General features: G+C 49.3%; 4 protein-coding genes across 4 annotated transcripts; all 4 read left to right on the forward strand.

Annotated features, from left to right (window-relative positions):
• The first annotated feature begins 8,770 nt into the window (after positions 1–8,770).
• Positions 8,771–15,872, forward strand: HOXC13 (homeobox C13). Its single transcript, XM_066365856.1, has 2 exons — positions 8,771–9,500; positions 15,396–15,872. The coding sequence occupies exons 1-2, from the start codon at positions 8,771–8,773 to the stop codon at positions 15,650–15,652; spliced, it is 987 nt and encodes a 328-aa protein (XP_066221953.1). The 3' UTR covers positions 15,653–15,872.
• Positions 15,873–25,327: 9,455 nt separating this feature from the next.
• HOXC12 (homeobox C12) lies at positions 25,328–26,889 on the forward strand. The gene is made up of 2 exons (XM_066365857.1): positions 25,328–25,928; positions 26,651–26,889. Exons 1-2 carry the CDS (start codon positions 25,328–25,330, stop codon positions 26,887–26,889), a joined length of 840 nt encoding a protein of 279 aa, XP_066221954.1.
• Positions 26,890–43,643: 16,754 nt separating this feature from the next.
• On the forward strand, positions 43,644–45,691 carry HOXC11 (homeobox C11). The gene is made up of 2 exons (XM_066365858.1): positions 43,644–44,325; positions 45,459–45,691. The coding sequence occupies exons 1-2, from the start codon at positions 43,644–43,646 to the stop codon at positions 45,689–45,691; spliced, it is 915 nt and encodes a 304-aa protein (XP_066221955.1).
• A 9,866-nt stretch (positions 45,692–55,557) lies between these two features.
• Positions 55,558–59,696, forward strand: HOXC10 (homeobox C10). The gene is made up of 2 exons (XM_066365860.1): positions 55,558–56,329; positions 59,378–59,696. The coding sequence occupies exons 1-2, from the start codon at positions 55,579–55,581 to the stop codon at positions 59,653–59,655; spliced, it is 1,029 nt and encodes a 342-aa protein (XP_066221957.1). The 5' UTR covers positions 55,558–55,578; the 3' UTR covers positions 59,656–59,696.
• Positions 59,697–60,948: the final 1,252 nt, after the last annotated feature.

The raw sequence follows: 60,948 nt of genomic DNA on the forward strand, positions 1-60,948 counted from the left end.
AGAAATCTAACTCCCCAAACCCCCAAAGGGTTCACACACCCTGTGCACGAATGCCCAGCTCGGGTAAGCCTGCGCCTCCTCACACATCCAAGCTGTCAGGGATCTCATTTAAAGTCTGCTCACCCTACGAATAAAGATACCCATCTATTTGCTCAGCTATAGGTGCCCACAGAGCGCACACAAGTGCATCAGTCGGGATCGTAGGTGTGATTTTGCCTGGCTCACTGGGTCTGCTCTGGTGCCGCGGAGAGTGGAGCGGGTGCTTCCCAATGCGGGCACTCAGCCCGCTGTCCTCCGTGTCGCCATTTACTCTCTTGTGTGAAGGCGGCTTTGGCCAAGCTTAAGCTTGGTCTGAGTTACTGAAATCAAATACTAAATAATTACTACACATAAAACACACACACACACACACACACACAATCAGTCTATTAAAATAAATAAGGGACTCTCGAGGTCTTGGGGGCAATCCAGAGAGAACAGAGAAAGTAGTTAGATACTGGCGCCCCAGTCTTCGCAAAGCAAAGCAACTACGATTTAGGGGACTTGCCATTTGGGCTCCGGAAGTGGTCCAAATCTTTTTTTAAATCTTTGCAGAAAAAAAAATGCGCTAAAAGAACAGACTCAAAGCAAGGATTCTGCCATTTTGAACGAGATGGCAACTTGGTTTCTGGCAGGCACGTATTTCCCTTAAGATGGCTAGGGGAAATGGATCTGACAATTATACACTGTAAAGTTGCTCCTGGTTATCCTCAGACCTGGTGTCTTGATTCTCTTTTTAAAATAACATTTAAAAAAATATTTCTGCCTTACATATGCCTGAATACTACTTTTACTTAATTGCTAACTGCATCAGAGAATAGAGGAAGTGTATTAAAAACATACTTGTGCCAACATATAGCCTTACCTACAAAACTGTAGGCCCAACACCACCTCACACATCTTAGCATCAGCATGAAGACAAATATTTAAAAATTCTTAAATTAAACATGACTATGTTGTCGTATTCAAGGGGAATATTTAAATTTTGTTCACAGAGATGACCTAATTATATAAATATAGGTCCCATGGGTATATATCATATGTTAATATTTATCTAAATTTCCCTTAACATTTAACAAAGCATATATTATGTACTTCTTTGTCTAGAGATGTTAGGTCTATACTAATGAGAGCAAAGTAAATCTCTATTACTTCTTTGGAGGAAAATTCATTAATAAGCCAAGCACAGTACTCAGAGTTCTGAGTACAGTACTAAAAAGTTTAAATCACAAACGCAGAGTCTAGCAGAAAAGGATTTTTCTAAGGCCTCAGAGTAGGAGAGGGCTCACACAAAGTTCCCCTCCTCCCCATGCCTTAAGAATTGCCTCTCTGAAAAACTTGAAGATGGTTTTTCTCCCAATTATTTGCTTATGTAATAGCTCAGTCAAAAAGAGAAGGCCATCTCTAGAGAGAGCTACATTGGATTTATGGGGCTTTTTCCAAGCTCACATTTTTACCATGTTTCCTTTCATTTCACCCCTACACTATCAGCCTGCCCCAACCAGCACCCTTGTCACCACCAGTGGCCTGATTATGTCTCTGTGCTAAACAAATTCAAGGCACACCCACTGCAACACATGTTCCCTAGCATACTCACTATCCAGTGTGTCCAAACACCTGTACTCAATAGTCATGCTCCCCAGAAATGCTGACAGCCACCAAGTGTGAGAAACCTGAAATGGTCTCTATTCATTGAAAGATACTTCTTCTTATCTGAGTTAAATTTTCTCTGACTTTGCAGGTGAGTACAATGTTCTTTGGGAAGAGAGAAAATGGGGAGAACTAGGCTGTGATCCATTTAGGGTATAACTTTCCCTTTTCCCCATGTTGAAATATATATACATCCTCACCATCTGCCTCTTAGGGCCCCACTAGACTCCAGTTCCCAGCACTATGGTGGCATTAAGGGGATCTCTCACCTAGTTAGAGTTGAAATGTGCAACCTTCAGCTATGCCTTTTATATTTAGTAATTCTTTGGGACAGGTTAAATAGCCCACTTTACGCAAAAGAATGCTATATTGGGGTCCACAACCCCTCCTTGCCCTGAGGGAGAAAATGTTATTTTTTTCATATCTTCTTTTAAAATAGCTAGAAATCTGAGACACAGAGAGAGAGAGAGAGAGAGAGAGAGAGAGAGAGAGAGAGAGAGACTGCTCTACTTCTTTTCTGGAAACCCCAAATCTAAACTTTAAAAGATAGAGGAAATGATCAAAAGTGATAAATACCTTTTCAAGCATTTGGTTTGTTGGCTTTCTGACCAAAAGGGGCCTTTGTTAGATCTCTGCAAGGAAGTGAAGTCCAGATCCCAACCAGCACTCCTTCACCTCTTCCCCAACCCCCCTCAGCTCTCTTGTTTAACTTGAAAATGAACTTGGACTTCCCTCTCAGACAGGCCCTAAAACCAGGAGAGATTTTATTTGTCTGTTTCTGAAGGGCTTCTTAAAAGAGGGAGGTGTTTGGGGAGGAGAAAGAGGAGGACAGAGGGCTCTTTGCCACAGCCTAGGATGGGGTAAGGGTAGGGGCTCTGGGGAGACAGGAAGGAGGAGGAAATAGTTTGTTAATTTCTTAACTTTGTGTTAATTCCCTGAAATTCTTTTGTCAATAGGGGGTGAAAGGAGGGCAAGTGATTGGAGGGAGTAGGAAGAATAAGGATTAGAAAAGAGGTGGGCTGGGGAAGGAGAGAATGAGGAGGGTTGAGTAGAGTCTCTGAAGAGCTTAGAGAGGTCTGGGAAGCCCTAGAAGAAAGAGGGCTGGGGTAGGGACCCTGGAGGCCACTGGAGGTTTCCTGAGAGTTCACCATTGAAAAGGCCACCTGATTGTCCACCCAAACCAAGTGAATCACCAGGCAGGGTCTGTGACTGGGGGCAGGCTGAAAAAGAATCCAGGAAAAGACTGGTGATAACAGCCTAAACCAAGACCCTATGTGGGTCTCTGCAGTACCAGAAAGGGTAGTTCGATGTGGTTCCCCAAACTGCAAGCTCTGGGCAGACAGCAGAAGGGAGTGGAATTCTTCAATGTCTAAAAGAAGGGCCCTGTACAGATAACTCAGTTGGTGAGACTGTTGTCCCAAAGCACAGAGGTTGCTGGTTCAATCCCCAGTCAGGGCACATACAGGAACAGATTGTTGTTCCTGTCCCTTTCTCTCTCTCCCTTCCTCTTCACTAAAATCAATCAATAAAAAAATAATAAAATAAAAAATAAAAGAAGAAAGTGAATAGGGCCTGGAGGAAAGCAAGCTTGGGTTTGAGAGCAGAAAACATTAAAACTAAGAGAAAAATTATGGCTCAGCCATCCTGGTTCCATCTTCCCTCAAACTGGGGGCCCAGGGAGGGAAAACAATAAAGGTGGAAAACATCAGGATGGCAGCCACTGTTCAGGAATGAGTTCCCAGATTGTGAAAAAGGCCTGGATGGCTATTCTCTGAGGCCAGGCTGTGGGGACTGAGAGATTAAAGTACAACAGGTTCCAGAGTGATCCAGGAACCTAGGAGGTGGCATCTGCATTCTCCTCCAGCCACCCCTGACCTTTCAGAACCCAGAAAGGTGAAGGGAAAGAGGCCAGAAGGGGACTGGTCAGGGCCAGTGAGCCCCCACCAGGATTAGCCACTTTTCTTTCCTTACCCAACAATACAACCCTTTGCAACTCACCAGTAGTTTTCTTCAAGTGAGTGGAACTCTTTCCACTCAGACACACTCTCAGTGGTGTGCTCCCTGAACTCCCAACCCCAGCCTGGGCCTGTAAGTGATCTCAAACATTTTTTTTTCTTTCCTGGTTATTTCAAGCCCTATGTCCCCTCTTCCTCTTCTCTATAAATCTCCTCTTCTGTCATGCAGCTCAAATCCTGGACAGGAAAGGAACCTCTAAAATCCTTGCCCACCCACCAAAGCCCCGAATCTGGGCTAGAATCCAGACCCCATGATGGTGAGGTTCTTTGTTTTTCTGCAGTCTCAACCCACCCCACCTTCTTTTAACTGGAGTTTCTCCCATAAAAAGAAGAAGAAGAAGAAGAAGAAGAAGAAGAAGAAGAAGAAGAAGAAGAAGAAGACAACGGAGTAGGGGTGGGGTGGAGGGGACAGGAGCTTCATAGCTTTAAGCTCTTTTTTTTTCTAGGGAATATGGAGGAAACAAAAGAAGGAGGGAAGAAATCAACTAATGCTTAATTTAGTTGAGGCCAGGCTGTGGGGACCTGGATACCCAGAGAAGACACTCTGGGTATCCAATAAGGGGCACACCAACTTCATTTCTCTCATCTTTCTCCCTAGCTTGGCATTCAAGCTACACACAGCCCTCCAGTGTGTGCCTCATGTTTGCACCCTCTTGCAGCAAATGCTATGAACTTACACCTCTGGCTCTGTCTTTGATACAGTAAGCCAGGAATTCCACCCCTCAACTTCAAAAGACACAGACATCTGCCTCTTCATTTTCTTATATTTTCCTTTGGGATGTCTAAATAGAAGATGAGCATGTAAATTAAATGTGTATATAGACAGATAAATAGATGAGCAGAGATCTTTATTTGCAATAGAGGATTTCAGCAGAGGGCTGGGTTTCTTCATAATCATATTTGGGCTGTGTCCAAAAGGGCATGTGCTACAACAATGCATGCACCATACACACAGTCCCAAACCCACAAGCCAGACGTGCACACGTATGCTATACACATCCAGCGAGAAGGCACAATGACTATTTCCTTTACATGTGGGAACCTTTGAAAAGAATTTCAGAGTTGAATTTAGCTGGGACCTTAATCTGCAGAGGAAGCTAAGGGCAGAGTGGCTCCCTCGGCCTCGCCCTTGCAAATGTCCCTTTGTAAAGACCCCAGAACCAGGGCTTTCCTACGAGGCTGGGGAGCCACTTTTCATTTTCCTTTGGTATAATGAAATGCTCTGTCTTTCCCCCAACACGAGCAGTACGTCTAGAAACTCAGGAACTACATTCCTTTTCATTTGTCTGGATTTTCTGTAAACTTTGTAGTCAAGCGCTGTCGCCCCATCCGCGCAGCGGGGTGGTGCGAGGTGTGGCCGGCGCGGGGCGGGGGGGTGGGGTTCAGCGCGAAGCCGCTGGTTTCGGTGCCCGGCTTTCTAGGGCGGGATCGCCTCGGAGATATAATTACTACGTTTCCAGTGGTGCATATTCTCCTGGAGTGCTTAATTTGGTTTTATTTGTGTCTCAGCGAGATCCACATTTTTTTTTCGGGGGGAGGAGAGAGAAGCGACCCCAGGCTTAAAGTTAATTAACCAACAACGCTTTACTTCCCGCCGCCCGCCCGCGGGCTCTGGCACCGCCGCCTCCCTCCCCGCCGCGGGCGCGCCCTAGCCATGGAGCTGGAAGTTTCAGGCTCAGAAGGTCCTGGGGAACCAGACGAAAGAGTGGAGGGGATTGTTCAAAGCATGCGGGCACGTCACCAGCCATTTTTAACGCCCTTAACCCTGAACTTTCCCCTCCAGTCTTCTCGCTCCCACAGGTCTCTTGGGCGGGGGGAGGGTACTGGTAGGGTTACATCTTCTTAGACTGGTCTTTTTGACGAAGTACATTGATCCCAGCGCCCTTCTCGTCTCTAAATTTTGACCGCATACTGCCCCTAATAAATGAAATTGTAAAATTGCTGGGTTAATTAAATCTATATCTCATTGCAATAGGAATGGTTAAGGTCCTTATATAAACCTGGAAAAGAACATACCATTAATTTTATTTATTACAAGGCAGCCCTGCTCCCGGATTCTTCCCGCGATTCTGACCCCTACTCCCAGAAGCTGGGACCCAGAACCTTTGGGTTCTGGCCCGAGAAACTCCCGTTTAGCATTAGGCGAGCATTTCTGTACCCGAGAGGGAGCCCCGGGAATGAAGTGGGCATTTCAGGTCCTTTGTTTCTACTGGTGGTCCCACACAACCCAGTCCAAGTTGTTCTGGGTTTTTCACTCCACGCAGACCTGGCATATCACCGGAGGGAAAATCAGGACCTCTTGGAATCACCTCTCTCCTCGTGGCTGGATACCCGCAGACCTCCCCACTCACCTACCCGCACCAGCCAGGCCTCAGGCAGACAGAGGGGCCAAGATCACAAGACCTCGTCTAGACTGGCCAGGCCGTGTTTGCTCTCCTTGTTTCACCTTGACCTTGGACTCCGGAGACTGGGAAGCCAGTTTCCGAGCCAAGAGCCATCTCCCAGCAAGATCCACCTTTCCCTAGACTCCTCTCTCCTCCTCCCACCATCGCCCTCCCCTTTGCCCTCAACACACACTCATGCTAGCCTGTTTTGTTTTAAACCTTTCTGTAGTATTTTTCTTCCTACTGCCAACCCAGCCTGAAGCCCGATTTCCGAACTGTAAGGTGACCCTTTCAGATGATGATTAGGCTTAGTTTCATATTCTAACCCACCCTTACCAGGACGCTCTCCATCGTCAAACACTACCTTCCCCCTACAGGAAGAAAGGATACTACGGTGGGCTGGATCTCAGTATAGACCTGTCCACTTGTTCTGGGGGCTGGAAGGGTCCAGTGGGTCCAGCTTAGCCCGAGGTTATTGTGTGGCCAACTGCCTGCGTGCTGTCTGGACTGGAGCACCTAGCATGTGAATCATGTAGCAGAGGCAGAAAAGGGAGATGCTGCAGCCCCTCACCCCTCTTTTTTCTCTCTCTTTATTACCTCTTCTCCTCAGGGAGGTCCTGTGCTTCCCTGTGAAAGGGAACTTGGCTCAATTCCACGAAGATGTGCCTTGGAAAAAGTTGACTCTATTAAGCACCAAATTGGGCATATGAAGCCCCACAAGTAGGGAGATTGGGTAGGAAGAAGAGGGAGTTTTATCAGTAAGCTGGTATTAATTTGTCCTTTGATAATACGGGGCAATTTTAAAGCATGAAAACAATTCATACTAAAAGGGAGTGACCTCAAGAAAGCACTGGGAGCTAAAACTGAGTTTGTCCAGCTGGAAACTGAGTGATCCCATCTCTGCCCAGGTCTTTGGCCCTCATCTACCAGAGGACAGGCGGAGGTCAGGCCTCCTGGGGCCTCCCAGACTTGCACCTGGGAAAGCTCCTTCCAAAGCAGCAACGCTGCCCTCTCTCCATCATTTCACGTTTCCTTTTGTACACCGATATGATAGCACGCGCACGTACTCTTGCTCACATCCAGACTTTTTAGCTTTTTTAGATCGAAACCTTCCCCTTTTTCCACCACATTTTTTTAAAAGTCCCACTCCAAGGCTTTTTCTTTCTATTGTATATTAAAATATCAGCCTATTCTATTAACAACCGGTTCTCTGCCCTAATGACCATTTTAATAAACAAAGATATACCAAAAGGTAGTTTATTATTTTATGCATTTAATACTTAAATAAGAACAATAAAAGAGGTACACAAAACTAGATTGTGTTATAAGAAAGTTTTTAAAAATTAATGAAAAAATATTAAATAATACCTAACAAAAAACAATAAAACTATTATTTAAGATATCCAATGACAGCTTGTCACCCCCTGGTTGTTTGGCACTTTTTCTCTTTATGTTATATGTTTGTTTACTGAAGTCACAAACGCGAGGAAAAGAAAATGTAGTATTTCATCAAAGGTATGATTTTTTTTGAAATGAATAAATAAATATTGCAAGCATAGTTCCATCAATTTATTTTTACCTATGGATGGAATGAGCATTACTATGGGGCACTTAGAGTACACTGTTGCACAGATGAACATTCAAAAAGTGTAAGAAATGTAAATTTGTGATTTCCACATTGGGTAGCTGCCCAGGCGCCCAGTTTAGAGAGAATAACCCTGATTACAAGTGCCATTTTAACAACCATACTCCAAACTCAACAAAAAATTAGGTATCGGTTCTGCCGAACCGGTGCGAACCTGCTGAATCCCACCACTGTTTGGGTACTATTACATCTTCTTAGCCTTCTCTGCTCTACTTGAGGAAGACCTGCGAGTAAGGAGCCCAGAGTCCCTCTCAGAAAACTGGGGTTTTCGGGTAAGTGGCTGAAAGCAGGAAATGAAAACACCATCCCGGCATCAAAGTCTCTCTCCTTGCAGTTATCAGAGTTTTGCCAGCCATGAATTTAAGGGGTCAGCCTGGGCCACAGCCGGGCTCCTCACACCCTGCTGGCGCAATTTCGCCTGTTTTCTGGTTTCTTCATTTATTAAGGAAGAAATCCGGGTTTTTCCCTCACCCTTAGCTCCAAGCCCCAATCTAGTCACAACGATCTTTTGGGGTGGGGTAGGGATGTCTCCCCCATACACACGCTAAATTTAGGGGATGGTGCCTGGGAACTGTCCGTCTCTCCAGACCCTTTTGAGTCGGCCAAATTCAGCCTTTCCCCGGCCTCTTCCTCTTCGGGGCCTGACAGGGGGCGTTGCCCTGCCTTTAAATCTCCTAGCTTCCTCCCCCTCTTTGCCCCTTGTAAGAGCCAATCAGAAGAGAGATTTTCCACTTTGTCCCGCCCCACCTGGAGGGGTGGGAACCCCAGGAGACAAGTCTTGGGCGTCCCTCGAGGCGGCCGGGTCACGTGGGCGCAGGAGGGACGCTGAAGGAGGCGGGAGGGAGCCGGCGGATTCCTCAATGAAGTGTCTCCGCATGCGCAAAAGGAATGTGGGAGGGAGTGGAAGCACCAGAAGGAGGAGAGGGGAGGGTGGGGAGGAAAAGGAGGAGGGATGGGGGAGGGGGAAAGAGCGAGGTGTCTCCTAGATCGCAGCCTCTGGCAAGTGGAGTTTTTAAAAAGCTCGAGCAGATCATGTCATGACGACTTCGCTGCTCCTGCATCCGCGCTGGCCGGAGAGCCTTATGTACGTCTATGAAGACAGCGTGGCTGAGAGCGGCAGCAGCGGGGGCGGGGGAGGCGGCAGCACTGGCGGAGCAGGGGGCGGCTGCAGCGGAGCCAGCCCCGCCAAAGCCCCGAGCATGGACGGGCTGGGCAGCAGCTGCCCGGCCAGCCACTGCCGCGACCTGCTTCCACACCCTGTGCTGGGCCGCCCACCGGCTCCCCTGGGAGCCCCTCAGGGCGCCGTCTACACGGACATCCCCACCCCGGAGGCGGCGCGCCAGTGCGCCCCTCCGCCGGCTCCCCCCACCTCGTCCAGCGCCACCCTGGGCTATGGCTATCCGTTTGGTGGTAGCTACTACGGCTGCCGCCTGTCACACAATGTGAACCTGCAGCAAAAGCCTTGCGCCTACCACCCGGGCGATAAGTATCCGGAGCCGTCGGGCGCCCTGCCCGGTGACGACTTGTCCTCCAGAGCCAAGGAGTTCGCCTTCTATCCCAGCTTCGCCAGCTCCTACCAAGCGATGCCCGGCTACCTGGACGTGTCGGTGGTGCCTGGGATCAGCGGGCACCCAGAGCCGCGACACGATGCGCTCATTCCCGTCGAAGGCTACCAGCACTGGGCTCTCTCCAACGGCTGGGACAGTCAGGTGTACTGCTCCAAGGAGCAGTCGCAGTCCGCCCACATCTGGAAGTCTCCCTTTCCAGGTAAGGAAGAGGCCCGAGCGCCGCGGCCGCCGCCAGGGACCCCTCCCCGCCCAGCCTGCCCCGGGGCTCCGCGCCCCAGCCACCCCCGCCGTCTGGCCCCGGCGCGCCGGCTCTGCTGGGCTGCCGATGGAGCTGGCCGGGCGAGCTGCGCTGAGGAATGCGCCGGGGAAGAAATCTGCTCCGACACGTTCCCCAAAGCTGCCCGGCTGAGAGTGAAGCAATCATAGGCGCCCGAGCGCCGGGCCGCCGGCTGGTCTTGAGTCGGTAGCTCACCTCCTCCTCCCCCAGCCGGCTCCAGTCTCACGCGCGGCTCTCCGCGGGGCGGGCGAAGCCGGCTTCTGGCTAGGAATGGGGGTGGGGTGGTCCTCGAATCCTTGGAATCCACAACCACCAGCAAAAAAAAAAAAACCCCAATCCATTGAAAAACTGTGGGAAAAAATAAGAACCTCCAAACATTTTCTTTGGCAGAGTTTTCAACATCATTCTGGTTCTAGACAGGTTTTTTGGCTTGTTTGTTTAAATAAGGCTCCAATTTGCCAGTCTACAGAAATATAGATACTTCTCTTTTTTTCTTCTTCTTCTTTTCTTTTCTTGATGTATTTACTATATTTGGCTATGAATTTCCTGATTGTTAAAGGAGCAGAGAGCTAAACATCTCTCTTGAGAGGATGTGAAGAGAAGGGAGTTTGCATCCCTCTCCTGGATATGTTCTCTTTTCCTTTCTGGCATACTGACCTCAAATCCTGTGGGTGTTTTCACTAACTCCTCAAATGTGGAGAGAAAGAGCATTATCCATGCTCAGACACACAGAGAGGGGGTAAGGATGAGAGATGTGGGGGGGGGGGGGGAAGACCTTTTCTAGCAGGATCTGGGATCCAGGCCCAGGCTGGGACCTCTCAGTTTTGTCTGTCTATGTATAGGAGAGATGTGGAATTCACCAGTGAGTATCTTGTTCCTTCTCCAACTGAGACTATCTCTGAAAAGGGGATCTTGCAAGCCATATAGGGGGGAAAGACCAGTCCCAGGTTTTAAAAACCACATCAGGAGCTTTGAAGGTAGCACTGCACTGAGAAATCGGGATTAGGGGTCTATCAAATCCAGAGCTTCAGTCTGCTCTGACTGTAAATAGAGCTCAATGGGAGAGGGCTGACTAGCTCCCTTCTGATGTCCACAGGGGTCCTGTGGGGTCCAGAGCAGTGACAGATGTCTCTCCATACTGCCCAGAGGGTTCCCCAGCTCTGTATATGAGCCCAGGGACATTTTCATTGGGAAGTATAGACCTGAAGACCTCCTAAGGGTGGGCCTGAAATTCCTCTGCATCTGGGAATGAGGCAAGGGCAAATGATGAAAATATCACTGAATGATGTTAGGAAGTATAGCAAATAACATTGTAAATCTTGTAAATACTATGAGATTATTCAATATAACACAACTGAATACCAGAGTGGGACCCACCCTGGGCAATCCATTTCTGTCTGCAAGAAGATTTAAGGATGATAGAATTTTAGTACATGGTATATCGTGCATTACCTATTTGGCACTGGCTATAATATTTTTATATAATATGATTTCTATTATTAACCACCTAATATGAAACGCACAATAACACATTTCTAGACTATAGGTGATCCACATGTAGAGAGAGATGGCATTTTAATTCCCCAATTTGCCTGACCTGTGGTGGCGCAGTGGATGAGGCATTGACCTTGGACACTGAGGTGCCCAGTTCAAAACCCTGGGCTTGCCTGGTTAAGGCACATATGGGAGTTGGTTCTTCCTGCTCCTTCCCACCTTCTCTCTCTCTCTCTCTCTCTCTCTCTCTCTCTCCTCTCTAAAAAAAAGAAAAGAATAAAAAATGTTAAAAAAAATAATTTCCCAATTTACTCAAATGGAATGCTCCTTAGGAGATGGGGATCTAGCAGGAATTCCTGAGCAGCAGGAGCTGATAGGCCATACTAAAGGGCCAAAAGGCAGGAAGCTGTTGCCCACCAGGCTCACTGTTGGCAGAGGTGCAGGTCTAGAGCCATGGGCAATGAACTCAATGTGAAGAAATGAAGAGAAGGAGCTGCACTGGCATCCCTGTGTATGCATGTGGAGTGCAATAAGGATTGGAGAGAAGCTCAGAAATATCTTTGAACAAAACATACCTTTTAAAGATTCTCAAGAAAAATCCTGCTAAAAATAAATAATTTGTGATCACAGCCTCCTAGGGAAAAATCTTTGAAATAAAAAATATATATATAGCTCAATCGAGATTTAATACACTTGCAAATTACAGTATGCAAATTATGGCATGGAAATGGATATAAAATCTAATAAAAACCCCATGTGTCTCAGGAGCTATGTGTTCACACACTCCCTGTGTGGAAATAGAATCAGGCTGGTGTGTAACAGCAAGTGCAGAGGTCCAGGCAAAAGGCAGATGAAAAGCAAATGATCTTCAGACGCCCTCCATCTTTCTACCCACACAGAAATCTTTTAGAAGTAGTGAGATTTCCAGATAACTCTGTCTATGCAATTGCGGTTTGTTCTGCAGCATCTAGGCATAAACACTACTGTCTCTCTTCAGTGCCTCTGGCTCTGAGAAACCTCATCTATGGCAGTCTGGGTTGGTGTGGGAGATGAAGCAATTGTTTAGAAAGATCCAAATAATTAGGCCCAAGATATGTTGTGGCTTCTACCTTCCAATTACACAGATCCTCACTTCATTGCTCTTTTTTTTTTGACACAGGCAGAAATTCCAAGAGAGGATCAGCAAAGAAAGGGATGGGAAGAAATAGAGACAGATAAGATTAGGGGAAGAAGCAAAAGAGAAAAAGAATTAGTAGGTTCTTTGGGCCATATTGGAAGTACCTACTGACAAGCGTTTGAGTTTTGGTTGAGAAGAGCAGCTAGGATTTCTAGCCGGGCAAGGTCCTCTTCAGAGCCCTGTTGTTGTATTGCGTGAGTGGGCAAGAAAGAGTGGGAAGTAGGAACCTGTACACAGGGCCCCTGAGAGAAAGCTATGGCTGAGCATTGATCTGATTTTTATTCGTTCCTCAAAGGTGTCTATTAGGTTCCCAAGTATGAAGTGTTTGGGTGTGTGTATGCTCTGGAGGGAGATTAGGGAAGGATTGATTGTAAAAATTAATAGCCAACTCCCCTACTTACTTGAGGTAATATAGACATTATTCCAGATCTAAGCTTCCAGATGTTTCCATATCTGTAAATCCCACTTCATTTTCAGACAAAACAGCAGACAATAAAAGGGAACTTATGTGAGAAGGAAAGATTGAAGGTACTTCTCCAGGAGATCTTAAAAAAGAAACCCAGCTGTTTGGTCTGACCCATGAAAAACTTGGCTAAATCAGTCCTTGACAATATACAGAGAAAAATAACTAGTTTAAATCAATTGCTTGTTTTTTAAAATTGATTTTTAGGGTTACATTGATTACATTTCATTGGAAAAGTTAGAGTTGGAGTTTAGGGGACCCAAAATTGGGTAGGCAAATGTGAGCATTTATAGAAAGTAGAGCAAAAAACCAGGGAGAGTTATCTGGTTAATTCAGGAGTCAAATTCCACTTTTAGCCCATTTTGCTCTCCAAGAAAAAGGAGGTGTTTTTATTTTGTTTGTTTTAAAAGGAGGTATTTTAAAGCTGGATTGTACCAAGTGACTTATTTCCATTTTAGAACTTACTGTGTCATTATGTTGAGTTCAAAAATCTGGCTCTGCCACTTAAGTTATTTTACCCACTCAGAGCCTCAAAAGTCTGATTTTGTAAATGGGTTTAATAAAATAAGCCTGAAAAAATGTTCTGAGGATTAAAATAAACAAAGAGAAAACCTCACAGTGTTCTCATGATATCATTACTTACCTTCTCTGTTTTATTCTTGTCCCTGATAATCTGTTTCCTGAGTCATAGTTACATCTGTAAGAGTAAAACAAATTTGAGAACAGAGAGGGTTTTTAAAAAAAAATTATTTGTACCCCCCAAAAAAGAAATTCATTTTTAACCTAAAGGATCTGCTCTGTTAAAGTGAAATTGTTTTGTTTTTTCAGATTTTTCTAAAACCTTGGCCTATTCATATCTAGGCAGACAAAAGTGACAGGTACAACAATTTTCCTGAGAAATTGTCGTCATGAAAACAGCCAAACCAGACCATTGGAACCCCTCTCTCCCATATTCTTCCTGAGCGTTTTCTGTCCTCACTGCATTTGATTGTGACCTCTTCTCTCCCATCCTGTGTAGATAAAGGCTCCGGGAGAGAGCAGACCCAATAGGAATGGGTGTAGGGAAGGTATTTTATAAGGGTAAAATGAGAACAGCATTTCAGGAAGCACTTTGTGTCTTCATTTCAGACTATATCTACACTTTCAAAGAGCAGTGAGAATGAAGGGGAAACCTCAAATATTCAGTCTTCTTCATTATCTTCTGCCCGAAGATGTCTAAGAATTTCATTTTTAAAATTGTGGGGTCAGTTATTTAGATAATCTCCCTAGTTCCCCACTTCCCCTTGAAAGTGTGGTTATGACCTTTTTATTGATGTTGATAAGGGTAGAGTGGAAGGGGGATATAAATGACAATTATTATTTTTAGTTTCTGTGAAATTTTCAGAGCATAAAGAAATAAAACTACTAGTGGTTAGTATGACAAGGTGTTTAGGATTTAGGGTTATGATTCCTGCATGGGCTGAAGACAGTTTCCTTCAGCCTTGGAAGAATGGAGAGGAGAGGGGGTTGGAGCAGAGCAGAATTTGCTGTTTTGGTGAGTGGACATTTGTGGAGAAGGGGGGCATTGAGTTCTTTTTATAGACTTATGTGAATACCTGGTTTTACCCCAAGAAGGGTTCCCCTGGTGCCTCCTCAGGTGGAGAGGCCCTGGGGCATGTACCCTTTCTTTCCAGGGACCAATTCTCTACATCTCAGGGCCAGGCCTCCCACCTTCGATGCTTGCTCTTAAGTGTCTTGTAACATTGGACTACTAGATGATGGGCTCCCAAGCAGGCTGGCTTCACCTTGACACTTCCATCTATTGGTGCAGGCCTCAGATTCCTAGTGCAGAGCCAGGGAGTAGTCACTTGGTGGTCTGTGTCCAAAGAGATCTGGTGGTTTGGGCACAAAGATTCTAGTGACAAATGCTGTGCCTGTGCTGAGCCATACTTTAGCCTGAAGCAAAAGTAAAAATCAGTAATACTGGCCTCGTGTTTATTAAAAATTTTGATATTTTGCTCATTGTGGATTTTTTTGGCATATATTTTGATTTTTAAAAAACATTGTATTAATTATCTTGATTATTGAGTTTTTGGCACCCCCTTCTTTAAAGTATGAACCAGAAGAATACCCCAGAGGCCTCACCTTAGTCGTAACCTTGCTATTAACAGAGATGCGCCTCACCAGGCAGTGGCGCAGTGGATAGAGCGTCGGACTGGGATGCCGAGGACTCAGGTTCGAGACCCTAAGGTCGCCAGCTTGAGCGCGGGCTCATCTGGCTTGAGCAAAAAGCTCATCAGCTTGGGCCCAAGGTCGCTGGCTCAAGCAAGGGGTTATTCAGTCTGCTGAAGGCCCACGGTCAAGGCACATATGAGAAAGCAATCAATGAACAACTAAGGTGTCAAAACGAAAAACTGATGATTGATGCTTCTCATCTCTCCATTCTTGTCTGTCTGTCCCTATCTATCCCTCTCTCTGACTCTATCTCTGTCCCTGTATTAAAAAACAAAACAAAACAAAAAAAAACAAAAAAAACAAACAAACAGAGATGCAAAGGATTTGGGGACAATCCGCTGGCTTCCCCTGAGTCCCTGCCAGAACCTTACGCCTCCGCAGCCAATGTGCAGCATCGGGCCCCTATCCCAGTTACAGGGTCCAGCGCGCGATTGACTTGTTGCCCACCCGCCTTCTCTCTCGCCCCTAGATGTGGTTCCCGTACAGCCCGAGGTGAGCAGCTACAGGCGCGGGCGCAAGAAACGCGTCCCCTACACGAAGGTGCAGCTGAAGGAGCTGGAGAAGGAGTACGCTGCCAGTAAATTCATCACCAAAGAGAAGCGCCGGCGCATCTCCGCCACCACGAACCTCTCGGAGCGCCAGGTCACCATCTGGTTCCAGAACCGGCGAGTCAAAGAGAAGAAAGTGGTCAGCAAATCGAAAACACCTCATCTCCACTCCACCTGACAGTCTACCGGGCCACTTTACGCCTCTATTTATGTTGCCACTTTGTACCATAACCGAACCCTCGAATATTTAATGTTAACAAGAAAGAGGAACCGCCCTCAGCCGGGAGACAGAGAGTATCCAAGGGCGTGCTCTGCCGCCCTCTACTCCCCGCCCTATCCTCAACCCTCACTCCCATCCAAATGGGGCCTCCAGGGCCTCAACAGCTTTGGAGGTGGGCTCTGGTGGGCTGTGGGAGCAAGTCCCCAGGCCCTTACTCCCCCTCACACTCACCCCTCTCCATGCCAGAAAGCCGAGTGGCAGCAAAAAGCCCCATCATTCCAACCAAAGCCAGGTTGTGGAATCCCCAATGACCCCATTCTCGCCTCCTCCCTTTCTCGCCTCCTCCCTTTCCAGGGCAGTTAGACGGCCCTCCTGTGAGTGCGTCCTCAGCCTCTGTACAGAACCTGGGAGCCTAGTTCTTCCCCTGCTCCCTTGTCCCTCCTGCACCCCTTACTTAGGCAAGAATTTCCAGTTAAGACTTTCTATGCATATTTTAAAAGTCGTATTAATATTAATGATAATTATTAGGGATCTGGCATCGTGATTGGATTACAGGCAGCGTATAGGTTTTCTTTCTTTCCTATCTGTTTCAACAAAAGCTGGAATTGGCCTAGGAGCCACCTGCCCACGCACCTCAAACAAGAAACTGAATTTCTCAGGAGCTGCCTTCAGCCCTACTGCCTCCTCTGTTCTGCTCTCCCAGCCAACACGCAGAAATCCAAGAACAGAAGAAGCTCAACCATGCTTCTAAATACTTTTTTAATTTTTTTGCTTCTAAATACTTTTTATCTCCTCCTTCTCCTCTATCTTTTTGTCCTTGTTCTTGTTCTTCTTTCCCTCTCACTTTCTCTCTCTCCCTCCTGGAGATAAGGTCAGACAAAGATACAGATCTTTCTTTCTTATCTCTTTTTTTTCTTTCTCTTTCTTTTTTTTTCCTTTTCTTTCTTTTCCTTCCTTCCTTCCTTCCTTCCTTCCTTCCTTCCTTCCTTCCTTCCTTCCTTCCTTCCTTTCTTCCTTTCTTTCTCTCTCTCTCTCTCTGTCTCTCTCTCTTTTTTACAAAAGACCAAGGGATAGAGAGTGGTTCTCCCACCAGAGTCCATTTCTAGTCACTTCTCCATCACATCAATAAGCAATAGTTGTCTGACCAGGAGGTGGCGCAATGGATAGAGCGTTGGACTGGGATGCAGAGGACCCGGGTTCGAGACCTCGAGGTCGCCAGCTTGAACGCGGGCTCATCTGGTTTGAGCAAAAAGCCCACCAGCTTGAACCCAAGATTGCTGGCTCCAGTAAGGGGTTACTCGGTCTGCTGAAGGCCCGCGGTCAAGGCACATATGAGAAAGCAATCAATGAACAACTAAGGTGTTGCAACGCGCAATAAAAAACTAATGATTGATGCTTCTCATCTCTCTTCGTTCCTGTCTGTCTATCCCTCTCTCTGACTCACTCTTTGTCTCTGTAAAAAAAAAAAAAAAAAAAAAAAAAGCAATAGTCGAGGACAGAGACCTCACACTTTCACTTGTACAGATTGTCCAGAGGAAAGCAGTTTTCTTTCAGCAGGCCAAAATAATGGCCCCCATATAGCCAGCTAATGTAGATGCTGCCTAACATTTCCCTCCTCAAAGGCCAACTTGGTGCTAGGGGGCCTCCTTGCCTTCTCCCACTGGCGCATTACAAAACAGTGTTCTTTTGAAATGTTCATCGGAAATAGGCTTTTAAGAATGTCTATCTGTATATAGTATTGTGATGTCTGAATGACAATGTATTGAATTGAATACAAAAAGAAAAACCCACAAACTTGTTTTTAAAATAAAAAAAATTTTTTTGCCTTGATTATATTGCCCCTTCTGTCCATTGGCTCTTCAGAGAAGTTTCTGATACCCTGACTCAGCCAGAATGGACAATAGAAAAGTATAGCCATCACCCCCAGTTTGGAAGATCCCTGATTTATATTTTGCTCCACTTAAGTTTTTTTAAATTTCAGTAGTTGAAACAATATAAACAGAAGAAAACTCCTTCCCATCCCAATGCCTAAATAGATGAGTGTATGTTGTGGAGAAAAGGGCATAATCAGTGACTGAAAAGGCCTGGAGCAGGTGAGTGAGACAAGTAGGTTGTCATTCACTTCTGTTAGTAGTTGGGGCTCAGATCTGGATCTGGGCGCTGGAGCTGAATGCTGTAATGGTGGCAACGGTGGCAGCAGCTGGGAGCCAAACTTAGGCCCCAAGGCCCTAGTGTCTCCAAAAAATCCCAAATCCCTTCAGCCAGTTCAGGGCTGGGGCTAGGGAAAGGTCTGCACAGCTACTCCTGCTCAGCATTTTCAGGCTGCACCCCCCCACACCCATCAATTTATGTAGAGAGGTCAGGCTGCTAGGATCCCTTGCACCCTCAGTTCACTAAACCAACCCCACTTTTATTCTCCAACATTTCTGGGAATCTTAGTCTTCTAAGTAGTCTGGAGCCGTATAGACTGCCACTAATTTGTTTTTTCTGTCAAGTCAGTCCACGTCTATCTCCCTATCTGGCAGAGTTAATGAGATTGTCAAATTATCAGGTGAAGAGACTTTTTTAAAGCAATATAACCTGAAACAATGTTATCTTGGATTAAATCTTTACTGCAGTAATTTTTATTTATATATATTTTTTCTTCTCCTAAGACATAGAAAGACTGGAGGTATTGGGTTGGAAATTAAAGTTCTTTGGTCTCCCTTTAACTGATGATTGAAGTTTTAAACATTTTATTTAAATGAATGTTTCTGGGGGAGAAACATGCATGTACATGTGCACACACACGGTCTGAGAGACCATCTCAGAATTCACCATCTGTGGAGGCTTTGCTACTGATGTGGTGCCAGTCCTGTTCAACTTTATTTCAACTCTGGGTTAACTATCAAAGAATCATATGCTGGAAAGTAGAGATTTAGGAGGGGATAAGTGAATCTCCCAGGAATAAAGTTCATTCCTTTTTTAAAAAATTTATTTATGGATCTTTAGAGACAGAGAGAAAGGGGGGAGGGAAAGGGCAGGAGGCATCAACTTGCAGCAGTTGCTTCCTGCATGTGCCTTGACCAGCCAAGCCCAGGGTTTCAAACCAGAGACCTCAGCATTCCAGGTCAACTCTTTGCCACCACAGGTCAGACTAAAGTTCATTCTTAATTCCATCTTTCTTTTTTCTTCCCATTCATACCCTAACCTCTCCCCCAAACAAGAATCTTCCCTGAGATAAAAAGAGTTGAAGATTAAATATACATTTGGTAAGAAAAATGAAATGAGTAGTTAAGAGATCTGGAGCTCTCTTGATATGAGCCCCCACCCTTCTTGCCTTGAGGGTGCATTGGGTAGTTTCACTGCATGGAATGTAGACACAATGGAAGTTGGAGACTTGGGGGAAAGAGAAGTCTACGCTTCTCAGAGGGGTCCCTTCACTTCTGCACACACACACACACACACACACACACACACACACACACCCTCATAGTCAAATGAGTGAATATTCCTACATACAGAGGTAATGGGCACTAAGGCCCCAGAGAGGGTGATGGAAAAGAGAAAGAGAAAGCTTATGCAAGCTCATTGGGGTTGCATTGGGATCTTGGTGAACCAGGCAAAAGATGAAGTCTCTATGAGTCCTAGTGTGCCAGGTTGTTTAGGACCCTCTTATACTATAGATTCAATATGCCTAGATGAATTTGGAGAACTGTTATGCCTGGATCAGTTTTAAAGATGCCCCTACCACAAGAATAAGTAAGCATGAGAATGGAAGCTCCTGTGTGAGACAGGTAACTGCGCATCCTGGGAAAGCAAAATTGGGAAAATGTATTATTCTTTTCCTGATCATGTTGGTCTCTTACCTTTCCATATTTCAAGCATTGGCATTCCCATTGGGGACTCTGTGAGACATACTTCTGAAGGTGTGTGTGTGTGTGTGTGTGTGTGCCTGCAAGCGCTTAGAGTCTGTAACCAATGGACAATTTCCTTAGTATTTACTGCCTGTGTGTGCTTTTGTCTTTCTCATGATCTGATGGCACCTTCTACTCCTCATGCCTCACCAGGTTGGGACTGGGGAACCCCGATGGGCTAGAGCCTCACAGGAGTCTCCAATTGGAGGTCACTCTACTGGGCTGCCAGGAAGGGCTTAGTCATGTCTTTTCCTGAGCTTGGGAGCAAAACCCTTCCCCACCCATATCTTTGTCCCCAGACCTAAGGCTAGCAGACTAGTCCTTCCAGCTGATAGTTCTGTGGCTAAGAGCCCACCTGAGGGAGTAAGTACTGACTGCGGGAGACCCCTCCATGACTATCTTCAGACAAACCTCTCTTGGGGCTGATCCACAGACAGCTGGGTCAGCAGTGAGGGCATAAAGCAGGGACAGCCTCTAGGACATTCTCCATTGCTCATAGCATTGGAGCTGGGGACACTGGCAGCCCCCTCTGTTTGAAAGAGAACACCTCACTCTAGGATCCAGCTGGGTCCAACTTGGATGGTGTTGAGAGCTCACCCCTCAAAAAACCCCAACAGCTGGATCAGTTGTGTATCTAGACCTGCGCTGATGGAGGACTGATGGGCCCTGGGGAGCAAGGGGCTTCTGGGAAAAGGAGGGGGCCAGAGCCTTTCCGCCACCAACCAGACCCTTCCTCTTTTAGCCTTGACCGTGACTAGGCCTTTCTGACCTTGACATCACAAAGAGGACAGAGAAAGGGGGAGGGTGGAAAAGGCCTTGATCTTCCGGTGGCCTGAGAAGGGGAGGGCTGCTAGACCCCTTGACAGTGCCACCCACCTTCCCGCCAGAGCCCGCCGCTTCTGTTTACACACAGAGGAGGTGTCGTCTCCAGTCTAGACTGGGGCTCTAATAACGCCCATAAAAGGCGGCCTCTCCAGAGATGCGCCGCTGCAACTCAGCTCCCGTGCGCCTACCGCTGGCCGCTCCCTCCGCCTCCTCCGCCCCGCCCTCCTCTGCTACCTCGGCTTGGCTTGAGGGCGACCTTGGGGAGGGGGTATCCAGAGGTTTTCTAGAGGCCGAGAACTCCCACCTCACACGCTTCTGAACCTCTCCTGTCTCCGAAGGTAAGTGAATCCCGCCTTTCAGTCCATCCTCTCACCACTACCAGCCTGCTGGGCCTGTTGTCCTCCTACTCCAATCCGACCACGCTTCCCACCCCGCACTGAGGGCTTGGCTTTGGAAGCTTTTGGGTAGCTGGGCAGAGCAGACCCCAAGCAGACCTAGCCGCTCCCCAGAGCTAGGCTGGACGCAAATCCTGGTCACACTGAGCCACTGGCTGTGGTGCAGTGGGCACTGGGGGTAGTCTTCACCTCAGACGGAACTTCGAGGTTTAAAGACCTGCCCCTCCACCCGGGACTTCCAGATACTTGCAAGTGGTTGTGGGTGTGGCGTTTGATGAGAGTGTTTAAAGAAAAAAAAATTTTTTTAATTTGGTCCCCACACCTTTCTTGACACTCAGCAATTCACTAGGCGGAGGAGATCCTCTGCTGGCGGAGGGGGAAATTGTCAGGGCTGCGAAACTATTTAACTATTAGCGCGCCGAAAGGACAGAGAAAATGGGGGCACGTGGCTCGTTTAGGGGTGCTCAGGTGAGGGATGGAGAAATGGCTTCCCATATTTTCCCGCCTGGGACTCCTCCCCCATTTTCCATTTCTTGAGTGGCAATTGGGCTGGGGTCTTTAGGTGAGAGGGAGCTCAGAGGAGCCGCAGAATTGGAGGAGGTAAAGACGATGCTGACCCCAGGTTGTTTGCTTGAGCCTGAAAGCCTGCTGAGCACTCCCACCCAAGGCTTCCCTAACACATACCCCCCCCGAGCTCCCCCGGAGCACCCCCCCCCGGGGCTGCATGTCTTTAGAAGTTAACACTGAAGAAGGGGGCTCCCTATTTTCTTGTTTAAGCCCTGGGCTCCTGGAGGGAGGCCTGGGCACCAGGTGGGCTCCGACCCCTGGAGGAGCTAGTGAAGCAAAGACAGAGGAGACTGAACCCCTACCTCCACCTTTCAGTCTTGTCTTAATCCCGAAAGCTCCTGTGCCTGCACCCCTTCCAGGGCCGAGGCTCTGCCTTATTTGCACACGCGGCAGAACCACTTTCTACAAACTAGACGGCGACCTTGAACTGGGCCACCGCAGCCTCTCTACTGACAGGGAAGAATGCGCCACCGTGCAGAATAATTCCGACGTCGGGTTGGCGGGGAAGCCCAAATACAACCACTCACAGCTGCTCCGCGGTGGCCTAAGCCTACCGCTGCCACTGTGCCCCTGCCACCAGAGCCGGCGTAGATTTTATACTTAAATCCTTTCTCCTGGCTCAGCGGAGGCGGTGACTAGAGGCCCCGCGAGGAGGCCGCGAAGATACGGGAGGGTGGAGGCTCAGGCGTAGAGGGTGCGGGAGAGCAGGCAGGGCGTCCATCTGGTGGGTGCGCGAAAGGATGAGGGGCTCCACGAGTGTTCAAGGAAAAGACTTGGACCTCATGCTAGCCTTCAGTTTTAACTGACCCCTGAGTTAATGAGCGGGGTATGGTTGACCAGGCCAGCTGCAGCAGGAACCCGCGGCCCAAGCGCCAGCAAGCAGGCCGCCGCCTCTAACCGTGCCATTTGATGAACGTGTAGGAGAGCGGACGCACACATCGCTCCGCAGTTCCAGAGCACGGGTCCCTGGCCAATTACAGTTTTATATGAGGGCTGCGAGGTGTGGGCAGATTAAAGCCGTGGTGTAGACTAGGCTAAGCAGCGCTTTGGGCTGCGAGACCTTCCCAGTCTCATCCAGCCCCAGTGGGCTCCGGGCGAGCAGCTCTTGCTCAGACTGATTTAGACTTGAAGCTTTGCACCCGAGCCTCCCGCCGACCCCGGGGACCCAGGCTGAGAGCGGCCCTCTGGCGACTGTTGGTCCGAGTCCAGTTAAGGAAGGGACACTGTGGAGCGGGTGCCTTACAGGAAAAGAGAACCGCCGTGGTGCAAGAGGAGGCTGGGCTCTTAAATTGCCTGGTTCCTCACTCGGGTCCTGAAAACCCGGTAGGTTTACACTGGGCTCCGAGGAAAAGTACACTGGGTTGCAAATTTTGCTGATGGTTTTTGGTAGGACTCAGAGTCGGAAGCACAGAAGAAAGAGGAGTGTATGCGTGTGCCGATGTCCACAGAGTCCATACTTGGGAAAATGGCCTTTTTTGATGGGACAGAATTAGACTGATAGAAACTGAGTGAGAGTGAGGACTTACTTCACTCGATCCTCATTTTCCCGGCGTTGCATCTGCCGCCCTGTGGCCGCTGCTCTGTGTGCTCGAGGGCCTGGCTGAAGGGCAGCAAGCTGAGCTCTGGGCCTGAGATTTTCAACGCAGGGAGGGATGAGGAGAGGCTGAGACCTTCCTCCTGGCGTCCTCTTTCTAGGAGACTGCAGTCATCTGGAAGGAAAAAAGAAGGGCGAGAAGCCTCCACCTCACAAGAACTAGTGATCGATTATTCGGCAAAGCTCAGCTCGACATTTCTCGCACCAACAATAGAGGCTGAGCCTGGAGGGCTGCAGACCTCGCGCCTGCGCGATGTTCTGATCGAAAACGACAATATTAAAATCACCCCTGTTGAGCTTTATGAACAAAATAACCCCTATATAAATTTTTTAAAATTAAAATTTCAGTGGCGCTCATGGAAAACGATGCATAAATATGTTAGAGGTGCTATGACGTGGGATTTGCAGCGGAGGGATGCGGCTCTCTGCAGTCCTGTGACCCTTAATCAATTAGTCACCAAAAGCCAGTCCAGGCGGTCTCTTGCCCCCTCTCTGCCCTGCTCTCGCGGTTCTCACAGGAGGTGACTGCGTGAGCATCCCTCCGCTTGGCCTAGGTTCTGGCCAGTTGGGCCCCGAGGGTTCCTAGGGGCGGGAGGAACCTGGCTTGGCAGTCTGGCGGGCCAGGTCGGGGAAGGGGAAGCGGGTCGAGGTGCGGCGCTGAGCTTCGAACTGTGGCTGGGCTGGGAGACGCCTGCGCGGACAGTTATGTCGGAGTGAGCAGCTAAGGCTTGAGATATGAAATCGCCGAGAGCTGTGGAATTCTAAGAATCTGCGTCTCTCTGAGGCGTCCTGGAAGGAGAAAAAGGAAAGGGAAGCTAAGATTCTTTCTTTTCCTTCGGTCTTCTCTGACTCGTGCTCAGATATTTATCTTTTACCTACATGTTTTTCCCCCTCCCATATTTTCTCGTACTCTTAGTTTCTCTAATTTTCTATAAATCTCTGGTGTTTTCTCATATTGAGACGTTTTCCGAACTGTTTACCTTACCTTATATTACTCAAAATCGGGCATTGGATAGGAGCCCGCAATAATCGCATAGAAATACGATTATTTTGTTCTCTAGAGCCCGGTAGAATACACCTAGTTTTAAAGGGTTTTGTATTGTTTTTTCATTTTAATTCACTTGACTGTGTTCCGTGGACTTAGTTAAAATCGGATTGTTGTTTTCAGACGTTGGTGAATCTTGCCAATGGCCAGCGTTGGGTTCTCAGCCTTCTTCGGAAGGAGCTGCTGAGGTTAGCACCACAAATATAATTTCAATCCCCCAACAAGACAATTCTCTGCAGTTTATTCCCTCACTTCCAGCACACCTACTGGACTCGGCGCCACTCCCTGATGGTCCCAGCGGTAGATTGGACTGATTAGGGGGTGTTAGTAGCTTCTCTGCAGCGGGAGACAGGAACTTTATTGAGGGACCAGAGACCCTTGCTGCAAAGAATATGAGAGAACCCCCAGAAGTCCCTGTGACCCGAAGAGTCACAGTGAAGAGTGGTCTGAGCCTCCAGATTTTCAAGAGCAGGCGGGCAGGTTCCCACTGATCTATTAATAGGTGCCTCCTTTTCCTGCTCCCTCTGCATCCCATCTTTAGTGGTTGAGTGGCGGTATGAGACTGGGGTAGCTCCCAGCTTAGGGAGGGACCTACATTAATAATTCTCCCTAAATCCCTCCTGGAGGAAAGGGCTCCAGATGTCTCTCCAAATTCCTGAGGAGAAAGAACTGAAGAAGAGAAGGGCAGCAGCCACAGTGCTGGGAGAGATAGTAGCAGGAAAATCTGTCTTTATACCCACCTCGCCTCTACTGTAAATAAACCTCGAGCCAAAGGGCTCATCTGTCTCCTTAAACAGCCAGTAAACTTTATATGACACAATATCTAATAGTAATTTATTGGGGAGATACTGTAAATTCCAACGGTTTTAGTTAATAAAGGAGCTAATTACAGAGAAACGAGCTGTGCTCGGCCAGCTGTTGGCGAGAAGATAATACATCTGGGGGGTTGCGGGGTGCAGAGTACAAACATGTACATGTGCAGGTATTTCTGGTGTGGCTTTTTTCCTCTTGCCCCGTGTTCGGTATTGCCTCACTTTCTGCGTTAGATTTTATATGATAAAAATAACCAAAACAAAACAAAAAACAGAAGCCAGCGAATAAATCTGCTCCTGCGTTTCTCCCCCCCCCCCCCATATTAAAAGGAAGAGGGAACTGGAGTTGGTACGGGGTGGAGGGATTCGCTGTCCCCACCCATACCCCTCGCGGCCGTGCCCACGTGAGCTGGATGGCCAATGGGTGGCCGGTACAGGTTTAACTATGTTTAATGTCAGATAGCAATAAAGTAGAAGCTGCCGGTCGGACCCCGCGGAAATGGGCGAGCATAATCTCCTGAATCCCGGGTTTGTTGGGCCGCTGGTGAACATCCACACGGGAGACACTTTCTACTTCCCCAACTTCCGTGCGTCTGGGGCGCAGCTGCCCGGGTTGCCTTCGCTGTCTTACCCGCGCCGCGACAACGTGTGCTCGCTGCCCTGGCCGTCAGCGGAGCCGTGCAATGGCTATCCGCAGCCCTATCTTGGCAGCCCAGTGTCGCTCAACCCGCCCTTTGGCCGCACGTGCGAGTTGGCGCGCGTTGAGGACAGCAAGGGTTATTACCGTGAGCCGTGCGCGGAGGGTGGCGGCGGGGGCCTGAAGCGTGAGGAGCGCGGGCGCGACCTGGGCCCAGGAGTTGGGTCCGGAGCAGCGCTGCTGCCGCTAGAGCCATCCGGGCCACCTGCGCTCGGGTTCAAGTACGACTACGCGACAGGCGGTGGTGGCGACGGTGGCGCGGGACCCCCGCACGATCCGCCCTCGTGCCAGTCTCTGGAATCCGACTCCAGTTCCTCCCTGCTCAACGAGGGCAACAAGAGCACCGGCGACCCCAGCAGCTTGATATCACCTTTAAACCCCGGTGGCGGGCTCTCGTCCAGCGGTAAGCACCCAGGCTCACTCCTGAGACGCACTCAAGGAAAGCCGTCTTACCAGGGCGGGCAGGTTAGGACTGAGCTAGGGCTGCCTGGGGTGATAGAATGTGTGGTGAGGAAGCGCATCTTTTAAAAAGATACGGGGGTTGGGGAAGCCCTATAAACATGTAAATATCCCCATAAAAGAACTGAAGGGATTCTCTTTATCTTTCATCAGTTTGTGGCTGGAGGGGACAGGGAGCTTCGGAGAAGGGGGATTCTGACGGAAACTTCCCCAGCACTAGGGGTGGAAAGATGGAGACCTAGAGCTTGGTCCTTGCTCTCTCAGGGTCTCTATCTCTGCTTTCCCACAGCCAAATTGCCTACTTTAAAAAAAAAAAAAAAAAAAAAAAAACACCAGTGGATGCGGTTTACTCTTGCCACTCCGCCAGGATACCCTGGAAAAGAGATTTAGGGAGAAGTAAGGGGATAGGAACATAGAAAGGTCAGGGATACTGCAGTGGGAGTTAGAGTTTGGGGAGGCAAGGAAAAGAAGTGAAAGAGGAAAAAGAGAATGATGAAGGATGAGAGTTGGTGAGAATGTGGCCCTGTGCAGAAGATAAGAGACAGAAGAGGAAGGGCTTGGGGTTGGACATCAGGGCAAGGTGAATGGGACTAGGGAAGGACCAAAGGCATTGGGCTTGTCACCTCTTGGTCCTCTAGCCAACCTTGCTGGTTCATCTCCACCCAGGCACGCCCTGGTACCCGATCCACAGCCGCTCGCGGAAGAAGCGCAAGCCCTATTCGAAGCTGCAGCTGGCGGAGCTGGAGGGCGAGTTTCTCGTGAACGAGTTCATCACACGGCAGCGCCGGAGGGAACTCTCAGACCGCTTGAATCTTAGTGACCAGCAGGTCAAGATCTGGTTTCAGAACCGGAGAATGAAAAAGAAAAGACTTCTGTTGAGGGAGCAAGCTCTCTCCTTCTTTTAGGGAGAAAAACAAGGGAGCCAGCCCCAGACTGAGCCTGTCTCTGGCAGAAAGCAAGAGGGGGCTCTACCTAGGACACAGTCCCTGCTTAGAATGCCAGACATCTCTGGCAGGCTCTCTCTGGATGTCTTCTTGTCTGTTTTGTTCGTGGTCCCCTCCCACATATCCCCAGCAGGCCCTGCCAGGCCCCAGAGAGAAGCAAAGAACCTAGCCAGGGAGAGAAGAAGCCTGCAGCTGCAGGCCAGTGATAGGGACAGGGAAGGCTGAGGCACTGGGGAGGGCTGTTGTGAACCAAACTGGGGCATTGAACCTCTTGCTAAAGACCTAGGCACCACTCCCATCACTTTTCTTTTGTGGTCTCCTGTTTGCCTGCAGGAGTAGGCAAGGATGGGGACAGTGGAAACAAGTCTGCCCAAACTCGCTGTTGTTGGAGTTAGGAGACGCTGAGAGGAGAGAGCAAGGGTGGAGATAATCAGAGAGAGTGGAGGGGGACAGGGTAGCTCTGGGAGGGCAGGAGAAAGTGGTGAAAGGCAAGAGGAAGTGCAGTTTAGGAAAACAAAATGATCAGCAATGCCTAAGTCTGCAGGGTCTGGGAACGTTTGGCAGACCCGGCTCTGGACAAGATGATCACAGGTTTATGTCCCCTCAAGGGCAAGCTGCCCAAACATCTCCTTGTCCCCAGCCCTCTCCTGAGCCTTCTGCTAGCCCATTTGCCTACAGGTGTGCTGCCACCCTCTCTCTTCCTGCCACGTAGACGGCAGCAGACTGGAACCACAAGCAGAGAATTGAGAGCTAAGTGGATGAAGCCTTCGGTTCAATAGCCACTCTAGGTAGCCACTCTAGGGAACCCCACCTGGCCCTTTGGGAAACCCAAGATTCTGTGAAAGGGGTTCCTAACATGCGTGCGTTGGTTGGTGGGAGAGTTTCTGGCATCCTATGCCTCCGCTGATTCTCCTCCCTTCTCCACTAGCGTTCACGGTCATGGCCGGCCAGAGGCTGGACCGGCATAATTTACGAGGCTGGAGAACAACCCATCCCTAAAGTGGCTACCAGCCCCAGTGGCCGCGCTCAGCCTCGGCTTTCCAGGCTAGTGACAATGAAGGGGGGGCACTGCAGCCCCCACTCAACTCCTTTCTGTTTCGCACTCCACCCTCTCCCAAAGGAGGCCCTTTGTCTCAGAATTTGGTGCCTCTGCCACCGGGCTTCAAGCCTTCAGGTACAAGGAACAGAGCAGAGGGAGGAGCACATCTCCAGAACTGTTTGGAGATCAGAGAGTGGTTTCCCCAGTGGAGAACCTTTTTATTCACAGCTCCCTTCAGGACCCAGCCCCAGCTTAGGCTGGCTTAGAAGAAAGAAGTAAAGGAGCTCACCTGCCTTCCCATACACAGTTTTTATCCCTCTGAATGAGAGTTCCCCATCCTCCCATTTGCTGACCCACCCTTGCTAGGAGCAAGGGACTGATGGGAGTTCAGCCCAGCCTGAAAGTGTAAAAATGGGCTGCTAGCTTGGAGTTCTTCTTGCCTGGGAAGAGTCTCCCCTAACACACCCTTGAAAGGCAATCCACAAAGTCCCTCCCACCTCCTTCAGAACACAGCTACAAGTCCCTGTAAAGATTGTGCAGAGGGACAAGCAAACTCATAGGTACAGCTGAGCCCAGCACACCACTGGGCCCATCCAATTCTCCTGACCCTGCTTGTAAGCAGGTAGCCTCATATCTCCAAATACAACTTTGTAGAACGGCCAGGCCATATAATCACATGCTCTTCTCCTCCACTGGGCATCTGACACACTTCCCCACCAACATACGCTTGTTTCACTTAGGTACAAGTTTGCAGAAATCACTGCCATTCCAGCTGTCTGCACACTCCCCTGTGGGTTAGTCCCGGGTACAAGGCACTGGCCCCTTTGCTGGCCACCCATGTACCTCTTCATGCAGCTGCCTGCCTCCCCCCTTCAAGGGTGCTAGAGTGCTGGATTCCAGCTTTACCACTCCTTAGCCTCTTAGAGGAGAGAGACCAAAACAATCCAAAAGGGTGGGGGTACAAAGATATTTAATATTCACTTTCTGTTGCTTTAAATTTGATTTCTGTGATCTCTGTCTACCTGTGTCCTGTTTTCCATGTCTGTTGCTAGTACCTTGTATAGTTCCTGTGGGTAGATGCCTTCCTTTTGCTCCCTCCCCAGCTCTGTAGTGTGCCCTCCTATTCAAACAGCTGTCTTTAGCATGTTTTCTCTTGATAAAGTCCTTGTACAGAGTTGCTTCATCATATTAATATTAATAATTAAAACATGATTGTATGATGATGTGATTTTTTTGAGAAAACATTTTAAAGTGGGTCCCCATACATTGTTTCCTCTGGTCAGAAAGGATAAGATCCTCAGCTTCCTATCTGTTTCCCACTTTACTTTCTCCAGCTCAGGTAAATAACAAAAATAATAATGTATAATAATAAAGGAAGAGTAGTTTCAGGGGCAACAAAAATATATGAGCAATCGAGATCTATTGATGAGCTGTCATCTCCAGTCCCAAGCAATTACTATCAGAGAGAGAGAAAATTGGGGGATGGTAGATTAGGGAAGGAGAGGAATATCTGAGAAGCCATGGGTTGTAAAAATAATTTGGACAGCTTGGAAGAAGCTGAAACCACCTTCAGGGCCAGAAAAAGGAAGTCCAGGATTGCCATGAAGCAAAACCAGCGTAGGTGGGCAAGCAGGTTGGAGCTGGGATGATGAGAGTGCCCTAGGATACAGAACAGTGGTTGGTGGGTCCACAATTCAACCCCATGGCCCTAACCCTGCAGCTTTTCTCTGGAAGCACATTTTGTGCACTGCAAGGAGACTGGGCAAGGTATTAAAAACCCCTTGAAGCTGGTGAAATAGGCTCCATCTCTCTCAGCCTTGACCTTCTCTGGGCCATGCCACAGAGAGGCCCATGTCCAGACCAGTGTCTGAGTCCCAGATGAACACATGAGCCCTCTGCACCTCCACCTCACCCTTCCCTTCTGGATGGGGTGACCCTCCCTCTGCCTCTATCCTTGCACCTTTGGCCCTTGAGTTCCTCTTTTTCACAGTTTAGCTCTAATCACAGAGTCTCCTCCAAATTCCCTCTTCACCCTCTTGGGTCTGCTCCAGAATAGCAGAGGCCCCCACTGAGCCCAGCCTGCCCTGAAAACTTTGTCTCCCTTCCTTTCCTTACTCCTGCAACTAGAAAAACTAGTAAATTTAAACCAAATCCCATTCTCCTTTGCACCTAATCCCCAGCTGTCTTGTATAGCTGAGGGATTCAGGCAGGAAAAAAATGATCCCAAGCTTTGAGGGTACTCATACAAAGGCCCTACAGAGTGTGGGCAAAGCTGGGAACCAGAGAGCTTCTGGCAGCCATGAGCTGAGGGAGGGATTGGGTGACTCTGTGTAAATCTGAATAAAGGGTGGGGGAGATCTGAATCCCAATGAATCCAGGCAAGAGATTACTCTCCTCTTAAGACACAGCTATACAAGAAGCATTAGCAGTGAAGGCACTTCTGCCTAAAAAGAAAGGAATTTAGGAAGGCTAGAAATAACTGGCTCTTAATTTATTCCCTTGATTTATTCCTAAAGACACTGCATACCTGAGAGAGAATGTGTTTTGTTGGGTAATGTCTACACTGGCCCTGAGACAATAGCTGGGGGAGCTGTCAGAGAAGGAAAGGCAGGGTAACCTCCTCCCAATAGCTGAAAAACAAGTCCTTGGGTCTCCCAGCCAAAAAGAAGGTCATGGTTGAGCCACAACCTAAATGCTTAGGGCACACCTGGGCTGTTGATCTGGGTAAGGATTACATCTATTTTGCAACTACACTGCTCACAAAAATTAGGGGATATTTTATCGCTTCATATTTATTTTGAAATATCCCCTATTTTTTGTGAGCAGTATATTTGTCTGGGTTAAGCCCTCACACTACCATTTACTACACTGACTTTTAAGACAAACATCTTGTGTCTCCAGCTGAGTCTTGAGGAGCAAGAAAAAAGGAGACTTATCTGGATAATTCAGGTAGAAAATAATCCCGCTGTTGTGTGTAAATTTATACCATCCTGATAAGTGTGTATTTGGCCCTGATCATCTACCTAGTTCTACTCCACTCTGATCTGCATAAAGGCAGCTAGGGTATTTAATAAAGCCACCATCCTTCTGGCGGGAGACAGCCCCAACAACCCAGGTTCTGTGGGTGCTTAATGCAGCCAGAAACCCGGAGCGATCGATGACTCAACCCAGAGCAGAAAAGGGACCGCCAGCCTCGCTCTGCGAACAAAGCAAACCCCCGGGACTTGGGGTTCCGAACAGACCGTAGCCTCTGTCCATCCTACCCGCCATTACCAGGAAAGTAGGAGCCGGTTTTAGGCCCCGAGCCCGCGCGGGAAACACCCAGGAGCCCCAAACCCTCTCAGTGTGGCGGGCACATGGAGGCGCCGAAAATTCCTGTGCAATTCAACTCGAAGTGGGTTGCAGGCCCGGATCCCGCAGCCGCACAGATTCCCAGCCGTAGATCGAAGTGGCCGCCCTTCCGTGTTTGTCTCCGTCGAGAATGAGCTGCCGTTTCTCCGCCGGGAAGCGTGCGGCCAGCGCCCGCCGCCCCTGGACGCCGGGCACGGCTGGAGCAGGCGCCGCGCTCGCCGCTCACGAAAGGCCTCCGAGACAAAGGCGCACGGCGGCTGGGGGATGACGCGGGCGCCTGGGCAGCCCGCTCCCAACCTCGGTCTGCTGGAGAGAGCTCCAATCCAATTTCTCGCCCGGCCCGGCCCCAACGGCGGACCGCTCCAGTATCCCGGGGCGAGGAAAGCCAGAGCGCCTCCCAGCCCCGGCTGACCCGCAGTTCCCCGCGCCATAGCGCGTCCGCCGGGTCTGGGGAGGGACCGGATGAGCCCTGCTGGCTGGAGCCGGAGCCGTGGAGGCTGCCAAGACCCGGACCTGCTCGCTGGTTAGTCCCTCAGCACCTCAGGCCTGGAGGATGCCCCGTGAGTTTGTGGAAGACCTCGAAGAACAGCCTGAGTCTGAGGCACTGCCGGGCTACGAAGACCAGGCCTTTTCCCTAAGTGTCCTCCCTCTGCTGGGCACGCGGCGTTCCCACTGCCGCGGCCCGCCCCCCGCCGCGCCTCTCACCGCCGCCGCTCTGCTCAGAGGCTCCTAAAGCCGCAGCCACCTCAACCAGCCTGGCAAAAGAATCAAAGAACTGGGCTTGGACAAGACCAAACACGGCTGGATCTTTGGCCAGTGTGACCAGCTGGTTGCCTGTGAGTGATTTCTTTTTCTGAGTCAGAGACACTTCCTGGGGAAGACAAACCTCCATCCTGTTTCCCTGACCCAGAATGGAGATCTTCTTTCAAAGACAGGTCTAGAACTCACCACCGGCGGTTGTTGCTAAGAAAGCTACCTGTGAAAGATGGGTGCATCGTCCACATGTGAAGAAGGGAAAAGATGTTCCATAGAATGCGTACTTGGCCAGGCTGCTGACATAATCAATATATTGGAACTGTCTAAAATGCACAGGTACCACATTACATTCAAATTCTGGACAGGGAAAAATTATTTCTCTAGAAAATATACATACAGAGACACTTCTAACTATTGTACAGTAAAGCAATCTCCTGGGAAAAGATTACATAAAGCATGTATATCCGCCACATATAAAATTTATTTACATATATAAACAGTACACTTCCACATATCCAGGTAATGTATAGTCCTGCATCTATTTAGCTACATAGGTGTATACACTCCATAGGATATTCAAATCAGAGCATAGAAAATCCATCCAGATATTAATATATCCACATAAAACTGCATTAAAAATACATCATATTATTATATATACACAAAGTGCATATTTACCCAGTGTAAGAAAAATATATTCTGTTCATTATGTTTGTATGCATGGTGTATTGCAAACACAATTGAAGAACATTTTTTGGGTTCACATATCATTGTATTTATAATACACATTTCTCAGGCGATATTTAAAACAGCAGTGGAAGCTCGGGCATTGGCTATGACAATCTCCATTGGCTAACCTCTTTTCTATCTTGTATTTCTATTATCTGTCTTTTATTTTTAATTTAATTTTATTATTATTGACTGATTGATTGAGTTTAAAGAGACAGAGAGAGGAAGGGGGGGAGAGAGAGAGAGAGAGAGAGAGAGAGAATCATTCATTTGTTGTTTCACTTAGCTGTGTATTCATTGGTGTGTCCTATATGTGCCCTGATTGGGGGGGGGGGGATCAAACTGGTAACCTTAGCATTTTCAGACGATGCTCTAACTGACTGAGCTAAACAACCAGGGCTCTATTATTTCTGTCTTTTAAAAACCCCATATTTATCTACATGGTCTTCTATCTCTATTTCCCTTTTGCATCTCTTGTCTGAAGTCAGGGTCCATATTTAGAATGTTAAGTACTGTTAGCAGCAGGGTCTGACTGCATAATCACTGGTATATGAAATTAGCATTATATAATTAGGTTATCCCCTGTGTCTCAGGACATATTCTTCTAGACATAATACAAATATATAGTAGTATAAAGTTACTCTGAGCTGCCAGGTGGTAGGGGGGAAGAATTGCAGCAGCCGGAGATGTGTGTAACAGGCAGGTTGAGCTAACAGACAGGTTCCAGGTGTGTGCTGGGCATGCAAGGGCTCCTAAAAGCAAAGATTTATTTAAATTTTCTATCTTTAAATCTTGAATCTAGGGAGCAGCATGGAACAAATGCTGGACCTCTTCTTCTGTGCCCCTCTCAAATCCCGGAGCAGTCCCACTCCCTCTCAGCCAACCAGGGAGAATATTCTGGCCTACCCAGCTTCTCAGCTCTGGTTCCTATTCTTAACTTTGCTTGAGTCTACACAAACAGCAGGGAAATTATGTTCCATAATCCTAGCTTTTTCTAACAAAACTCATCCCCAATGCTTTTTGAGGGTAGCACTAACTTATAGCATTTTCTGGCACTAAGCTAACTCTGTTTTGGCCTCCTGAAAGTTAGTCACACTTGGGTCATTCTTGAGCTGCTAAAAATCCAGGGCTACATGACACATGCCTATGGAAAAATTCTTCGAGAGACAATGCACTCACACCCAGCAGAGATACTATTTATGAGTCTATGGGTTCTGTGTAGACATGGCCATATTTTACTGTCCAAAAGAATCAATTAATTAGTGCCTCTCCAGTCTCGCCACCGGATGCTACTTAGCTGAGCGTGAGCTTCTGAGATAGATGTGCATGGCCTATGTCGCTGGTCTTGTTAACAAGCCTCGTCATAAAGATGAAGATGATAAGGAAAACAAGGAAACCCTGGTGGCCGCGGGGTGTGGGGGGCTTCGAGGGGTCAGCTCAGCAGTCTGTAGGGCAGCGGCTGACTGGTGCTGCTTGGCTCCCACTCAGGTTTATCCAGTGTTCTCTGCTTCTGCGGCATTCATGCTGTGGCTCAGATAATTGTCTCTAACTTCCTCTTCTCTGAATTTTCCCTTTTCTTCATTAAGCCCCAATTTTTTAAAATTCTTGAAATAAAAATATATTAACCTCTGTCTATGAATGCCTGTCTTGCCCTCTGCCACGTTTGTTCAGGAACCTGCCACCTCCTCCTTCTTCTGCATTTCTCCTCATGGTTTCCTTTTATTTCTGGCTGGTCTGGTGCTCTGGCTCCATGGTTGCTTTTTCTACCAAGTTGGTGCTGACTCAGGACCCAACAAGCTTGCATTAAAAAGTACAAATACCCCCTGGTTATCTTGCAGCAGAATGAACACCCCTAGATAAGCTAAACCCAGGCTCGGGGGTGGGTGGGGGGTTTTGATGTAATTGCTAGTTTGGATTGCAGCACTTAATTGTGCTTATTCTCACCAATGTGCATACTTAACAGAGAGATATTGATATTAAAGGGCAGGGGGAGTTATTTTTACTTTTATAGTCATCTATTAAAAATAGAAGATGATCTGAATCTCCTTTAAAGGAACCAAAATAGGGGGAGAGAGAGAAAAAGAAAAGGAGGGGGAAGTTAGAAATATGACTGAAGGAGAACAAAGATCTTTCCCTGAAGAAACAATGTAACACTAGACAGAACTATAAAGTCTGGGAATGTAAGAACACAGGACTCTCCCAGCCTCCCCCATTTGGAATCCTGTCCCCTGAACTTCCTGCTGAAATCCCAACCCTGACTGACTACAAGGAAGCAGTCAAGGAAGAATTCATGCAATTATCTGGATAATTGTAGGGGGACAGAGAAAAAGCACTTAGCTTTTATTGTCTGATCCTCTGGTTTCTCTGCAAAAGAAGAAGGGGGTGTATAGAGGAAAAGGAGGTTGTGGGGTCCCCTAATATCATTCTATCCCCTACAAGATGGCTACTCTTAAATCAAGGAGCTTACAGATTCTGGAACATACTGAAGAAGGAATAAGGGTAAGAGATGTTGAATAAGGGTAAGAGATTCAGTGACCTAGTTTTATTTTCCAGAATATTTATTTGGCTTTATTTTATCTGCATAGAACCGTCTCATCTAGTATTGCAATTATCGCAAGTAAGTGAATAATAGACAATTATAGGGGAGTTGATAATATTATTTTATAGCCTCACAAAATATGATTAGAGTTATTGTCAGAGGCTCTATTGGAACCTGGGATATGGCAAGAGGTAATATAGAGAGGTCCCCATAGTCTTTCTCTATCTTATTTTTATGTATGTGAGTCACCAGATATCCCTGATTCTCTAAATTCCCTCCCCAGATATCTTAAGAGAAATCTCTAGGATTTTAGGGGCTGAGAGCTCAGAGAAGGGTAAACAACAATTTGGTACTTAAATCTCCCCTTTTGTCGCAGGAGCAGTAGTCTCTGCTTTCCCTATGCCACCCACAATCAAGACCTTCACCTCCAGTTCAACACCACTAGGGTCCAGAACTTTGCAGGTAAGGCCAGTGAGAGGAAAACAAAGTCTTACCAAAAACAAGTTCATTGTCATCCTCAACTGAGCATTGGGCCCAGAGTGAAGCCCCTTGACTTCAAATTGGCCTTCTTTCTTGGACCTTCTTCACCAGAGACATGTGGATGGGGACAGAATCCAGGCTATAGCTGTGGAAATCAGTTGGGGTGGGGAAGGGGAAATAATTAAAAGTCTTTTTCTTGTTTCTGGGATTCAAAAGACTAGAAGGCTGTGGGAGAGAGGGGTAGAAGAGCTTACAGTAGAGAGCCAGGCAAGAGGTAATCAAGAAAAACCATTAAATCAGGAGACAAGAGAAAAGGGAAAGAGTGAAAGAAAGTGGGTAGGAAGGAGGACAGTAGAAGGTGGGGAAGAGAAGAAAGAAAATAAAAGGAAAAGGTAAAAATATAAAGGAAGAAAAAGACAGAAGGAAAAAGGAGGGGTGTGAAAAAAAAGGAGAGAGAGAGATGAAAGAGAAAGAAAAGAAGGAGAAAGGCAGAAGCTAGGGTCTGTCGGCGGCTCTCGCTCTGCTGGCTGGCTGCGGCAGTCTGGGTGGGCGGGGGGGGGGGGGGGGGGCGCCACGACAAAGTGAAGGTCAAGTTAGCATAGTACCTTATAAGGAAGGCGACGGTCCTCCATTTCAGCCTTTCTTTCTGTCAGGACCTGGCCGCGGCCTTTCTGATCTTACAAACATTTGGCTTGGGGGCCTTAAAAAAGGGACACCTTCTTTTCTTTATTGGGGGCGAGCTCCGTTGGCTGAGGCAAGCAGACCACTGAGAAGTCGCCCGATGAAGATTACGGGAAACTTTTCTCTCCCTTTCGCTCTCAGGCTGCGCTCCTGGCAGCTGGGGCTCCCTCCCACCCCCTCTCTCTCTCTCCCTCCCTCCCTTCCTTTTTCCCTCCCTCTCTCCCTCCTCCCCCCACCCGACGCCTCTTCTTCTCTTTTTATCTCTCGCTCCGCCGTATCTCGCCACTGTCTGTGACTCAGGGTTCCGTCTCTCTCCACTCCCCCGTCCTCTGTTGCAGACTTCCAATCCGTTTCATTCCACCACGAAGCGGAGCGGGACGTAAGAATTGGAGATAATATTAGCCATCACAAAGAAAAGTTCATTTACAGCCTAAATGACTATTAAGATTTCCGTCCGAAAACAAGGAGGTACACTCGGTAAGGAGGAGAAGTGAGGCCGCACGGGGGCGGGGGAAGGGGAGAAGGAAGGAGACTTGGATTTATTCATTTCTCAGATCCAGAGGAGGAAAGAAAGGGTGGCAAACAGGAAATCAAGAAAAAAGCATTTTAGCCCGGCAACTAGCAAAGAAGGAAGCTGTCGCCGGTGGGGTTGGAAGCAGAGCGAGCCCAAAGACCTGGAACTGCGCGGAACCCGGCCCCCGAGCGCTGAGCCCGCTCGGCCTAGGCCTTGAGTGCGGAGAAACAAGTATATTAGATAGTTGTTGGCTTGAGAGGTGGGAGAGAGGCAAGGATGGAGGGAGACGAGGAGAGACAGAGTAAGGCTACGCTACAGCGGTCTCGCCAGAAGTCAAGTGAGTTCCGGAGCGGCGGCGCCTGGGCTGCGGGCAGCCGGCAGGCTCAACCAAAGGCGCGGAGAGAAAGGAACCTGAAGTGGAATCCTTGATCCTTTCCCTCAGGGTAGAACTAGGAGTGAGCCAGAGATAGACTAGAGAAAGAGCTCGAGAGATGGAGAATGTAAATATGAAGTGAGTTGTCTGTGAAGGACTCACCTCCTTTTTCCTGGACTCACGGCTCATTTTCTCCTGCTCTGTGCCCGTGGAGCCCCTTTTAGGCCTAACCATTGCTTTTTAAATGGTCATTTTAATGCCACGGGAAGGGAGGGATGCTCAGAAAGCAATGGTGTAGGCTTCTGGTTTAATCTGATGCTCCACAAATCCTTAATTTTTGTCACCTCTACCCTTCTCTACTAGAAAACCAGCCTCTGGAATCAGTCCCCTCTCACTTTACCTATCCAGGGGAGGGTGCATAGGGACCTGAGGTGGAGCCTGGGGCTCAGGTTGGGAACAGCCAGGAGCAGTAGGGGCGGTCAGTGGAGCTCCCTGGCCTCTGTGCCTGGAACCCTCCCACCCCGTATTCTGATAATGAAAAACAAAGGGGGAGGATTTGATTATTTCTGCTGGTGTTAAAGGATCCTAACTTTTGAAAGCAGCATCTGACCCTAAGACCTAAGGTGATGATTGTCTCCCCCACGGATATTTAATCTAGGCAAATGTCATACTGCCTGGGCTCCGGGGGGGGGGGGGGGGGGGGGGGGGGGGGGGTGGTGGTCAGGGTGAGGGCATTTGCTGCCTGGAAGCCTCAGGAAGGAAGCGGCAGGGCCTCTGTCATTATCCTATCCAGATTTCTGTGAAGAGTATATAAAAAGGTCAAAATGGACTAGGAAGGCCCTTTCTGAGGTCCTCCTCAGCTCAAGGAAGGGAACTTCCAGGAAATAAGGGCATTTCGTAGCTGGGACATTTCCCCAAAGTGTGGGAAAGACAGAGATTGCCAGACCTCATGTTGCAAAATATTTCATGTTAAAATGTGTTTCATATCTGTGACAAAATAATGGTAGCTGCGTAGGAGATTTAGGAACTTGCAGTGAGTGGAGCAGGGTCAGACACTCTGGTGAAGGCAGAGGCTGCGGTGTAATTGCGGGTGGGTGAGAAATCTGAGGGAGCAAAATTGGAAAGATATCACCCAAGCCCATTTCCTCAAAGAAGCAAACACACACACAATAGGCCCCAAATAGAAAAATACCAGATGATCTGCTTCTAAAGGGGCATAAACTGACCAAACGGATGCAGGTTAATAAAACCCACAAAGACAGGAACACTTAAAATGCCCCAGAAACAAAACACACCGTGACAAATTCTCACCCAACACACAAGTGCATGCACCAGAATGTTTCTCAGGCACAAACAGATCTTCCCGGTGTTGGGTCTCCACCAGTGGACACTCAGGTGTACCTGCCCAGTATACACAAATTTGTGCACTGTGCTAACCCTGCCCATAGAAACCCTTGGTGTGGGGGCAGCAAGTTCTCAGCTGCATGCACACCCCACAGAGCCAAGCCTACGATCTCCTGACCCTCAATCACGCTCGATCCATACCCAGATAGAAGTCTAGACAATAGATGGCTGTTTATATAACAAGGTTCTCCAAGTTTGGGGCCAGTGATAAATCGCTGAGAAATCTTACTGTAACTCAGCGTCTGCCTGTAGTGAAGATAGAACCACAGAGACCGCAGAGATAAAAGCAGCAAAATAAGAGAGACTTTTAAGCCATGAGCAGAAGGTGACTTCCCCACGGGGGCCAGGGAGTGCAAGTGGCCCCACTGGCCCCACGTGGTATGTCCACACTGTGGAAGCTTTCGAATCAAGCTTCAGGAAACAGGCAAATTCAGGTTTCCTGGTTCCCAGAAATGGGGTAAAATGTGCAGGCAGATGGGAGGGTCTGGAAACTGAGATAGACCCCCAAACCATTCTTGCTGCAGGCAAAGGATCTTTTTTTGTTGTTGGTGACTGGAATCTTCTTACTCTGTGTCACCTGAATTTCCTCTCTCTCCTTTTCCTTCTTGGATTGATGGGCTGTTCCCTTTTGCATTTTCGACCCAGGCATCTGATTACAAGTAAAGAGCCACTGAGGTTAATCTCATAAAAATGCCAAGGGCTCACTTTGATCTATAAGGATTGGGTTGGAGTCTTAAGTAGGCGCTAAAGTCTGGGAATGGTGTTGGGGCCAACCAGGTCTTGGTTCCACCAGGAACCCAGAGATCAAGGTGGCCCAGCAGGGCAATCCTGCCCAGAAAAAAAAAGCATTTTCAGTGTTGTTGCAACTGGATTTGAAAAACCAAGGTCTAAAGGTAGCATGGCTCCTTTTCCAGACTGCTTTAAAGACATTTCCTTCATTTTAGAGCATTTGGTGATGGGGCCAGTGAATCTGGCTCATAAAATAAGACTTTTATGGGGAGAAATAGGGTGGCATTGCTAGCCTCCTGGGACAATTCCTCCACTGAGAAAGGTGGGTGTGACTTTGGGATGGAGAAGCTGCCCTTCTCCCTCCCTAGTCCTGTCCAGGGGCCAGGGGAACCTTGGAGCAGCATGCATCTGCTCGGGGCTTTGGACTTGGGGTGCTGGCCTGGACTGAGGAGAGGTGGGAGCCAAGAACCAGCAGTCCCATCCCATTCTAGCTTCCTAGCTGGGGGTGAAAGGTGTCCCCAGTGTAGAATAAACTGCTGGCCTGAAAATCCCCAAGCACACTGTTAAGCAGCGAGATTGCTCTAAGAAAGAGAAATATGTGCGAAAACATGCAAGCCGATGTCTAATGAGTGTACATCCTTGCTGGCCCAGCTTTCAAATTGCTGAGGGTGTTCATGTGTTTATCTTTTTGTTGGTTCCATCTGGGAGTGAATTTACAGTTCAAGCCCACCAGAACTGTAACAGCTCCTTTTGCCTCCATGGTTTTCCTCTCAGCTCATGGTCTGAAGGGTGGGCCCCTTTCCCTCCCACACTTTACTCTAGGGTTCACAGTAGCAGGAGATGGTTAAGCTTCAAGGCAGGCAGGGGTGTGTGGAGAATGCTGGATTGGCTTCTCCCAGGATGGAATTTGAGAGATACTGCCCCCTTCTGAAGCTGCCTCTGTTGTCTATGAGTGGAAAAGAAGCAGGCTGGAGGCTGACCATAGCCCTGGCCAGGGTACCACAGCAGCTGCCCAGACGGCAGCTGCCTGCTAGTGGCCAGGCAGTGCTTACAGAAGCCACCAAGTGCTGTGGGGTGGGCAGCATTACCCTGCCAAAGAGGAGGATTTCATGTGAAAGCTGGAACTCCAGGATGGTAGACAGGCTACAAACACCCATGAGATGAGGAGGAAAAAGCCACCTCCACTCCAGGGAGTGGGGTTTCCAGGCTCTTGGAAACAGATTTGGGGTCACAGATAGACCTCATGCTGAGGGAGGCACTAATGCCCTGGGATGCAGCCTGGGACAGGCAGCTCAGTTTACGCCAAGAGTGGTCTAGACCTAGGGCCAGGCAGGGAGGTCAGTAGCCCACACCATGGGCATTTTGCCAATCAATACCTTGCTGACTTCAGTGGCCAGAGCCTTCTCTCCTTGAGCTCGGCAGCAACCTCCAGCTGCTGGGATTTTTTTTTAAGTTGTTGAAAATTAGGTCAGACCAAAACAACAAGGGGGGAATAAAAGGAACTTGGTGCCTTACTTTTAGAAAGAAAAATATTAATTCTCAGAAGCCTCTTCTGTAAGACCTTAGAGTCTTCTGGACACCAACTCCTTGGACATTTTTTTTCTTTCCTTTTTGTTTCAAGGAACTAGAGCCGCCAGCAGCAACTTGCAGCTGCCAGGCTCACTTTTATGGTGGCCCTGGAATAAACTTTGGTGGTCAAATTCAAGTGCTCAGGCTCACAGCTGTCTCCTCACAGGAAGCGCCCCCCCTCGCTGTCTGTCCTGGCAGTGCAGAATCGCCCTGGGGGTTTGGGCCCCAATTTGCCCTGGAGCCCGGGATGGGAAAGAATGTGGGGGGGGGGGCCGGGCACAAAGCTGAGACTCTGAGCCCTCATCTAGATATCTGCAAAGAATAGTGGTACCTCTAACATCCTCTTGCTGGTTCCTATCACTGTTTGGGGAGCATTTCCCCTCCTATAAATTCAAGTTTAATGAAGTCAATATAAACCCCATAAAAGCCATAGTCCATAGTTCCCCATCATTATAATTAAAAACGCTGGCCCCAGCTCACCCTATAAAAAGGGATAGAGAAAGGAGGAAAACCAACAGATTTTTCTTTTTGCAATCCCTTACCAATGGAGCAGTCCAACACTTTAGCAAAGCCCCAAATTAGTTCCCTTTTGCCTTCAGTTAAGATCTGGTCATAACTAAAGAGGGGCTTGGGATAGATGAACGGCTAGAGGGGTGCTAGAGCCCTATCCCTGGGTATTCCAGAGCCACTCCAAGAATGAGCCCTACAGTGGAGGCAGCACTACCCCAGGTACTGTTCTGAAGACAGCAAATTTTGGGAGCCAGGATGGTTGAGAAGGAATGAATTTTGGGGAGTTGTATTTGGGGACAAGGAACCAGTTTTGTGTCTTCTGCATCTGGTTTTGGGGCCTCAGTGCCTCATCATGTTCAGCAAGAAAAATCAAATCCAAATGATATTTTTATAGTGGAAACCAATTTTAACCGAGAGTAGGGTGTAGAGGAGATTTGGGCCATTTCTGGGTTTTCCTGAGAAGACAGTGGGCTGTCTTCTGAGGGCTTCAATTCCTCCCCTTCTACCCAAACAAATTATGCCCTGGTAGCTCCTCCTTGAATCCAAGGTTGTTCTCTGCACATGGCAGTTGCTCCAGCACCTTGGATTCAGTCCAAAACCTTTCAATAAAGTGATTTCCAGCTGACCAAATGTGTCTTGTGGTGCCCAAAGGGATGGGAGGCAAGGGAGGGCAGAACCACTGCGTCTACCCCTTGGGCCACAGCCATCCAGAAGGCTGGCAGATGTGGAGGAAGGCAGAGTAGGTTGAGAAATAGGAAGGTGGCATCAAGGCCTGGCTGCAGCTTTTGGGATCAGAGCTGGGGGCTTCCACTAGGGAGTAGCCCTGGGCCCTGCCTTGTGCACCCAGGTTCTTAAGCTCCCTTCCACTGCTTTGCTGATCTGTCTGGCTCCACCACCCACCTTACAGCCTTGAATCATCTAAGAATAGGAGCCCCAAACCCAGTTCCACCACGATATCTTTTCTAAACCCTGATATTGTATGGTCTTCTTTTCAGTCCCTAAACTGAGGATGAGTCCCCACCCAAAAAGAAGACATATGACACTCGGTCTAACCTTTTTCTTTGGGCTTGAGATTTAAAAATCCACAGTGAATGTAGCTTTCTGTGCATTGATTGACAATAAAGGCAGGCATGAAATATTCACCCAGGGCCACTCTCTCATACTAAATATTTAACACAACATTAGAGAAGGTTTTTCCCCAGACTTCGCCAGGCACCGGCTGGGCTGCTGGCGCACTGCTTTCCACTCATTTATGACTAATCTGAGTCCCTAGCCACCAGCAGCACAGCCAGCCAGACGAAGTTGGGACATTGGCTTGATACTGAACTGCCTCACCTTTGAGAAACTTCAGGTACTCTTCTAAGGAGTCTCTCCAACGGGGAAAGGTAGTCTTGACATCCTGCTCTGGTGGGGGAAATAATTGACTTCTTTAAAGTCTTCTAAACAGGCACTGGCCACTCTGCGGGTTGGCAGGGTAAGAGTCCCTTAGAGTTGGGGTGAAGGATCCACATCTCTGGTAGACTCAGGCAATGGGGAAAAGATCCTTATTCCCACCCTAGTCTCTTACTTATCACGGGGAGGACGCAAGAACCCCCATACGTGAGAGCCCTCCTTCTTCCCCAAATCCTGAGGAAAAAGAGAGCAGCAGCTAGAAAAAAATACAATTACCCCCTCCCAGCCCCCTCCCCCGCCCATCTCACTGCCCACCCCAACCAACCCTCTCTCTCTTCCTTTGCTCGCTCTGTGGAATAGAGAGGAGGGGAGTGACGAGACAAAAAGGTATACAAATCTGCAATTGATTTTCATAATATTTCTGCGGTGTTTCCAAACCAATCGCCTGAACGTCCCCATCTTACCTAAGAGAGAACCCCTCCTACGTCCGCGAAGTGCTCCGAACTGATATATGACAATATCTACTTTGGATCACGTGTTCGAGGAGAGAGACTAAGACGGATAACGCGTCATCTCGCCTTCCCAAAATTTCCCCCCTCGCTAGACCGGGTCCTAAACCTCCATCTGGAGCCGGCAGGAGAAGAGAACGATGTTTAACTCGGTCAACCTGGGCAACTTCTGCTCGCCGTCGCGCAAGGAGAGGGGCGCTGATTTCGGCGAGCGAGGGAGCTGTGCCTCCAACCTCTATCTGCCCAGTTGCACTTACTACGTGCCCGAGTTCTCCACGGTCTCCTCCTTCCTGCCCCAAGCCCCTTCTCGTCAGATCTCTTATCCCTACTCCGCCCAAGTGCCCCCGGTCCGGGAGGTCTCCTACGGCCTGGAGCCGTCCGGCAAGTGGCACCACCGGAACAGCTACTCCTCCTGCTATGCGGCGGCCGACGAGCTTATGCACCGGGAGTGCCTGCCTCCTTCCACAGTCACCGAGATCCTCATGAAAAACGAAGGCTCCTACAGCGGCCACCACCACCCCAGCGCCCCGCACGCAGCCCCCGCCGGCTTCTATTCCTCAGTCAACAAGAACAGCGTCCTGCCTCAAGCCTTCGACCGCTTCTTCGACAACGCCTACTGCGGCGGCGGCGAGGCGCCCGCAGAGCCCCCCTGCCCGGGCAAGGGGGAGGCCAAGGGGGGGCCCGGGGCGCCCCCGGCCTCGGGACTAGCGTCCCGGGCTGAGGCGGCGGCCGAGGCCGAGGCGGAGGAGGAGAACACGAACCCCAGTCCGTCCGGGTCAGCCCCCTCCGTGGCCCAGGAGCCGGCCAAGGGCGCCGCCCCCAGTAGGTAGCGCGGCGCGGGGGCGCGCGGGGCGGGAGAGGGAGGCCGAGGGCCGGGCGCTGCCTCGTGTTTTGGGTCAGTCTGATTTTATGTGGAGTTTTATAAGCATTCAAAGGATTTTATTATAACCTACAAAGCCCTCTCTCCCAACGACTCTACTTTTTACGATAGAGGAGGGGTGGGGAGGAAGGGAAAAGGGCTCTTTGGAAAAGCCGGGTGAACACTCCTCCCGTTATCTCTCGCTGTCTGTGAAATTTTTAAAAGCGCCACCATCGCGGGCGATATTAACTTTGATCGTGAACTTAGAGGAGCAGTTAAGGAAGGAACGGGAGCCAGTCTGCTGGGGGGCGGGGGCGGGGGCGGGGGACGAGGGAAAGGCCGAGAGAGCCTGGGGGCGAGGCCACGGAGCAGAGCCTGAGGCGGGGGGGGGGCAGCCGGCGCTGCTCTGCTTCTTTAAAGAACTATTTTTGAAATGTTCAAACCATGTGTGAGCGGGTCCTTGAGCAGAACCCGGGGCCACTCGTGGTCAGCGGCTACTGAGGGTTGGAGAAAGGCGGCTTTGGGGGCCACTCTGCTCCAGGCCTGGGTCTCGGCGCGCCTCCGCGCCCCGCGGCCTCCGCGCCGGCCTAGCCCGGCCGCAGGGAAGGCGCGGCCCGCCGGGCTCCCGGGGCGCCCGGGCCCCCGGAAGAGGCTCTCGGGTGGATCGGTGCCTGCTCGCTCGCTTTCCCCCGCCTCCCACTGCTGCGCGCTGGTTCCCCGTAGTTCCACCCCCTCCGACTTCTGGGGGAGGGGGCGGTGGGTTTCCAGAGTCGCCGGGAGCTGCGGGGAAGAGCGGGGCCCGCAGCTGAGCGGGCGGGGAGGGGAGGGGGCCGGGACGCACTTGGCCTCGCCGGTCCCCCTTCCACCCCTAAACTCCGTCAGCCACGGCCCCCGCCTGAGGGGAGCGGGCCCCCCGCCCCTGGTCGGGCCCAGCCAGACCTGGCAGGGGCCCGCGGCGCGAGCGGCGCGCCCGGCGGGAGGGCTGCCTCGGGCGGGGTTGGGAGAAGGGCCGCTGAGCGCTCGCGGGCTGGGGTCGCCCGGGTCTCACGTGTCTCTCCCCCCCCCCGTCTCCTCGCACTTACCCCCTCCCCTCCAGACGCCCCCCGCTCCCGCAAGAAGCGCTGCCCTTATTCGAAATTCCAGATCCGGGAACTGGAGCGAGAGTTTTTCTTCAACGTGTATATCAACAAAGAAAAGCGGCTGCAGCTGTCCCGGATGCTGAACCTGACGGACCGACAAGTGAAAATTTGGTTTCAGAACAGAAGGATGAAAGAAAAAAAACTGAGCAGAGACCGGCTGCAGTATTTCTCGGGAAATCCTTTGCTGTAACCGCAGACCGGGCCCTTTTGGGGGAGGATGTGGAAGGGGGAAATTATTTTATTTTATTTTTATTTTTTATTTTCTGACCCGCCTTCTTTTCGCGGGTGGAAAACTGGACTGTGGCCAGGGCTAGCCACCACTGCCGTCGCCCGCACTTCCTTCTGGAACCTCCTTCAGCTTCAGTCTGACTCTAGCTGTGGGACAGGCACCAGGCCTGGAAGGGAGGTGAAGGAAGTGTCTGACCCACGGCGAGTGGACTCCTTTGGCTCCGAGGCCGAGACTTTATTTAAAACAAAACACCTTGCGACAATGTCTTGCTGCTCTGATTGGGTGGCGAGGGACGAGAGTCATGGGCGCCTGAACCGAACAATCCTTGAATTAAAAGCTTTCCCTTGCCCAAGTGAAAAGATCTGCCAAAACACCGTGTCTGTGAGGGGAAACTTCTCGGGCTACCCGCCCCTACCCCACCTGCCCCACTGCTAGGGGGGGGGCAGCTAAATGTGATCCTGCCTTGCTGTGAAATTTCTGTACCTTGAACCTGGTGTTAGGTGTGCTAAGCCTGTGTCCTACCTCCGTCTGTCCCCCAGGCCCCGCCTGAGCCTAGCTGTCCTCCTGTGAATGTGTAGAGCTCTCCTTTGAAATTTCTTAACTGGTGCGTTGAGGTTCCCCAACCTTTTTCCAAGTTGTGCTCCACTTCATGAATTTATAGCTATAGTCTATGCAGTTGTTACCTCCTCTTTTTTTTTTTTTAAAGGAAAAAAAATTGGGGTGGGTGAAACAGTAGGGCGATGGGATTGGGCACCTCCCCCTTGCTGGGGCCTAAATTTTTGTAAATAAATTTCACAAGTGTTTCTTTCTACCCTGAGGGGGTAATAGAAAGACTCACCTGGAGTGAGATTCAAATCACCACCCATCTCTCTCCCTGTGTGTGAGCACGTGTACAAGTGCAATCCCCAACCTGCTCCTGGCCCGGAGGGATTGCTGTGAATTTTTTTTTTTCTGGTGGCAAATAAAGATATTTCATTCTGTTCAATATTATGATTTTATTTGACCCTTTTACTAGCTCTTCTCCTCTTAAAACTCTCAATGCTCCGGAGGTGGAGGAGGATGCTGGTGAGCCCGCACCCCACCCCCTCTCCAATGGCAGGGGAGAGAGTATGGTGGTAGCTTCCTCTTGCTCTCAAGCTGGAGATATTCCATGGTTCCTCTTGAAGTTCTCCTTTCTCACGTGCAGCTCAGGCTTCATCCAAATGCCCCGCAACGCTTTTCGTTTAAGTACACGTTTGTTGTGGAGTTAATTGTAACCATCATCGAATTTAAATTTATAGGAATTTTCTTGGCTCCACCGTCCTCCGGCCAGATGTCTCCATCTGTCGCAGTTAAATGTGTAGTGTTGAGGTTAGGGCTTTCGTTGTTTTTTGTTTTGTTTTGTTTTGTTTTGTTTTCTCTATGAGAAAACTGTATTGGAAATTTTATATACAGTTTTGAAGGAGGGAAGGGAGAGAGGAGAAACCAGCCCCCTTCCTTTCCTCACCTTGGTTGCCCCCAAGGGTGGGAAGGTGGGGCTGGGCACTTCCCTCATGCACAAATAGCCACGCTCCTCCAGACACAACACTACCTTAGGCTGGGGCCACCCTAATGTTTATACACTGGGTGTCCCAGAGGAGAAAGCCCCAAAGATTTGATTTCTAAGAGATTGGCATGGGTTAGGACACTGGGGAAGGAGATGACCTGTGAGGACAGTCGCACACACCCGTCTACATTTACTGCATATTTCTTCTACATGAAGATAACCATCGTCCTTTCCTCACTTTTAGTGAAAGCATTCTGGCAGGCTCTGATCCAAATTCGTTATACCAATTCTTTTTCTCCCTCTTTGAAACTGTTCTTATATAATTTTTTAAAAAGTTTTTGTCAATATAATTCTGTTGAATGAAAGATAAAAGCGCCGGGACTATGGACTATTGCTTCCAGGCTCCGTTGTCATTGTTTTTGATGATAGGGATCTCTGCAGTTTAGGTATTCAGATCCCTAATTTGTAAATGTGGTTTTAAGACAAAATTTGTAAACTGAGCTGTATGCAATGCAGCCCCGCAGTCTCTCCACATGCCCCCACACAAGTATTTTTATTTAAATCAATGTGCCTATGGGCAGACGTGAGAAGGAGTATTATTTTTATGCCTTTTTTTTTTTTTTTTGTATTATGGAGTAAACTTGAGCCCAGGCACTTCTAGGACTTGTGTCCTCTGTGGTATGTAACCACTGGCAGTGTTTAGTGAGTGTCAGCAGGAATGCAACTAAGGGTCCTCTGTGTGTGTGCATGTGTGCGGATGTGAGAATTATCTAGGTATGTGCTGTTCATCAGCTAGTCATATCAAGGAATATAGGCCTGCTGGCAATGTTTCCAATAAAATAGAATAAAATAAAGATAACTGTATAATGAAACTGTTATAAAGCAAAATATTAATTTCCAATGACTCCTGATTTGGGAGAAAAATATTTTAAATCTGAAGCTGCCACTTTCCCTGAAATGTACAGCCCAGAAAAGATTTCCAGCTCCAGGAAGGATTTCTGAAGGGTGGGTAGGGGACATCATAGTGAAAGAAAAACAAAGCTTCTGTGATCCAGAACCAGAAAACTTCCACTTCTTGGCGACCCTCTAAAAATAAGAAAAAAGGGTTCTCTGTCCCCCTAACAAATTCACCTTCGACCCCCAGGATGTCCAACCCCCCCTTCTCTGGTCAGAGGCACCCAGGACTCAACTTCCCTGGGTAATCCGCTCCAGCAACGGAGCTGCCCTGGAACAAAAGATCCTCGTCTAGACGCGGCCATAAAGCGTCCCCCCACCCCCACGCCTCTAAACCCAGTTTCATTTCTCCCTTAACGACCCAGTCTGGCCTGTGTTAGAAAACGCTTCCGCCCTAAACAGTAAACAAACCAGCAGTGGATGGTCTTGGCACACCCAACACTCCCCAGACCCCAGCTCCGTTACCCCCTTGCCTCGCATTTTCCCCTTCTTTAGCTTTCTCAGCTCACAGTTCCCCAACCCCCTTTCTCTGCCCCCCCCCCCCAGTAAATAAACCCGAGGCCGAGTTCAAAGTTTCCCGGAGCTAAGGAGGAATGTTGGTTGTAAAAATCCAAGTTTATAGCACACGTGGGAGTTTACAAGGGTATTAAGTGGTGTGGGCTGAGAGGACTCCGGGCCCCTCCCCTCCCACTATAGGCTTTGGGGGTGCAGGGAGAACCTGGGGGACTTGAAAAAAGAAATAGGTTGGGGCCAGCTTGGGTTTTGGGTTTCTTTGTCACTCAGACCCCTAGGTTGCTGGGAAACTATGACGCAAGGGCCATTTAGAAGCTAGCTTACACAACCCCCATCAAGAGCTTCTGAGAGAAACCCCACGGGCCCTAGGTGTCCCCTATGGAAAGGATGAGAAACTCTGCTTTGGGAGAACAAGAAACGTTGCTGACCAGATATCTGAAAGGTGAACAGACTTGAGGAGACCTGGAGCCGGTTCTCAACCAGAGAAGGAGAAACTACCTGGGACTAGTTTCTCGAGTGGACTGAAAACTGGGAGATGGCTTTTCTCGACAGGACAAAAAAGAACTTTGAACTTCAAGGGAGTCAAGGGCACCACCCCTTCTCTTTCCCCTCCTCTCTCAGGAATCTGTAGGGCAATTTGTTTCAGGACCAATATTCCCTCAAGGGGGCAGTCCCCCAGGGTTTTCTGGTGCCCCAGGTCTGGATAATGCTGTTTGCTGAACCCTCCCTTCTCACAGCCCGCCAGAACCCTGTGCACGCGACTACACTCTTTATCATTCATATAAACCTTTGGTAAATGTAACACCCTGGAAGTATTTATAATTTTGTTTGGCATAAAAGTTTTACAAGATTCCTCCTCCCATTTAAAAAGAAAAGGAAAAAAAAAAAAAAAACCTTAAAGTTTTGGTCTTGCCATGGAGTAAATTTCAAGATTTGGGGGAGATTAGAGAGACAGAGGCTTTTGGGGTCCCAGTGGGGGGTGGTGTCAGAGAGCTGCCTCTCTCTGCTTAAGGACCAACAAATCTTAAAGGTTCTGGTCAATGCTTTCTGAGCTTCGGGCACATTGGACCCAGCTTTGGGCACCACCAACAGAGGCTGTAGGCCTCCCAGGAGAGTCTTGTCCACCCTGCTCTTGAGGTACATCCTTATACACCCCCAAAGTTTAGACAATGCCGGCAGGACCAGACCTCCCCCATCATACCTTCTGTTCTCCTGCCGACACCATTCCCTCTCTCTCTCTTTCTGTCACACACACACACACACACACACACACACGTACACACCCTCAACACACTGTATAAAGTGGAGACCAATAGCCTTGATTCAAATGGCAGATTTGAGATTTGGGAGGGTCCCTGTACACACAGCCCTGCAGCCCTGCCGCCTGCAAAGTCCACCGTGGGTTTGAAGAAAGACAATTCAAAATATCAAGAAATTCCTGCCCTGAGGTTGCAGTGGTTGCAGGACTGAAGGAAAAGGATGGCCAGCAGGGCTGCAGTCTGGGAATTCAAAGAACAAAGGTTTCCTGTGGGGACATGGCCTTGGGCTGCTGAGCACTGGTGAACCTTTAGATCTGCTCTCTATCTGGATCTGACAGAACCCCAGCTTTCATTTCCCCTGACTCCAGCCTTGGGGAAACCAATGGGCTCAGACTGAGGTTATTTTAATGTAGTTCTGGAAGTCAACACAAAGATAAAGCTAATTCCCCAAAGACAGGCCTGCTGGACCTGGGGAGGTGGAAATGAAGATACCTGAGCTCTGGAGCCAGCACTGCAGGGAGCCATCGGAGTCGCTGGGGATGTGTCCCAGCGCCAGCTTCTCCTCCTCTAATGGCGACAGTGGAGGCCTGGCCTCTGGCTGCTGGCAGCCCTACCCTTCCCCTTGTGAAAAGCCGAGCTCAGACTGAAGGCTGTAGAAGGTCACCTCCAAGCCTCCGCCGCCCGTCTGGCGAGGGATGCGACCCAGCCTGAGGCTCTCGCCCTTCGCAGAACCCATCGCAGCAGAGACAAACAAGAAAGGCTAGGGGAGAAGTCAAGGGGAAAGAAAGCACTGAGAAGGAAAGAAAAGAGCAAAGAATAAATTGTATAATAAGTAAAGAAAGAAGAAAAAGAGGAAATACGGAAGGTAAAGAATTAAGGAAGAAAGAATCAGGAATAAAAGGGAAAAATGAACTGCGGGGAAAAAAGAGAAGGAAAAAAATTACAGAAAAAGGAGGACAAAGAATAAAGGAAAAAAGGGAAAAGAAGAAAAAAATAAAGGTAAATAATGGAAAACAGATCTTGGAAAAGGAATTTAGTCGGTAAGGAAGAGGCGGGGGGGGGGGGGGGGGGGTTCTCCGGAGTAAAGCGGCCCAAACACAGCCCTGGCTCTGGCTGGAAACCCGACTTACTGGGGCAACTTGGAAGCAAACCATTAAAGTGGGGAGCAAGAGCTTCCCCCCAATACATCCTCCCATCTGTCTCCTCCCAAAGCTTCTCTTGGACGTGTTTTCTCTCTGGTTTCAATTCAGAAGGCAAAGTTAAATAACTGGCCGGCTTCCGAAAGACAAGAAAGCAGTGGTGCAGGCTCACGTTACCGGACTTCGGGACTTCGGGTCGCAGGAAGCACATTTTTGGGTAAAAGTGAATATTTGTGACTCTGTACACAAAATTAAGCACAATTTAGACACATGTTTAACCGGTAGATTCCATAGTATCTGGGTGCAAATGTGTGTACAGGGTCCTGATGTGAGAGCGACTCGGACGGCTGGGCGGCCGGTGTGGAGTGGCTGCGAGGCCGCGGAGGAGCCCGAGAGCAGAGGCCCCTCGGAGCGGCTCCCACCTCCCTCTCTCTACCTGTCTGTGAAGCTCTGTTCTGGGCTTCTGAGCATTCTGCACTTGGTCTGTGATTTCCCTGCTCCCAATTAAGGCAGGGCAGAGCCTGGTATTAGCGAAAAAGAAAAGCAAATCTTTTCTTTGAGTTTTGGAGGGAGAATGATTTATCTGGGACTCCAAAACAAGAGAGGGGGGATCTCTGCAATTTTATGGTGGGATTTTGTTTTCTATTTCGCTTGATGAGATTTCAGTACACACACTTTTTAAGTTTTTATTTTACCCCAGAGGGAGAGACATTTTGCTTTTTCTCTTTACTTCTGGAATTTCCCAGATGATTTCCCTAAACTCATGGGGAAATTTCGCTAATTTTCCTTAGAGAAATCAGAGTGTTTCTGAGGCACTTTGAGGGCTAGAGCCTGGAAAACAACCGAGGTTTCTTTTTGCTTGCTAAGCACTCCATTTTCCTTCTATTTTCACGTGGGGATCCCTAGTGCCCTCAGTCTGCCCTCTGGAACCCACCAGCTAACCTGAATACACAAGGAGCACCCACCTTTCTTCTCTCCCTCACCCACAGTCCCACAGCGGCAGGAGGCCAAGCCCCCCACCCCTGCTTCCCTTTCAGAGTCTAGGTACTGGGAAGAAGGGCACAGGGGGCCAAGACCCTTGGGGTAGGTAGGATTTGTCAAGATGTGGGTTCAGCCCGAACTCCACTCTGGCCTGTAGCCCCCTGGATTTTCACATCCTCAAGTTGAAGCAAGAAGAGGGAGTCCAAGAGTCCGGCATAGGCGCTTGGCACTCCTGGAAAGTTGGGCAATTCTAGTAACACAGACTTCTCCTGGACCTCAATCCAGTTTTCCAGGGTGGAGGCCTGAGGGTCTTGGCCTTGTGCAGCAGGGCCGGTGGGCACCTGGCAGCGGCAGCAGGCAGGATGGCTGTGGCAGCTCGAGTGCCTTTGAACGCCAGGCTTGAACAATAGGACGGAAACAGCCTTTGCTCGTGGCCTCGGGAAAGACCGAGCCCAAGGGGGCATGGCTGAGACCCATAGTAGACAGTACTTTCCCGGACCCGCACAAATGCTCCCTTGGCCCTGTCCTCACCCTCACGTTTTTCTTCCCTTGCCCCCACTGAGGCAGAATTACCAAGTCTACAAAGCTCAACAAGTTATTCAAGTCTGCGTCTTTGCAGGCTCTTATTTAACAGCTCCTGGTATGCGTTTATCCTGCGTAATTAAAGGCAAACATTTGTCCCACCGGGGGTCCCACTTAGGCTGATGAATTTGATTTATTTTTTCATTAACGGGCCGTGTTTATCATACTTCTAATTATTACAACTTTAAACACTATTCGTTCTTGTGAGGAGGTAGGAGTCTAGGCAGGAGGTTCCTTCCCCCCCCCCCCCCCCCCCCGCGAGGATTAGTTTATTATAATGGCAACGATTCTGAAGCGACTCCATCCCCTCCTACGGGTGAGGTAAAGCGTGAGATTGGGATGGGGGTCAGGCTGGTAGGGGAGGCAGGTTCTAATGCCGAATGACTCCACTCCTCTTCTGCTGGTTTTCCAGGTTAAGCCTAGGGCTAGCTGGGTTTGAGAGGTAATCTGGAGTTTGTCTCCTTTCACCCCCCTCCTCCACCTCTTTCACCCCCTCCCAGGTCGGGCTCAGACCCTTTCTTTGTGAGGCTAACCACAAACTTCCTGCTGCCCCAGCCGCATCCAAGTCTGGCTGGACAGAGTCTCCAGTAGCGCTGTCCTGACCCTTAGCTACTAATAACGATAGAAAAAAACAGGAAAGGCTTGAGGTCACAAAGTGGCACCTGGGCATTAGGTAGAGGAACCAGCACACCCTGAAAGAGGGGGCAAGAGCAGGGGACTGGATGCCAAACTGCAAGGACAGGCACACCAGGCAGGAATATAAAGGAAATGCGAAAGAGGGGGGAGGGAACCCCCGGGAACCCCCCCCAAACCATATAATTCTCAATTGCTTTGGTCTTTCATTTCACCGCCACATAAATGAGGAAATAATCAGTTCCCATACTAAATTGTTATCCCCGACTGATAAATATGATGGGGAATTTTCGTTGGGTCCTCATAAAAGCGAACAGTTTCCATCAAACTGGTGGGGAAAGACTTATGCAGATCATACAGAGTGGCCATAAAGTCTCCTCCGTTTCCCTCGTTTCCCTCGGGGTGGGCGGTGGGACAAATGGCTTCTTGGATTGACTGCTGCCTGTGCTATCCCAAGTCTCCTGTGGGGTCTAAACATCCTAACCTTGCCAGGTCCAACCACTGTGCCGAGCCCACGGCGACCCCTGCAAAAGAAAACACAAAACCATTTCAAATATCCGCTGGCTGGCCCTGCAAACAAGTCACACATTACAGATGTTATTCCAGTTTTCCGGGGTTCAGGGACCCCAGAGCCTTCTTTCTGGATCACTGGATGAGAGAATTCGGTGAATTTCTTTCCGAAGTCCCCTTCTTGCTCCCGCGAGCTTGGGCCTTAGTAAATGGATTCGGCCTCCTCACTCGCTCGGAGCTCCCGTCCTTTCCTCGCCAGGCTCCAGCCCTTCGGAAAGTCGAAACCAGAGGCTTGTTCGGGGTGGGGGGGTGGAAATGTGGGGCGACCGGAAAAACAAGTAATTCTCCAGATTCCGTTTCCTAAGGAAGGCGTGGAGAGTTTAGTTCGCTTTGGGAGAAAGGCGACGAAGAAACGGCGATGAAGAACTATTTGAGACATTCCTTGCCTCTTATTTCCCCCTTCCCTTTTATTAAAAAATAACCACAATAATAGACTCGGCACCTTTTCTCTTTTTAAAAATCCCCCCAGCTGATTCACTCTGTAAAGGACAATTCTCTGGGTAAGATTTTGTCGCGTCTGGTGTCCTGTTTTTCCGTGTGATACGTGACTCAACCAAACGGGCTAAGGCCTCGCTGGTTCCTTCTTTCTTTCTGGGAATATTCCCTGTTTTAGTGGGAGCAGGATCAATTGGAAAGCGAGGGCCGCTGGGGCCTTAAACAAAGCAGCCAAACCCACCCAAAGCCAATGCCTTCCTGCCCCTGAGATGGTAATCCAGGAGGCAGCCGCCCACCATCCAGGCCCAGGCCGCAGTCCCGGGCTGGGGACCCATGCCTCGAGTCTCCAGCTTCCTCCTCCCCAGACCCCTGGATTCCTTCAGAATCTCCTTTCCTCAAGCAGCCCTGAAGTGATGTGACCCTTCCCTGGTCCAGCTATACATTGGAGATTCCCTGTGAACTCCCACAGGAAACTTGCAAGTCAACCAACTTCCATGACGGGCAGTCCCCGAGCTCTCAGACCCAAAGGCCAAGCCCCACGAACAAGGGCAAACTTTAGTTCTGTTTGGAATTCCTTAACTTTTCCTCCATTTCTCTGCCCACTGGAGCCCTCCCTCACCAAACCTCACCTCAGCGCCCCCCCCCCCCCCAAGAAGCGGGAGCCGAGTCTAAGGAGGGGAGAGAAGAGAGGTGGGGAGAGCGGAGGTGAGGAGAGGGGAGAAAATACCTGAACCGGTGTCTTGACTTTTTAATTTGAATTTGACTGTTTTGTGCTCTCCCTCTCTTCCGCATTCCCCCTCTTTCCGACCCCCTCCCCAGGAGTTACGGGCTAGTTCCAGGGTAAACAAACTTCATTCTTCCTTGAACCCCCCTCCTCGCTCAATCTCCCTCCACCTCCCTCCTGCCCTGCCGCCCCGGGGCCGCTTCCTTTGTTCGCGGGAAAGATCTCCGGCGCCCCTACCCCAAGGTGGCTGCTAGGTGGCGCTGTTACTCCACGCTGAGCGCTCCGCCCGCCAACAACTTGACCCCGTGACGTCACGGCCGTCTGAATCATCAAGGCCATTTTCAAATCCCATTGGTCTAGCCGTCACATGGTGAGGACCGATTGCACAGATAATTATGGAGCTGATATTTCCCCCCTCCCCTTCTTTTTCCTCCCGCCCCTCTAACCGCCCCCCACCCCGCCGATGGGGGGGAAAAAAAAGATGTCAGCTCCTCCGCTGTAGTATTGCTCCTTAAAAACCCCTCTCTTTGAAAATGACATGCCCTCGCAATGTAACTCCGAACTCGTACGCAGAGCCCTTGGCTGCGCCGGGCGGAGGAGAGCGCTATAGTCGGAGTGCGGGCATGTATATGCAATCTGGGAGTGACTTCAACTGCGGGGTGATGAGGGGCTGCGGGCTCGCGCCCTCGCTCTCCAAGAGGGACGAGGGCAACAGCCCCAACCTCGCCCTCAACACCTACCCGTCCTACCTCTCGCAGCTGGACTCCTGGGGCGACCCCAAAGCCGCCTATCGCCTGGAACAACCTGTTGGCAGGCCGCTGTCCTCTTGCTCCTACCCACCTAGTGTCAAAGAGGAGAATGTCTGCTGCATGTACAGCGCAGAGAAGCGGGCTAGAAGTGGCCCCGAGGCAGCTCTCTACTCCCACTCTCTGCAAGAGTCCTGCCTCGGGGAGCACGAGGTGCCGGTGCCCAGCTATTACCGCGCCAGCCCGAGCTGCTCCGCGCTGGACAAGCCGCCCCACTGTGCCGGGGCCAACGACTTCGAAGCCTCTTTTGAGCAGCGGGGCAATCTCAACCCGCGCGCCGAACATCTGGAGTCGCCCCAGCTTGTGGGCAAAGTGAGTTTCCCTGAGACCCCCAAGTCCGACAACCAGCCCCCCAGCCCCAATGAGATTAAGACCGAGCAGAGTCTGGCGGGCCCAAAAGGCAGCCCCTTGGAGAGCGAAAAGGAGCGGGCCAGAACTGCCGACTCCAGCCCAGATACCTCGGATAACGAAGCGAAAGGTAAGGCCGCCTGGGCCACGGCCTGGCTAGAAGGCTCTGTTACTTGGTTTTCCTGGGTTACCTGGTTTTTCTGGCAGGAGCGGGTGAAGGAATAGGGTTGGACCGAGGAGGCCCTGGACGGTCCTGGAAATGCGACCCCAGCTAGCGACTCCGGTCTGCTGAGCTCCAGGCTGGTGGTGCGTCATTTGTCCAGGGAGGGGAGGCTGTGAAGTGGAGGCGCCGGCAGGCAGCGGCCGTGGGCGCTGAGACCGGGGGTGGCGAGCAGCCTGCAGGCGCCGTCATCTGCCCAGGTCGGGTGACCACTCTCAGGCCCGTGCTGGCTTTGGTTTGCTTGCTCTATGCTGTTGCCCTGGGGGACTGATGTCCCCAGCTCAGGTCTGAAAGCTTGCAAAAGCTTAAAATGGCGATCTTGGGGTCACGGACTAGGGAAGGCTGGGGAGAAAGGAGATTTTGCTTTACTGCGTTTTCCCAGTTGAAAATTGTTTCTTGCGAAGCACGATTTGCTGTACGTGGGTCTCATTTGTGCGTGTGGTTCGGGATGCTGAGGTTTTCGGTTCGGCTGGGTGGGGTGGATCTCCAGCAGCAGGGCTGGGCCCGAAGAGGTGGGGGATGGCTGCCCACCACGTCCCTTCTTCCCCCAGACGCCTAGCTTGGGTATGGCGTTCGAAAAGGACATTTGGATTGTTGTAAGTTTTTAGTCTCCCTTTAAATTTTTTTTCTTTTCGTTTTTTCCTAAATTAATTTTTTTCGTTGGTTTCCAATAACAGTTTACAAATTGGTTGGGAAATTTCTGTATGAATGGCAAGGAAGTGTGGCTTTAGTTGGTTTTCATTGTAATTTTGGTTTGAGAGAGAAAGCCTAACCAGAGTTCAAGCTCAGGGTTCAAGATTCATTTCTGCTGCAAGAACTAGAGGCCTTCAGGACCTTTCTCTGACACCTGCAGAAAGACTGTGGAGGAAACGGAGTGGAGTGAGTCTGAGGGGACCGACTTTCCCTGAAAAGTTGGAGCCAAAAGCATCAGCATAGGCCCAACTGGGAGGGGAGGAATAAAGCTGCCTCCCATGGCACTGGCTCCTGGAGGCTGTATATAAAAAGGGCTCAGTGCATGTAGAGACAGATGGACTGGTGAGAGTTGAGGGGACTGGGATGGCCTGGATCTTGTGGTGCTTTGTACATGGATGCAGCAGCGCGCACACATGCGACCTGTGTCACACTCACACACAACCCTCTCTCATGCTCTGCACACACTCACCCATGCCCGCTTACACATGCTCACGCACTCTTTTGGCGGGCAAGGGCAGAGCCTCGCCCTCTTGGGTCTCCTCTGCAAAGGTGGGCTTGGCAAAATAGCTCATGGAGTTCCTGGCCAGAAGATGAGGTGTGTTCATAATCATGAGGGAGAGTGTGAGGTGCACATACCCATAAAGTCTTCATTGTGGCAACGAAGTGAAAGTTTAATTTTATACCCTTTCCCCAGACCCCGCCCGAGCTTGGTTGGAGTGTAGGTTTAAGGTAGGAAAGCTGAGTTCTAACCTCACCAAAAACAAAGTCAAGGTTAACAAATCCACCTCCTGACTCAAACTGCCCCCATTCCAGTAGGCTCCTCTTTCTCTCTTGTCCTCCCCAAAAAACCTAAGCCCTTCTACCTCTACTAATCTCAGTCTGCTCTTTGCCTGTGTCCTTCTTGACTCCCCTCTCCCATTTTGGTGTCTCCACCAGGCCAGAGGCAAGAGTGTTTCAGCCAGACTTCTCCATTTGTAATTTCTCCCCTCCCTCCCCCCCACCCAACAACCCCAATAGGAAAAAGACAGGGCAGAGTTAGACATGGAAAGCTTTTAAACAATTTGGCAGGAGGCTGCAGGTGCAGAGGCAGTAGCAGAATTTAGGACATTTGGATGTTTTAAATTACAGCCTCAAGTTTGCATTTTTCTGGTGCTTCCTGATTCCCCTGGGGTTCCCACCCCAATCTCCACTAAGATATGATCCTGGAGCCTGGCAGTTTTATTTGGCATAGGGAAGAGATAGAATGCAGAGCCCTCAGCAGAGTCCTTTGCTGGGTGACCATCTTGGATCTCTGGTCTCTGGATTTTTCCCTAGAAAAGATAGACCAGGTCTCTTCTGCTGCTTAAAGAGCAAGGCTGATCCATTTCAGTAAGAATGTGGTCCAGGGAGAAAAGCTATCAATAACATAATGGGAAATACACACTATACTTATAGTATCTCCTTATATAAATATACACTTATGTGTGCATATGTGTAAGAGTGTAGCCTTTGCAGGAATACACACACTCACATGCAGGCATACATATCTACATAGACCAGGGAGGAGATTTCCAAGTGGCTGCATTTCCTCATGATATCTCTCTCCCTTGACCTATGGCCAGGGCAGTTGTCTGAGAACCACTCAGCGTGCCCCAGAGCTGTTGTCCCTGACCTCTGCTTCCTGCACAAGTTCCCCTGCCTCAGCTTTTCACACCTGGAGGAAATGGCTAGTGTTGCTCTTTGGCTCTTCAGGTGGGAGCAAGGACTCAAAGTCTGTGGGGACAGTTGCAATAGCCTCTGGCTGCAGAGAATGAAGTGACATACCTCCACTGAATTGAAAAAGGGTTAATACTCTCTGGGAATTACTCTAGCTAGCAAAGTGAACTCTGCCACCCAATCTGGGGCCTGAAAAAATGCTTTCCCTTCTGGTTGGATTTTTTCTGGAGCTGGAATGGAAGCGAGAGAAGGGAAGGCCTGGTGAGGTTTCAAGTGCCCACCAGGGTCAGCAAGCTGAGGGGTGGGATATGGGAGTACTCAGAATTTGCTAGATCAAGGTGGATTGGGGTAACTTAAATTTAAATTCTTTGGAGGCAAGAACCTTTTGTCTTTCTCTCCTGTAAATCTAGACCCCAAAGATATTCTAATAGCCCCAAGGCCAGGCCTATGGGGCCAGAAGAGCTCCCCTGTGCTCCCTCAGCGACCCCACAGCAGGCTGGCAAAAGCTGCAGCATTCCAGAGGGTTTGCCTCTTCAGGGATACTTATGTAAATACTGTTATTTTTAACAGAGGAGATAAAGGCAGAAAACACCACAGGAAATTGGCTGACAGCAAAGAGCGGAAGGAAGAAGAGGTGCCCCTATACTAAACACCAGACGCTGGAATTGGAGAAAGAATTTCTGTTCAATATGTATTTGACGCGAGAGCGCCGCCTGGAGATTAGCAAGACCATTAACCTTACAGACAGACAAGTCAAAATCTGGTTTCAAAATCGCAGAATGAAACTCAAGAAAATGAACCGAGAGAATCGGATTCGGGAACTGACCTCCAATTTTAATTTCACCTGAGCTCTCTCAGCCTCCCCTCCTCCTCCTCCCCTCTTCCCCCCTTTTCTTTCTCTGCCCCTCCTCCCTTTGTGCCTGGTGAATATATATATATATATATATATATATATATATATATATATATATATATATATATATCTCCTCCCTGAATATGAGTATAAATGCAACGCGCCTGCAGAAAGGCAAAGACCTCGGACTCTCCTTCCAAGGGACCAATGAATGGTTCATGCTATGAAGATGCATCCACCTGAAGCATGAGAAATGGGGTGCCGGGTTTTGGGGTGAGGTGTGCCCACATAGATTGCGGTGGGAGTGTGGCTGGTGTGTGTGTTAACCTCTCACTCACCCATGCACTCACGCACAGCATCCTGTTCTTTATGTCAAGTTAAGGTAGAATCCACTGCATTTGGAGGGGGGGGGAGAGGACAAAAATCAACCAGAGAAGGTCTGTAATCTCACAGAGCAGTCAGAATCACTTCTTCCTTGCTGCATTTCCTCCTTAGAATAATAGACGTTTTGGAAAGTTCAGCTAGTGTTTGTGTGTTTGTCGTAGTGCCCAGCGCCTCCACCAAACCCTCTCCGTGTCTTTTCCTCCCAGTCTCTCTGAGAATCTGCTTGAAGTCTCGTATTTGTACTGCTTTCTGCATTTCTCCCATTCTCCTAGCAGTCCCACATCCCCCATTCACTGACATCTGAAAAATTCCATCCAGAGGTACAAACAAATGAAAAATTAAAAATAGAACATAGTGACTCAAAGACAGAATGCCCCCCCCCCATATCACCCTGTCCCCGTCTGGCAGTTGTGTTATTTAAAGATATTCTGTATGTTGTATCTTTTGCATGTAGCTTCCTTAATGGAGAAAAAAAAAAACCCTAATAAATTTCCAGAACAATAATCCTCAAATGGGTGGTATTTTGTTTTTAGTGACACCCCCTCCCTAAAGAGGCTGAGTGTGTGGATGTGTGTATTTTGTGTTTGACTCATCTCATAGAGCCTTTCTGAAACGTCTCTTGGCGGGTTTAATGTAAGTGAGAGACCATAACGTTGATTTAAATATTATCCAGGTGACCACAATAAGTCAAGGTCATAAAACAGTAATGTCAGGACGGTCTTGGTGCGCGCGCGAGGTGGATTTTATGATCTGCAAATATAATGTGGTGCTGCAGTAAAAGATGCATTTAAAGGTGACTGGAGGAGGGAAAGAGGCAGAGAGCAAACTGCAATCTTGAGGAGCAGATGGATCTGATTGCCGGGGGTGCTGGGCCCGGCGCACCCCACTGCTGCTGGGGGAACCC

This window comes from Saccopteryx leptura, chromosome 2, assembly GCF_036850995.1.
Source record: "Saccopteryx leptura isolate mSacLep1 chromosome 2, mSacLep1_pri_phased_curated, whole genome shotgun sequence".
Classification (NCBI taxonomy): domain Eukaryota; kingdom Metazoa; phylum Chordata; class Mammalia; order Chiroptera; family Emballonuridae; genus Saccopteryx; species Saccopteryx leptura.

Bases quoted from the DNA above. Each gene is read 5' to 3' on its own strand.
- HOXC13 (XM_066365856.1), top strand. From the start codon at position 8,771: ATGACGACTTCGCTGCTCCTGCATCCGCGCTGGCCGGAGAGCCTTATG. The intron at 9,501-15,395 runs GTAAGGAAGAGG...TCTCGCCCCTAG, and splicing joins CTGGAAGTCTCCCTTTCCAG to ATGTGGTTCCCGTACAGCCC.
- HOXC12 (XM_066365857.1), top strand. From the start codon at position 25,328: ATGGGCGAGCATAATCTCCTGAATCCCGGGTTTGTTGGGCCGCTGGTG. The intron at 25,929-26,650 runs GTAAGCACCCAG...ATCTCCACCCAG, and splicing joins TGGCGGGCTCTCGTCCAGCG to GCACGCCCTGGTACCCGATC.
- HOXC11 (XM_066365858.1), top strand. From the start codon at position 43,644: ATGTTTAACTCGGTCAACCTGGGCAACTTCTGCTCGCCGTCGCGCAAG. The intron at 44,326-45,458 runs GTAGGTAGCGCG...CCTCCCCTCCAG, and splicing joins GGCCAAGGGCGCCGCCCCCA to ACGCCCCCCGCTCCCGCAAG.
- HOXC10 (XM_066365860.1), top strand. From the start codon at position 55,579: ATGACATGCCCTCGCAATGTAACTCCGAACTCGTACGCAGAGCCCTTG. The intron at 56,330-59,377 runs GTAAGGCCGCCT...TATTTTTAACAG, and splicing joins CTCGGATAACGAAGCGAAAG to AGGAGATAAAGGCAGAAAAC.